The sequence below is a fragment of the Oryza glaberrima genome, chromosome 7 (assembly GCF_000147395.1).
Source record: "Oryza glaberrima chromosome 7, OglaRS2, whole genome shotgun sequence".
Lineage (NCBI taxonomy): Eukaryota > Viridiplantae > Streptophyta > Magnoliopsida > Poales > Poaceae > Oryza > Oryza glaberrima.
In genome coordinates, this window is record NC_068332.1 from 26,479,230 (window position 1) to 26,547,915 (window position 68,686).

Here is a 68,686-nt window from a genome sequence, read left to right on the forward strand (position 1 = left end):
GAGAAGAAAAAATGCAACCGAAGCGAAGCGAGGTATCTATCCAGCTAACATTCAAGCATGTGTGCCTTTCCTTGACCCATCGGCTATTCTCCTTCTTTGTTTTCCTTTACACATTCTCTCCCTTTCTTATCTTGCTTATGTTTCAGTAATGCTCGATTCGCTTTCTGTTTTTTTCCCCGCCCCTTTTGTGCCCAAGCATCTCCTGGGCAGCGTATATATGGAGAAAGGTGACTACACGTCTGTACCGTGTAAAGCTAATTTCTTTATGATGCAAAAGTCTGGTTTAGTATATTCATTCATATTGAATATGGAGTAGATCTTACACATTATGTTTATATTCATTCATATTGAATATGGAATAGATCTTGCACATTATGTTTTTTTTGAGATCTTTATGATTTTTATTCTTCGATTAGAGTAATTCTGACCAAAAGGTCCATTTACCCATCAAGTACAAACGCCTTATTGACGGCCCAGTGAGAGACGAAAAGGTATTTTTTCCTCTTAAATGGTTACTTTATTTTTTTCCTCTTTTCTTATTAATAACTCTTTTGCTATATTAGTTTTTTTTCTTCAATGACAATATATTTAATGCTATAAACTACTCCCTCCGTATTTTAATGTATGACGTCGTTGACTTTTCGATAAATATTTGACCATTTGTTTTATTCAAAATTTTTGTGCAAATATGAAAATATTTATGTCATGATTAAAGAACATTTGATGACGAATCAAGTCACAATAAAATAAATAATAATTACATAAATTTTTTGAATAAGACAATGGTCAAACGTTGAAAAAAAAAGTCAACGGCGTCATGCATTAAAATATGGAGGTAGTAATTGAGAACTTGAGATAGAGAGTTGAGACTGTCCTCGGGGGTTTGGGGGGTTAGAGGAGATTGAAGACTCAAACGTCGTTTAGTTCCTACTCCCCCATTAAGCATAATCCTATGTTAAATCTTATGCCACTTTACCCTACTCTAGGAAACCGCAAGCAAGTCTATGTGCTTGTGCGTATCTGGTACTCCCTCCGTCCCACATTGTCGGAGATTGAACTCCTCCATCAGGGAACCATGAGGCCCCCATTTGTGAGTTCGGCTGGGGGCAGCGGGTGAGATTCGAGGGCTTGGTGAGCGGAGCTGTGTGATCTTGAGGGGGTTAGCCCCCTCCCCCAAAGACGATGAGACAAAAGAGGTTTATATAGGTTCGGGCCGCTAAGAAGCGTAATACCCTACTCCTGTGCTTAGCTGATCTTGTGAGAAATTACAAGATCTCCTTGTTGGGGTAGAAGGTGTTGATCATCAGGGGCTCCAGCCCCCCTCCTACTAGGTCTGGACCTCCTTTTATATCTCCAAGGGGTTACCACATGGGCCCAAAAACATAACTTAGTGGAGAAGGATTACAATCTTTGCATTAAATGCATGTTTTGTCTCTTGACTTGGGAAGCAAGCGCACGTCATCTTGATGATGAGGCCTGTCAAATCTTGCCGCCTGACACGGGGGGTGCCCCTGTTAGTCACCATTTAATGGGTGAGGACTTCTGGGCTCCTATTACACCGGGAAACGGGAGCCTTACTTTGACCAGAGCGGGAGGACCGACTCTGGCTAGGATAAGAGGATGAGAACCTCTCACCATCATTATTTGATGGGACATGTCAGGCTGCACGTCGCCTGACACACGAGCAGCGCACAGGCGCACTACCCTAGTCCCATCGGTCATTCGACCGGTCACAGACCGGTGGAGTGCATTTGTCACACCCTAAAAATTTCAAATATATAAATTGTTGTTTAATTGGAATTAATAGAATTGATTTTAAAAGCCTAGAAGAGAAGATCTAATTTTAAATAATAAATTCCAATACAAAATGGGGCTAGATAAAATTTTATTAAATACTTTGCTTAATTCTATAATTCCTAGATTTTTCTGGGATTTATTTGAGCTAAGGAAGTATTTTTAATAAATGGAATTGCATTTCATGAATAATTTAAATGGAAAAAGGTTTTTAAAAGTCTCTTTTGGCTTTGGGCCGAAAGTACCTTCTCTCTCTCCTCCTCGGCCCAAGTCGGCCCAGTCCGCAGCCGCAGCCGTCGCTCGCGCGCGCGTCCGCCCGCTGACAGGTGGGGCCCGCCTGTCAGACTCGTCGTCTTCCTCGCGCCGCCGCCGCCCGAAACCCTAGCGCCGCGCCGCCGCCGTCTCTTTCCAAATCCGGTTGATCCTTTCCGTTTCCGGTGAAATCAATAGAGGGGAAATGATCTTCTCGATCTCCTCTACCTTTTCCCTTTTGGAACTTCGGCTAAAATCGTTTGGAAACCGGAGGATTCGATCTCGAATCGGATCGGTCTCTCTCCTCCGAACCCTAGACTTTCCTTCTCGTCGCCGGCCGCCGTGGGCCTTCGCCGCCGTGTTCTTGCCCCTATAAAAGGATCCCCGGTGTCTCCGCTACCCGTCGCCACCCTCGCCTTCGCCTCTCGTCGTCCGTAGAGCCCTAGCGCCGTGAGTCCTCGCGCCGCCGTCGTCGCCGCCGCTCCAGCCGTGCGCCGCTGTCGCTCCAGTCGTCGCCGTCGCTCGGGAAGGCCGCCGTCGTGGTCGCCGTCGCGTCGCCGTCCTCGTCCGCCCCTTCGCCGTCGCTATCGACCGCCGGAACATCGTTGCCGTCGTCAAGCCGGAGGTCGCCGCCGTTTCTTCCTCGTCGCCGACGTCGTCCGGTCATCGTCCGCCGTCGCTTTGGTCGCCGGTGAGTTCGCCGTGTCGCCCGCAACCCGTAGAGGCTTTCCGTTCACGCCGCCGCGCCGTCGTTCGCCGGCGAGCTCGCGCGGTTCGGTCGCCGCCGGTGGTGACGTCATCGCCGACGTCATCGATGCCGTCCGCTGTGGTCCGGCCGTGGACCGGTCGATCTCGGCCGTTCGTTTTGGATGGATCGATCTCGGCCGTCCGTTCCTGTGAACCGTCGCCGTGCACCCGGTCCACCGCTAACCCTAGCCGCTGACGCAATAAATCCTCTTTTCCTTTTCAAAAATAATTCATTATTGCGTCATAATTCAATTAAAATCCATATAAGTGTTTTAATCCGATTTAATCTTTAAAAATTCATAACTAATTCATCTTAGCTCGGATTTGGTTGGTTCAAGTCTCTAAATTTTTCTAAAATTGAGATCTACATGTTAAAAATATCCACATGTACTGTTCATGCTTGTTTATGTGCTGTTTTGGTGTTTTGCTCTTTTCTGTTTAGATTCCGACGTTTCCGGAGAGTCCGTTTTCGCAGGAGAAGAATTTGAAGAGTTCCAAGGCCAGCAAGGCAAGTCACACAGATCCCAAACAACCCCTTTGAGCATGTTGATCCCGTTTAAAGCTATTGTTTCTATTCAACTATTGCATTTATTTTCGAATGTCATTGGGTGGAATTAACCTATTGTTTGTTATAGCCCTTTTGTTCTTGATTACTTTATTCCTTGATACCTTGGGTTCTTATAAATTGACTAGTTGAGCTTTATATATTGGTTCAGCTAGATATTAGATGTGATTGCTTAGCCATGCTTAGAAACATTAGCACACTATTGGGATAACTTATGACTCCCTATTATTTAATGATGGCTTAATGATAACTCATGATGGTTAATCATGATTGGTTAATTAATTAATTTGCCAACTAAAACCTGTTAATGGTGGGTTGTGAGCACATGGTTTTGATGGTCGTGCTCATGACAATTAAGGACCGGTTCACGAGTTTCGGTTGTGAAACATTAACCGTGCCAACCACAAGCCAGCGTGGGCAATGGCTTTACCTTTTGTATAGCATAGTTCATTGCGGGGCACCAGACTGAGAAGTGGCGGAGATAAGCCCACGGGGGTCGCTGGGGAGTCCATGCCTTGTTTATAAGGGGGTGATTATGATCCAGGAACGGTGCGCTGTGGTGGATTGTGTTGTGCGAGGGGTACTGTCACAGCTCCTTTCTGAGGTACCGTGGTGGTATCAAGGCGCATGGTGACATGTCGTGGGGCTGTGTCTTGTGGGTACAGTGGTACACCTCTGGTCAGAGTAAAACTATTCGAATAGCCGTGCCCGCGGTTATGGGCGGGTCAAACAATGTCTTTCGTGATTAGTCTCACACCTCTCATCATAATAAAAGATACTATGACTGGTAATAATTTGATTAGCTCCTGGTTTGGAATGGAATATTCCTGGTTTGGAGATAGAACTGTGCAGCCGGGATTGGTTGTTCAGAATGGTTGGGCCTATGCAACAGGGTATGTTGTATAGCGTTGGAATAATATTGTTTAATTATTACTCAACTGTTTTACTAAATTCTGAAATGTTTATTAAATGCTGTTTATGCAAATGAAACCCTATTATGCCATCCTTTGTTATCCTGTGCACTTGCATATTTGCTGCGTGGCTTGCTGAGTATGTCATATACTCACCTTGCAATCATTCATCAGAGGAGGAGTTCTACAGTGATGCTGATGGTGTGGAGGATTAGGTGTAGCCCTGGTCAAGCTGCCTGTGGAGTGGAATCGTCTGCGCCGTTTATCTTATTTTCCGCTGCTTAGATCTTTATTGATTGAGAGGAACTATCTACCTCTGTAATGACATTTTATTCGCTTATTAATTAGAGTAATAATTGTACTCTATTATCAATTTGTTATTGTGTGCCTCGGCTGATTCCTGGACGAGGGTTCGCGCACATGTAAGCGTTTGGAATTTTGGATAGAAATTCCGGGCGTGACAAGTTGGTATCAGAGCCTCCTTGACCCTAGGTTATGCCAAATGGTTACCCATAGAAGCCCTCTAAAAATATTGGAAAAATAGAACTATTCTCCTCTCTTTCTCTTTTAATTAAACCAAACAAATGGCACACGCAGTTTATAATTCCTTTAATTGTTCTCATTTAAAAATTTATTTATTATTAATCCTGTGCTATTAGTACCGTACATCTATTACCGTACTAATGGCTCATTTACGAGCAAAAGTTTTACAACATTATTTTATCTTGTTACAATGAAATAAATTTAGCAGGTTGATTTTATAACTTTTCTTTTATGTTGAAACCTGTTGTTCAAAAGTGCAAAATTTGTGATCCTGTTTCCAACTGTTTCAACTTATCTTGCAAGCTTGGTTTACTTACTTACCTTTTTCTTGGAATTTCTAACTTTATTCAAATTAATCCAAAAACTTGTGCTATTAATTGGACAAACGTCTTAACTCCCTCCTTTCACTTGTCTTTAGATGCCGCACTACAAGCCTGAGTACTTGTTTGGTGTTGAGGGATTTGTCCAGGAGTTGCGTACGATGTCCTTTGCCATAGGATTTGGGACTGCCCCTATGTATGCCCAGATTCCTCATGATCGGGATGAAGAGAAGTGTCGAGTCAAAGCCACCTTAAACAGTAATAGTGAAGATATCCCATCAGTGATGTTCGAAGCTGGAGGGGGAAATTATATTCATGCATGTCAGGAGGTGGCAAGGATCGCCATAGGAGAGCTCCGTGATCGCTACAGTGATCAGTTGGCCGACACTGAGTATCGCTACCATCCTCGCCAACCCCAGGGAAGTGACCGTGGCAGCTACCTTGAGACTGAGGGGATTGAGAATGATGCTACCACAAGGCATTTGGTTGAAATGCTGTGGGCTATGGATGAGACCCGCGCGGAGGTTGTGCTAGCAGCTCAAGATCGTGAAGACCGGAATCGTGGAAAGATTTGCAAGCTAGAAGACAAGGTGGATCGTTTGGAGAAAGAACTAGCCGCATTGACAGCATTGCACACCGCATTAAATGTGGCGTGGCACGACTACTCGGGCCGCCATAAATGCGGGTAGGTGGGAGCCTAGAGGCGGACATTTAACCCACCGTACATGGTGACCTAGAGAGGGGATCGGGGGAGCCCGACCCCTAGTCATGGGAGGGGCCCGCCGCCGCCCGACCTCGGGCCCGATCCCCCCTCGGGGGAGGGCCACGTGGCGCCTGGGGCAGCCTTCTCCCTCTAGTCTCGGCCAGGGAGTGCCGCCGCCCCACCTCGGGCCTGACTCCCCTCGGGGGAGGGCCACGTGGCATCGGGGGGCAGCCTCCTCCATCCAGTCTCTGGGAAGGAGTGGCCGCCACCCTACATCGGGCCTGAATCCCCTCCGGGGAGGGCCACGTGGCATCGGGAGGCAGCCTCCTCCCTCTAAACCTGATACCCTCGGGCCTATATCACCGACAGTAGCCCCCGGTGTTAGCCCTGACCAAAACTTTCCCCAGGTGGTCAAGGTTGACGCCACTCTCCTAGTCTGATGATATGTGGGCCCGGTCTCTTCTTCTTTCTTTGCTGGCACTAGGACCCATGCGCCTTTTTCGCCCCAGCCTGAGGGCGACTCGCCAGCCCGTACCTTAGGTTGTGAACTTATTTTCTGTATATATTCATCAAACATTGTTAGATTCTCTCGGGCCCGCGACCTCACGTCGCGTACCTCGCTTGCCCCTGCATTTTGTTAACCTCTGTTCGTGTTCTACTTCATCTATTCAACCGATTATTTTCGCGTGAGTGTGAGGATTGAACTTTCCATAGCCAGCAATCTTCACCCGCGATCAAGCTAAGCTGGGCGCCGTAGCCAGCTGCTACGGAAGAGCAAGCACAGGGGGCCCCGGGCGTCGACGGTACTGAAAGCTCGATGCAAGGCTAGGATAGAGCTAGGAATCGTAGCCACCACACTTTTAGCAAAAAATCGTTTGGATGGATAAAGTGAATACAAACTTTTTGTTACCAAGGGAGGCAAGCTAGCGCGCGACACGTGGGTACCGCGGGACCGCGAGGAAGAGATGAGAGATAAATATAAGCAATAATAATTCTATGCAAATGATTATCTTCGCACGAGTGCGAGGACTAAATTTTCGATAGCCAACAATCTTCACCCATGATCAAGCCAAGCTGGGCGCTGTAGCCAGCCGGCGGGGCCAAAGCCAGCCACTACGGAAGAGCCAGCACAGGGGGCCCCAGACGTGGACGGCGCCCAGAGCTCGTCGCAGGGCTAGGATGGAGCTAGGAATCGTAGCCCCCCACACTTATAGCAAAGAATCGCTTGTATGAATGAAGCAAACACAAACCTTGCTTGCATGTCGCAACCTTTCAAACCTTTAGCTCGAAGGGGGCCCCCCACCATGGGTTCCGAACCATTTTGGGAAGCCTGTGACCACTTAGCAAACGAAGTCAGGTTCCCACGAGCCTGTGTCCCCACGCTACACATTATGTTTGCTCTTTCCTTTCGGTGGCCTCCTTCCAATATCTCTCCCTTCTACACGGACGACTACTTTCGCACGAGTGTGAGAGCCAAAAAAACTCTAAAGCCAGCGATCCCCGTCTACAGTTGAGCCGGGCCGGGCACTGTAGCCAGCCGGCGGGACCAAAGCTAGCCGCTACGGAAGAGCCAACACAGGGGGTCCCGGGCTTCGACGGCACCCGGAGCTCAACTTAAGGCTGGAACAAGGCTAGAAAACTTAGCCTCCACACTTAGCGAGGAAACGTTCATGTAGATGGGAGAGAGGTTAGGCTCTTACCACCGAGGGAGCAAACAAATGCGCAACACGCGAGCGTCGCAGGGCCATGAGAAAAGAACAGGGGAAAATAAATATAAGACTTCAAGCTGTATTAAGCTGATGAATTGAAAAATTGAAAATACTTGAAGCTTGAAAGGACGATTAGTTGAGCCGGGCCGGGCACCGTAGCCAGCCGGCGGGACCAAAGCTAGCTGCTGCGGAAGAGCCAGCACAGGGGGTCCCGGGCTTCGACGGCACCCGGAGCTCAACTGCAAGAGTCCTCCCAAGAGTAGACCGAGGCAGGTGGCAGGTTCATGAGCGATCCCCGCGCTTGGCCCTAGAGGGCCATGGGGAAGAAACTCGCCTTGACCCGGTTGTCACCCCACGCCGCCTCTATGATCGTCGTGTGGATCTGGAGGGACTCGGAGGGGTTGACGCTACCGTGGTACCTTTCTGTGAGGCTGGGCCGAAACTTTGAGGGTCATCAGACATTCCGAAGACTCGCCACAAAGACCTGGCCGCCAGCCTTATCCGGTGAAGATGCGGGGGGCCTAGCCCCCTGCCTGGGGTGGCGCGGCACTCCTGAGGAAGCTGCGCCTTCCCCCGCATTGGCGGCACGACGCTTATCGCGCCGGCGCTCGAAAGAACCTCAAAAATCACAAACGCGCCCCCTACCTGGCGCGCTAGATGTCGGAGAATGAACTCCTCCACCAGGGAACCGTGAGGCCCCCCCTTTGTGAGTTCGGTCGGGGGCAGCGGGTGAGATTCGAGGGCTTGGTGAGCGGAGCTGTGTGATCTTGAGGGGGTTAGCCCCCCCCAGACGATGAGACAAAAGAGGTTTATACAGGTTCGGGCCGCTAAGAAGCGTAATACCCTACTCCTGTGCTTAGCTGATCTTGTGAAAAATTACAAGATCTCCTTGTTAGGGTAGAAGGTGTTGATCATCAGGGGCTCCAGCCCCCCTCCTACTAGGCCTGGACCTCCTTTTATATCTCAAGGGGTTACCACATGGGCCTAAAAACATAACTTTAGTGGAGAAGGATTACAATCTTTGCATTAAATGCATATCTTATCTCTTGACTTGGGAAGCAAGCGCACGTCATCTTGATGATGAGGCCTGTCAAATCTTGCCGCCTGACATGGGGGGTGTCCCTGTTAGTCACCATTTAATGGGTGAGGACTTCTGGGCTCCTATTACACCGGGAAACGGGAGCCTTGCTTTGACCAGAGCGGGAGGACCGACTCTGGCTGGGATAAGAGGATGAGAACCTCTCACCATCATTATTTGATGGGACATGTCAGGCTGCACGTCGCCTGACACACGAGCAGCGCACAAGCGCACTACCCCAGTCCCATCGGTCATTCGACCGGTCACAGACCGGTGGAGTGCATTGCACACCGCATTAAATGCGGCGTGGCGCGACTACTCGAGCCGCCATAAATGCGGGTAGGTGGGCACCTGGAGGCGGACATTTAACCCACCGTACATGGTGACCTAGAGAGGGGATCGGGGGAGCCCGACCCCTAGTCATGGGAGGGGCCCGCCGCCGCCCGACCTCGAGCCCGATCCCCCCTCGGGGGAGGGCCACGTGGCGCCTGGGGCAGCCTTCTCCCTCTAGTCTTGGCTAGGGAGTGCCGCCGCCCCACCTCGGGCCTGACTCCCTTCGGGGGAGGGCCACGTGGCATCGGGGGGCAGCCTCCTCCATCCAGTCTCTGGGAAGGAGTGGCCGCCACCCTACCTCGGGCCTGACTCCCCTCCGGGGAGGGCCACGTGGCATCGGGGGGCAGCCTCCTCCCTCTAAATCTGATACCCCCGGGCCCATATCACCGACACACATTATATGGGACTGGGCACTGTTCATCCAACATAAGGAGGTTGGCGAAAGATGCATGTACCCCTCATTTACTTAGTACTGGTACTAGCAGTGAGAGACTATTTGGGTTTACAAGCTTGCCAGGAAATGATTGGCACAAAGAAAGAGTAAGCATTCCTCAGTATACAATGACATTAATGCATATGTTGACAAGAGTCAATTAAATCCCACTCACCTCTTTGCTGCCCAAAATTCACACGCACTACACATTAGCGCCACAAATACACAGGCATTAGCTGTTCAAAATTTAAACTTGATGCTCAGAACCAGCCCGCCATTTTCACTCCCTTGCTCTCACTCACAGGTCTAAAAACCAAAGCTCTCATATTACACTCATATTAGCAACCTACTCCAGCATTACACCAAGAGAGACCCTCAACTAATCCATGGAAGAAGAGGAATATGAGATTCCTGATCTCAACCTTGATCTTGGTGTGCAAGAAGTGCTGCAAGATGAAGGTGATGGGATCCCTGACCTTAACCTAGATCCTGCTGTGCAAGGAGAATATGCCTTCCAATATGAAGATGAAGAGCTTCCTGACAACCAATGTTTTGGTGCTCATGAAGATGAACATCCAGACCCTGCCATGCAAGCAGTTGAACTCTCCAATGGCCGGAGTGCACAAGAAATTTGTCATCTAAACATGGAGCCAGGTATGGAATCAAAATCTTAATGCAAAGCAAGTTATGGTCTTACTCACATTTCCCATCCTCCCTTCTGCTGAAATAACAGAAGCATAAATGTCTAAAGTAGCAAAGTTTGTATGATCAAAATTTATGAACAAATTCATAAACTAACAAGCCCAATATTACTTCTTTGCATAACACAGAGCTTTGCAGCTTTGCTATTAGTGTCAATCAGTTGTTGCTTTTAGTCAGGAGTTGTAAACTTCGGCCATCAGTCATATATATACTCTTATGTGGTACTGTGCAAAAATGATGATCATAAATGGCTCTATGAATTTTATTTGCTCATTATGATAACCAGCCATTAGCCCAACAGTCTCCAAAGTTTATAAGCGTACATCATGTGTTCTAAATAGTTGGAATCAACATAGTTCAAGTTTTATTTCATAAAGCTGGTTTTAATATCAGAAACTACTAAAACAACCCAAAAAATTAATATTATGAACTTTATATATAACACCACTGCAGGATGACCCATATAGGTATGGGAACATGTGTTTTTTTTGTGGTAGATGACCTAATGCAAAAAAAAAAACTTTTGTGGTCAAGAATGGTTACTTAATTTATAATGCACTTTTTTGTATATTTCATCATACAAAGCACATGACAGGGTGGTTAAAGCCGCGCAAATGCACTACTTCATTAGCTAGTTTCTTTGTACAACCTTCAACTTTAAATTTATCTTCGTCACATGTCATGCAGCAAATTATGGAGAAGATGATATTGTATTTGACAATGACGGACGCTATATTCTCCAAGATCAATCAAATTATACAGGTACATACATTATTTTTTGCTCATATGTAATCAGCAGTGATGCAGATGGGGATATCATATGAGTAGCTCATGTCTCACCTTTTCTGTCCATGCAGACGAGGAGGATTTTGATGTTTATTCTCCTTATATGGATGTTGTCTTTGATGAAGATCTCCATACATCAAGTGATGAGGAAGGTATGACATGCAAATGACATTCATTAGTGTACTGCAAGTATAAAATATATTGCCAACTAATATGTATATATATAAATATTTTCTTTGTGCAGATACTCAACAAGACAATATAAAGAGAAGGAAATATTTACCAGAAGCTGAGAAGAAAGCTATTTATGGAGCTTTACTTGCAAGTACTATCAATGGGAAACTTGCTAATAGAGATACTACAACAATTATTGCAACTATGGTTGATGTGACAAGGAGAGTTGTACAAGACATTTGGACAAAGGCGAAGAAATGTTTAGCAGCAGGTGTTGAAGTTGACTTTAAATCAAAGAAGCCTGGTAATTGTGGCCGAAAAAGAAGTGACATTGATTTGGATCAGGTTTTAGCACTTCCTTTGAACTCAAGGTGTAGCATCAGATCTCTTGCTAGTGCATTGAATGCTAGCAAAAGCAAGGTGCATAGGTTAGTCAAAGAAGGAGCCCTTCGCCGTCACTCAAATAGCATTAAACCTTACTTGAAGGAAGCTAATAAAAAACAAAGGCTCGAGTTCTGTGTATCCATGCTAGATGTTGCTACTTTGAATGCTGAACCAAGATTTATAGACATGCAAAACATTGTGCATATTGATGAAAAATGGTTCAACGCCACTATGAAAAACAAGACCTTCTACCTTGTATTCAATGAAGATGAACCTGTGAGATGTGTGCAAAATAAAAATGCCATAGATAAAGTTATGTTTTTATCAGCTCTTGCAAAGCCTAGGTATGATGAGGAAGGAAATTGCTACTTCGATGGCAAAATAGGAATATGGCCCTTTGTTAGGAAGATGAAGTCTCAACTTGATTCAATCTGTTTTTATTGCTTTCAAGTCACTTTGTAGCTAACTTGTTCTTTGCTCTATATGTTAGGAACCAGCACAAAGGAGTAGTCGCAACAGGCCGAAGGGTACATTGGTCACAAAATCTATTACGGTGTCGAGAGAAACAAGTAGGGCTTTCTTGATTACAAAGGTTATTCCAGCTATTGCCTCTTGTTAGCCGAGAGAAGATGTAGGGAAGACCATTTGGATTCAGCAAGACAATGCACGGACACATATTCTGCCAAACGACGAAGCATTTGCCCTCGCGGTGGCCCAAGTAGGCCTAGACATACGCATCATGAACCAACGCCCTAATTCACCAGACATGAATGTGCTTGATCTAGGTTTCTTTGCTTCTCTTCAATCGAAGACATACCTCAAAAATTGTAGTAACATGGATGAATTAATCAGCAATGTGGACGAAGAGTACAATGAGTATAATTCTAACTTGGTGAGTAGGGTTTTCCTAACCCTACAAGCTTGCTTCATAGAAGTGACGAAAGCCGATGGAGGCAATGGCTACAAGATACCCCATATGAACAAGGATCGATTGGAGAGGCTTGAAATGCTCCCTACTAGTCTGACTTGTGATATTGCACTTTACAACAAGGTTATGCAGATCTTGTTGAACTAGTCCAGCCTGGCCATACTTTTGTTTTTTTACTCCGATGGAGTTTGTAAGTATGTGGTAATGCACACCTTGTTAAACTAGCCCAGCCTAGCCATACCTTTGTCTTTTGTACTCCGATGGAGTTTGTAAGTATGTGGTGATGCAGACCATGTTGAACAACTAGTCCAGCCTAGCCATACTTTTGTTTTTCGTACTCCGATGGAGTTTGTAAATATGATTTCAGACTTTTGTTATATATAGGTAATTCAGCATAACTAGTTTTAGCAATCAGCAATATGTGATTCCATATTTAGTTCAGCACTAATTTCATAACAATGAATACTTAATTGAACCCATTTCAGAACATGTCATTGCATAGTTAATTTCAACACTAACTTTGGAATAATACTACAATCATTAGAACAATATATTATAGGAGTATATGACTATAACTAGGGCATTTCCATAACAAAATACTTCGTACTAGTCTGGCAACCATATGGAACACTACGGTAATTTGTACACTTATAAACATGGTAGTCCTACATCCATATTGCACTAAGTACTCCTACGTCCATTGTGCATTTCCACAATAAAATACCACAACACAATCACATTAAGCAGGTAGGAGACATGATATCGTGCAAATCTTTCATCTGTAAATTCCGAGGCACACCGACGCCCTCATCATCAGTCTCTGCGTCGGAGATTAACTTTCCCTCGGCGATGCATGCCTTCTTCTCAGGCATACCGACGCCCTCATCATCAGTTTCTGCATCGGAGATTGACTTCCCCTCGTCGACACATGCCTTCTTCTCGGAGCTTGTGTTCACCTTGCTTGGATTTCCCTCATAGTCCGCATTAGCGATTGCCTTTTTCTCATCGGCCCATGCCTTCTCGATGGTTGCCATGTCGATGCTTGGCTTCTCATACTCTGAAATAGCCTGAAGCCAATCGTGCAACATTGTACTGTAAAGAAGATCAGACAAATCAATATGAATCAAGATGTGGCTCAATTTGCATGCTACAAATGCATAACCATCCCAAATCAACAATCTAGTGTGAATCACATACCCCAAGCGAGGATGCACTCCGAGCTGGCGCGGCCCTCCTGATTTGCTTGTCACTGGATGGCTGCACCGTAAGGAGAAATAAATGGAACATCAAAAAGCACATAATTTAACAAAATTGAATGGAAAGGACTAATAATTAAATAAATAAGAGAGGAACCCTATGCCAATCTCCTTGATTGGAACATCTTGTTGTGTTTCAGGCACAAATTCGTCGTCACAACCTTGTGAGTTGAACTCATTGCCAGCCCCTTTATCATCCGAGTCAGGGACAAACACCAAGTCATCAAAACAAACGCCTTCCGCCACCGGACGTGGCTCTTTGCCTAGCAACCACCACGTCCCGCGAACCCTGCCGCTAGGCCGCATTCTGCCGCCAGCCCGTAAACTGCTGCCGGCGACATGTTAAATCATTATATTCCTATTTTAAATAAAATTTTAAATTTTAAACTATCAAAATGAAACATAGAACCTTTAAATCTACCATGAATCTAAGATATGATGTGCCTAACAGCGTTTAAGATTAATAAAATTGACACTTAAGTTTTTTTTAACACCGTTAATTTCCTAGTACTCCGTATGATCTAAGAGTAGTTGGCAATGTATTAAGAACCTCTTCAGCTCTAAACAAGAACTGCAACTTCAAATCCTAGCACTTTGCCTAATGGATAACTACATCCCTGCAAAACATCCACCTAAAATCGCTCCATTCTTCATTCTTGACCAATTTAGCATGGTGGCATCTAGATCCTGGTTAAATGCGATTAAATTGATACTCCTACTTGTGAGTCTTGTCCCATATAGTTCACTGGCTAGAACGTTGCTGCAAATTTCATGTCCAGTACCACACCAATCAATGGCTACATCCAAGTCATACCCACGCTAGCTTCCAAATCTTGCATTGCGATGCTGCGTGTCAAAATCAAACAATTCAAAGCGTAAACTGACATCCAATGTAAGATCCAAAACAAACACAGGTACTACCAACAACGTGGAAATGGAAGCACGCACATCGAACTCGGCTGCGTTGTATATATATACCTGGACGTTGAACTCGACGAAGGCGACGGCGGCGTGCGCGGTGGCCCGGCCGAACGAGAGCAGTGTGTTCTCCCGCTCCCACACCACCTCGATTCGCTTCCCTGGCGGTGCCCCCACCGCACGGGCCAGGTTGGGCACCGGTGGCGGCGGCGTATGGGCCAGGTTGGCCGCCGCACCGCCGGCGTTGGTGTCGACGGATGGGAGGTGGAAGGGAAGGAGCTCGGATGGATGGGAGGAGGTGGAAGAAGATGCGGGTGGGAGGGAGGCGCTGATGGAGGGGACGGAGAAAAGGCGAAGAAAATCGGGAGGGGAACGAGCGGTGGTCGATGGGCGACTCGGTGAGAGGATAAGGTAGGGACAAATTCCACCGACAGCTCTCTGTCCGCATTAGTACTCTCCCTGCCCGATGTCTGTTTGCATTAGTACTCTACCTACCCGATCCCTTATATTTTGAGACACGTTTTTAACCCCTAATCCCATATAATATGGGACGGAGGGAGTACTACGTAATTGTTACCTCTTTTCGCATGGTTAAAGCAAGCCAATCATAGATGAAATGAGGAGCTTAAGATTCTCATAATTTGCTAGTTAGTAGCCAGTTTCTAAGAATTTGAAGAAGCTGGGTTTTTCAGCTTCTAGCTTCTAATTTATTTTATGAATTCTACATATACATATTTGTAGAATCTAGGTGATAATCTAAACTGTTTGGAGAGTTAGAGATTCTGTTGAAAGATACAGCTACTAAAAGTTTCCCGAAATAGGTCCTAATACCTAAGATGAATGCGGAGGTTGTAATTGATCTGTCAGACTAATAAAAAAGGGAAAGACAAACCCTTTACCCAGAATATCTACATCTTCAGGTTTCATTTGCTAGAGCCTTCATGTTTGATTGTTCGAATGATTGCACCTCAAAACAACACACCACACTCAAAGCAGCAGCCAACAAGTATAATGCATTAATGCGAGTCTTACCGGAAGGCTTCCTGTGATGTTGGATGTTGATATACTCCCTCTGTACTCGTAAAGAAGTCGTTTAGAACAATGTTTAAATCAAACTTTGAGAATATAAATCATGAATAACTCTAAAGTTGTTTAGTTTGAAAATGTAAAAGTTATATGAATAGATTTGTCTTGAAAAATACTTTCATAAAAATATACATATATCACTTTTTAATAAATATTTTTATAGAAACAAGAAGTCAAAGTTGTGTTTTGGAGACCGTGTCGCTGTCCAAAACGACTTCCTTTACGAGCACGGAGGGAGTATGTAGCAAGGATGGCAGTGGGTTATAAGCCAACTATAATCTTATGTGGAAGAGAAAGATAAAGAAAAAATGAGTGTTAGCTCTCATATAAAAGCTAACTATACATATACTCCAAGATCGATAATCTTTTTTGAAGAAGAGATAGATCTGCCACTACAAATCTTTCCCTGCCATGTTTTGGTATATCCTCGAAATGTATTTATAGTTAGCTTATAGTCTGCTATTGTACACCTACTCTGAGTGGAGGCGAGGCTGCCGATGCCGACCGGCTTGGGTGCATGACGTCGTCGGTGAGGTTGCTTATGTGGGACTCGTAGGGGCATTTAACTATTCGTTACTTTTAAGATGTAGTAATTAATGATTTGTTACTCACAACCTACGATATGTGGACCATCATGTATGTATCTATGATATGTAAGTTTAGTGAAATTGCTATATGTAAAATTGATAAATAGTTAAATATCTTGAAAGAGGGGACTCAGGAGAGAGGGAGGTGTGAGAGTGGAGACGTTGGGGATAAAATATGCCGTACGTTGTGATGGGGCCCAATTAAACTCGTCGAAAGATGAGAAAGAGGCCCAATCGCAACCAACGTCAGTCAACGCTCTATCCCAAACTAGGAATAAGTTCACCAGGGGTCTCTCAACTTAACAGCGAGATTTTCTGTGGTCCCTTAACCACAAAATCAGAAATGTGTCGTCATGCTCCAGCTCTTCACCGCCGGTGTCGTCGTCGTGTTGGTTGACCTCCACGAGCGTGGTAGGCGGAGCAGCGGTGGGCAGAGGGCGGCGGGCGATTACGACGGAGCGGGGGGCCTGGTCGGCGAGCGGCGGGGGGCAAGTGTGGCTGCGGAGCGGCGGTAGGAGGTCGGCAACGACCTCTTCGCCGATGCGGCGCGCCACCCCCTCTCCCGCCGGCCTCATCTCCGCCCTTGAAGACGAGGTTGATGGGCTCCTCGTCATTGTCGCCATCCCCGGGTGGGAGCGGCGGCGCGGGGGGCTCGTAATCGTCGTCGTCGGACAGGGCGGCCTTGGCGCCCTTCTTGCCGGAGAGGAGAGAGAGCCGGCCAAGCTTCACTCACGAGCTTGTCGGCGGCAATGGCGTCCCTCCACGCGCGAGAGAAGAAAGGCCAAAAGCCCGTGAACGCATGCATGCTAGCTATGGGTTCTCAAGTGAGGGATACATGCATGCAATAGAGAGAAAAAGACCAAAGCAAAAGCAGCTTGTGATTGATTTGCAGGCTGCACGAGTTGAAAGTGACAAGATCGATCGATCGAATATATATGTACTACATTCATGAATGAATGCATATGTGCATGTAACTCTAGGCCTCGCCCACGGCGACGACGACAGTGGAGAGCCGACGACGAGGGCAGCCACGGCGCGCGGCTGCTCCGCCCGCCGCCGCGCTCCGCTGCCTCCGCTCCGCCGCCGGACGGCCGCTCCGTGTAGCCTCGCTCATGGCGACGACGACGGTGGAGAGCCGACGACGACGGCGGCCACGGCGCGCGGCTGCTCCGCCTCCGCCTGCAGCCTGAAGGAGAAGAGGAGAGAAGGAGAAGAAAAGAGAAGAAAAAAATGTGCAGCTGACATGTGAGCCCCATGTATGTTTTTAAATTTTTTTTTTGCTGACTAGGATGCCACGTCAGCAAAACCGGGCGAAAATACTGCCGAGAGACCTCCGGTAAACGGTTCGAGTGAGTTTAGGGGTAGACATTTCTGGTTTTGTGGTTAAGGGACCTCGAAAAAATCTTGCGGTTAAGTTGAGGGACCTCCGGTGAACTTATTCCCCCAAAGTATTTTGAATCTGATCCATCGAAACATGTCGCTGCCGCCACTGCACTACTGCTATGATGATAGACACTGTTGCATATTTGTAACGATGGAACGCCACGCATACAATATATATTATGTTACTCCATAATAATTGAGTCCAGTTACGGTCACGGACACACACGACTCGACGGAACCCCACATACATACGTACGTACATACAAGTTGAGAAAAATACAAAGATCCAATGGAGGAGTCGATGCCAACAGATAGAGGCCGCCGATCGATTAGTTCACAGACCGATCGATCTCATAGAACGTACCTCAATTATTTTTACATCGATCATATATGTATGTATATGTGTACTACTAGCTAGTCGAGCTTAGCTAGAGTTGACGAACCTGCAGTCTTTTCTGACCTCCCCCTGTGCGCCGGTGAGCGGCGCGTTCTCGGACATGGTGAGAAGCGCTGCGGCGAAGCGCTGGTGGAAGTAGTCGTTGTCGGCGGCCATCCGGCGGACGTAGGGCGCCGTGCGGGCGTCGGAGGCCAGCTGCTGGTCCACCAGGAGGAGCCCCCGCCCGGCGAGCAGGTTGCGGTAGTACATGTTGTCGATGAGCATGGGCGTGACGCGGTCGTTGCGCGCGTACACCACCTCTCTCGTGTCCTCCGTCGCCGCCGCCGTCGGGCACCTCCCCCGCAGGTACTCCCCGTACGCCGCCTCCATGCTGCCGTCCACCTGCGGGTACAGCCTCCCCACCAGGTTGAAGCAGTGGACGCGCCCCACCGAGTGCGCGCCCAGCAGCGCCACCGCTCCCTCCGTGTCCACCCCGATGGCCGCGAACCTCGACAGCACGGTGGACACGCTGTCGTTGTGGTTGGGGATGTACTGCTCCACCACGCCGTAGTAGCTCTCCCTGCTGTCGCGCCGCCCCGTCCGCATGGCCACCGAGGGCCCACCCAGCATGGCCACGCCGTCGCGGGCGGCCAGGGCGAGGATGTCGGCGCAGGAGACGGTGGCAGGGCACTCACGCTCGACGGCGGCCTTGATGGCGGTGATGTACTTGAAGTTGCGCATGCCGAAGCTGCGGTGGGAGGACTGCTCGGAGACGCCTGTGGTGGTGGTGGTGTGGAGCAGCAGGGAGGCGTCGCAGGAGTAGACCATGCAGTCGTGGAAGAGTGCCCTCAACCACGACACCGCCGTGTTGCCGTGCTCCTCGTACAGCCTCCGCACCTCCTCCCTCACCACCTCCTCCGCCCTCGGGCACCTCTCCGACTCCGAGTAGAAGTTGAGCTTCAGACCTCCTCCTCCTCCTCCTCTGGCTATGGCTGTGGCGCAGCTGCAGGCCACCATCACAATCACCAAGCTGCGCCTCATCATCAACTTCTATCGATAGTCGTTCTTCGGTGCTTGTTCCACTGACACCAAGCACGCACGCAAGAGTGGATTTTAAGTGTGGTATATAGCGTAGGCATCCATAGGTGAGCTCGATCGTGATGGATGGATCTATCCAATTAGTGCAAGTGCGTGCTAGTTACCCGCAAGTAAGTACCAGACATGGACGCATGTACATGTGCATCAATGAGCTGAGCTCCCTATCTAGGTACATACGCACATGGTCCCAAACTCTATTAGTTATTATTATCGGGAATCTGCTAAACCACATTCCATATAGTAAAATAAAGATAAATTCTGACAAATTTATAAACTTCAATTCGGTTTCGCGATTCGTACTCTAGTGGGCTTCTCCTCCAACTCTGACGATCCGCAGCGGCAATCGTGATTAGTTAGGGTCCTGAGTTAGGGTACAAATGGAACAGGGAAGGGTGGAAAGGGGAGAGGGTCTCCTAGGCTAGGCTTAGGGGGATTCACAAAGAATTGTCTTAGAATTAGCTTAATTAATTAGACCACCCACTATATATAGCTGCTTCAGAATTGTCTTAACACTTGTTCATATAAAAAATTGTTCTATTCTGATGAAATTTATTGAAAAAAAAACATCATCGCTAGGAATTTCAATAGTCTCATGCAACCAACCAGCTATCACAAAGAGAAGGGCACGAGAGGGAAAGTATTTTCTACACCTAGGTGCCTAGGTGTACCACAAAGAGAAGGGCACGAGAGTGATGTCGCTGGGAGCCGCCTCCTCCGTTCTTGAACAAGAAGATGGCACAAGAGGGGAAGTGTGGAGGGAGAAGGAAAGAGGTCGTGACGACTACTCCCTCGCGCATCAACCTCCCCACTGCTTCCTACCAACACCGCCGTCGCTGTTGCCGCCGCCGCAGCCGCTTCCTGGACGAGAAGCCAGTGAGGGAGGGGAAGCACAAAGGGAGGAGGCTGCGACGCGTGGTCAACCTCGCCGCTGCCTCACGTGATTCACGCGAGAGTGTTGGGTCGAATCGGTCCGCCAAATTTTCATGCACTACTACAAAAACCCTCATAGAGAACGGCTTATAGGTGCCGGTTCATTTAAAACCTACACCTATAGAGCTTTTCCCACCTCCCTACGATGGAAAAAATAGAACCGACACCTTTAAACAATATATATAGGTGCTGGTTCTAGAAAAAAAACCCGGCACTTATACTATAGGTGTCAGGTTTTTTAAAAAAACCAGCACCTATCATATATTGTAGGTACCGGTTTTTTTAAAAAACCGGCACCTATAGCTTTGAGCCGAGCCGGCGAGCCGAGCCCATAAGCACCACACCACCACGCGTCCTTATCAAATCGTCTCTCCGCCTTATCCATCTACTACCTTTCTCTCGTCTCTCCGCCTTATCCATCTACTACCTTTCTCTCGTCTCTTAGCTCTCGCGTCTCTCTCCCACCACACACACACTCTCTCTCTCTCTCTCTCTCTCTCTCGGCAGTGGCTGCACGGCAAAGACGGCAAGTCCCCGCGGCTGGCAACCGGCCTAGTGGACACGGCAGAGGCGGCGGCGGCCGTGCCCTCCTCTCCGCCAGATCCGACGGGAGGGGAGGCGGCGGGCACCCCACAGACAGAGGCGGCAGCGTGGAGGGGAGCCTATGGAGGGAGGCAGTTGGGAGTCGGCGGGCTTCGGCGGTGGCCAGGCGGAGGCGGCAGCAGCGGCTGGCGGCGGCCGCGCCCTCCCCTCCGCTGGATCCAGCCGGAGGGGAGGTGGTGGACCTTTGGGAACGGCCGGCGGCGGCGGCCGCGGCGCTATCCCCTCCGCTCGATCCGACCGAAGGGGAGACGGCGGACCTCGGGGACAGCAATGGCGGCCGCCGCACACTCCCCTCCGTCAGATCCGGTGGGAGGGGAGGCGGCGGGCGGCGGCGCCTGAGGAATTTTTTTGGGATGATTTTGTAGATTCTTTTAAGATGTTTTTTGATTTGTGGATGCTTTTCTTGTTGAATATGTTTTGATCTGTGATTGGTGGATGATCTGTGATGTGGGGATTTCAAAAAACTAGATGTGGGGCATGGCGCAGTGATGGCGATTGCGAGTTCCGGCTCGATTCGAGCCGGCTCTTTTTTTTTGCTCGTACAAACCTATAGGTGCCGGTTCTATTTTTGGTATAGGTGCCAGTTGCTTGTATTGGTGTCGATCAATAGGTGCCGGTAGGAAAACCGGCACATATAGCCGGTTGGGAACTGACACCTATGATGGTTTTTTATATACTAATGATGGGGGAGTCGAACCCAAATATCAGGAGGATATTCTCTTTTGGAGTCAACCCGTCCCATCTAACCCCACAATTATACATCTATAAAAGCGGATTCGACCTAACCCGACCCAGCAAATCTCTGCAACCAAACACATACTAAATTACAGGCGGACCATAACATCATGCGCCTACGATAATACAACATACTGGTATGGTACCACCAGGTACCAAATTAAATACAACCATTCATTTAACATAGGCATGATAGGTAATGAAGTGAAGCAGAGGTGCGCGACCTCAATGTTTCACGCGAGACGCTGAAATATCTCCTCTCCGTCACGCATGCGACATCACATAATTGAAGTGTAATTGTACCTGCGATGTAACTTATATAAAACTTATATTCAACTATGATTTGGTTGGTTAGCATAGGGATCTTACGCGTGGCATGCGTGAAAATTTCTTTCTAGCAATTTTTTTAGAGATAATTCAAGAAATGCCATTGACAAGCATCCAAATCCAAGAAATACCATTGACAAGTGTAAGTTCCAAGAAATTCCATCATACAAACGATTTTGTCCCAAAAATGCCATCGCCGTCCACTTTACGCCGTTAAATACACTGTTCATCCTATAGAACTTAATGGCGTGGAATGGACAGAACCCTAACGGCGATGGCATTTTTAGGACAAAATCATTTGTATGATGGCATTTCTTGAAACTCACACTTATCGATGGTATTTCTGAGATTTGGACACTTGTCAATAGAATTTCTTGGAGATTATCTTTTTTTTTTACGTTAATGCACAAATCTCAAAAGTTTTAGGGGCAAAAAAAAAGAAAAACTTGCGAAAGTTTTATAGCAATTCCGTTCCTCGAGCCGGTACCATCTCCCAGATTAGATGGCGTTGTCTGGTACCTACATTATTGAACCATTGAATCTAGCACAATCAACTGTCATGATTTGGTACCTGCCTCCGCTGTTGATTTATTTATACATCGTGTGTGTCCATGCTATAAGAGAAAACCAGCAGAAATGACATCTGTTGGACAAGATTTAGCCTATGAATCTGTTTGGGGAGCTTCTAACACATTCAGCTTCTCTTAGAATCTGCAGTTGTTAGAAACTCCCCCAAACAATTCAGTTTTTTTATCAAGATTCTAAGAGTCTGTAGTTGTAGAATCTAGAAAATAAACTTAGAAGTCACCAGCTAGTTTCTCAGTAGCTGTTTATCAGAATCTTAAGCTGGGTTGATCAACTTACAGAGCGAGTGACTAAAAATTTCACCCTCCACACAGGTTGTGGTATATCACTGATGTATTTTCCTCGTGAATATATTGTCACTCTTACTTAAAAAGAGACCGAGAATCACAAAGACTCGACGTAAGTAAGGTGAAAACATATATGCATGTAGTATTGCGGAGTACTTCCTTGCAGCTTAATTAACCGTACGTGAACACACCACGTATACGTGTGTATATATTTATATGCAGGTATTTGTCTTAGATAGGAGTAGGAGTGTGGGTTTTGGAGATTGACGATCGATGATTAAGGAAGAAGAATGAAATTAAGCTAGCTAGAGCCTAGAGCGTAGTTTGGATGCGCCAGAGCATGATTTGGGAGCAATCGGAGTCCGGCATCCCCCTCGTCGTCGACTGGTTGTATTCCTCCACCGCCACCCGCTGCACGAACTTCACTGATTCCTGCATATATATGTATACACATGTTACAAGCGCGCGCGCGCGTATATATATATATATATATATATATATATATATATATATATATATATATATATATATATATAGGACACTCATATGGGGCACCATGGTGCCCGGGCACCATGGTATGAAATACACAAATTCGTCCAAATTTTTTAAAATTTTCAAATTGTGAGTATAAACCTAGTTATAAGTATTCGATTCATACCATGGAGCACCAAACAAATTTACTATATATATATATATATAATCTCAATTACTAGTACGTACTCCTACTTCGTAATTGTCAGTAGTTACTGTGTACTTATGTAATGATGAATCTGCAGATTGGGATCCAAACTGTACGGTAATTACAGTACATGTACTACTACTACACGCTGAAAGGCTTCTAGCTAGTGAGGCTGGAATAATATATGGAAATGATTGATGAAATTAAGCAAGCAAGCAAACAAACAAACCAAAAAGCAAGCAGACAGACGCGGAGCTTGTGCGTGTCTAGTGTCGTGTGCGTACGTGAATTGCGCATTATATTCTTCCGACTTTTAATCTCTTTTCAGTTAGCTAGCTACTTCCTTCGTTTGCTATTACAAGACTTTACTCACATTCATATATATATATATATATATATATATATATATATATATATATATATATATATATATATATATATATATATATATATATATATATATATATATATATATATATTAAATTTGTTTGGTGCTCCATGGTGCCCGACACCATTGTTGAAATTGAGTATATACCCAATTCAAATGAGTATGAAACTTTTTCAATTACTTAGGTATTAACATTAACTACTTTACTAACTAGTTTAAAGCAAGTTTGAACTAAATTTGAACTTGTTTTTGTTAGATTTTGATTCTAGGTATATAGCATCCATACATATAATTAGTTATGTATATAATCATGGATTGTGAAATAAAGTTAAATTTGAGTTGTTTTGTTGATAAGTATAGGTATGAATTAAATTATTATAACTAGGTATATACTCACAATTTAAAAATTTTAAAAAATTTGAGTGATTTTGTGCATTAGATACCATGGTGCCCGGGCACCATGGTGCCCCATATGAGTGTCCTCTATATATATATATATATATATACATATATATATATGTATATATACATATATACATATATATGTATATATATATATATATATGTATATGTATATGTGTGTGTGTGTGTGTGTGTATATATATATATATATATATATATATATATATGTGTGTGTGTGTGTGTGACCTAGATTCATCAACATCTATATGCATATGGACATTGCTAGAAAGTCTTATAACCTGAAACGAACGGAGGTAGTACTACTGATCTATCTATAGCTAGGACCAGCCGCAGGACATGACAAGAAAGTACTCCCTTCCCCGTATTTTAATATATAACGTTGTTGACTTTTTAACCAACATTTGATCATTCGTTTTATTTAAAAAATTTGGATAATTATTATTTTTTTATTATGACTTGAGTTATCATCAAATGTTCTATCAGAATGACATAAATATTTTTATATTTACACAATAATTTTAAATAGGAAAAGTATGAATTACCCCCCTGAAGTATTGGGTGAGTATGAATTACCCCCTAAACCTGAAAACCAGTCATTTTTCACCCTCAACTATCGATACCGGATGAAACCCCCCCCCCCCCCGGAACAGTTTTGTAAGCGGTTTTGGTCTACATGGCAGTCCAGTCAGCAAGTTTTTCATTAAATAAAGGATAGGGCCCACCTGTCATGACATAATATTCTCTCTCTCTCTCTTTCCCTCTCACCCCCTCTCTCTCTCCCGTTAGATGCCAGCGGCTGCGGCTCGCGCGCTGGCGGCAGAGCGGCGGGGCGACGCAGCGGTGGCAGCGCGGGCGGAGCGGCGGCGGCCGAAGCATGCCGGCATTAGCGGGGCAGGCAGAGAGGAAGGAGGTGAGGAGACCGGCGAGGGAGCGTGGAGGCCGAAAGAGTCGTCGGAGTCATCCCCCAGCCGCCGCCGTCGTCGTTCGAGCCGCTCCCGCCGGAGTACGATGAGCCCAGGCTCCCCTCCGCTGTCCCCTCCTCCTGTCGCCTCGAGCTCCGGCGGGCGCGGTGGGGAGGGCGAGACGGGCACGGGCGCCGAGGTCCCGAGGACATTGAAGATGACGACGGCAAGCTCGGGCGTGCGCGCCGACCTCCCGACGACCCGAGAGAGAGGTATGAGAGGAGGGCACTTCGTCGCCCTCGCCACTTCACCGCCCTCCGCTGCGATAGGGGGGCACGGGCGCCGTCAGGCCCGCCGGCCGCCGGCCGCCTCTCCACCACGCCCACCGCCTGCCCCGGCCCCACCACTCCCCGCCGCGCCACCCGCCGCGCCCGCGGCCCCGCTCGCCGCTGCCGCCGCGACAGGAGGGCACGGGCGCCGTCACGCCCGCCGGCCACCTCTCCACCACGTCCGCTGCGCCCCCGACCCGCCCGCCGCCTACCTCGGCCCCACCACTCCTTGCCGCGCCTGTCGCCGCGCTCGCCGCCCGTCCGCGTGCCGCTGCCGTCGCGCATTGCCCGTTGACGCACGCCTGAGAGAGAGAAGGGGGAGGGGGAAGACTGAAGAGAGGTAATGACATGTGGGCCCTTGTGTGTGTGTGTGTTTTTTTTGCTGATTGGATTTCCACGTCGACGCCACGTCTATGCCACGTAGGAGCAAAACCGCTCAGTATTGAGTCGGGGGGGGGGTAATTCAGCCGGTATCAATAGTTTGAGGTGTAATATATCTGGTTTTATAGTTCGGGAGGGTAATTCGTACTGTCACAATAGTTCAGAGGGTAAAACGTACTTTTTCCTTTTAAATAAGACGAATGATCAAACTTTACTTAAAATTCAACGACGTTATACGTTAAAATATGCAATGACTAATAAGTAAGAAATTGAGAATCGTGATGTAATACTCCGGTCCGCCTGAAGGTGGGGTGGACGACGTGGTTAGGCTAATTAATTACTACTACGTGGCAGGAGTAGATCGAGTGAGAGGGAGCGATGATGGGTGGGCACTGGGAATGAGGATCCCTTGACTTTGTGCAGTTTACAATTATGTCACTGGTGTGGCCCACAACAACTGACATGTGGGCCACACCAGTGGCATAACTGCAAACTGCACAAAGTCAGGGATCTCTTTCCGGGCACTGGGTAGTGGCTGACCTGCGAGGCGTCGGGGTCGGAGAGGGGGAAGCGGTCCCACCTGTGCGGGTCCCACAGCATCCAGCTGCTGAACGCGAACCCACCCACTTCCATTAACGTCTCCGGAGCCGGCCGGTCAGCGGCCGCTCGCCGCTCGCCGCCGGCCGCCATCTCCATGTCCATATCGAACCAGCCGCGGGTGATCACCGACGAGGAGGATGTGTTGATGCAGAGTGGGCCTTGCACCATCACCTTTCGCTCGTACGCCGACACTGTCGCCACGGGCCACGCACCAAATGTCCTGCATTTACATATGCCAGCCCCATCAAATCATTCATTCTTGCCGACACATCCTGTACTATACTGCACTGTACGGCCATATACAATAATTAACGCGCTACTGCTACGACATCCCTCTCATTTTAAATTCAGCAATCATTTTTCACGCTCAACTTTAAATTAGTAGTAAGTACTCCTACATAATAAATTATAGAGTACTCTCCCCGTCTTAAAAAGATACTACCTCCATCCCATATTACTTATCGCTTTGAGTTTTTATTTGTAATGTTTGATCATTCGTTTTATTAAAAAAATTTGAAATTATTGTTTATTTTATTTGTGATTTGTTTTATTATCAAAAGTATTTTAAGTATGACTTATCCTTTTTATATTTGCATAAATTTTTCAAATAAAACGAATGGTCAAACGTTATAAGGAAAAAGTCAAAGCGACAAGTAATATGGGACGGAGGTAGTACCTTTTGAGAATGAATTTATCCAGGTTTATCTCTAATTTTATTTTTTTAGGGATGGAGGGTGCACTATAGAGTAAAATAGGGAGAAATTTCAAAGAGTGATTGGAGAGAAAAATGTGAATAGGATGACACATATATAATTTTGAATCCTAAGGAGTAGCTATTGTAGTAGTAGGGAGGGCCCTTCCATCCACCGACACCCTAGCTTCGTAGTACTCCCTCCGTTCAAAAACAAACATAGTTACGAGTTTTCGTGTTCAATTTTGATCATCTATTTTATTTATTTTTTTATGATTAGTATTTTTTTAATTAGATTATAAAGCACGAATAATACTTTATGTGTGACTTATTTTTTTTAGTTTTTTAAAAAAATTAAATAAAACGGACAATTAAAATTAGACACGAAAATTCATGGCTATGCTTATTTTGGGATGGAGGGAGTACCTGCTTACGTACAAAAACTATCACTCCGGGAGGCCTCCATGTTATGTGTACATTGTTTGTCTCTAGCTAGCTAGCTCACTCCTAGTAATTAGAAACAAACTGGAGTAGTATGGCTGTGTTTAGTTCCACGTTAAAATTGAAAGTTTGAAGAAAAAATTAGTAACTAACCCAGGCCTATATATAGCGGAATGTAGTTGAGTGTTGACTAAAATATCTTTACCTCTACTATAGAGGTGTTCAGTTGGTGTACCAATTTTTTTTTAAGTAGACAATACGCATTTGAAGTATTAAATATAGACTAATAAAAAAATAAATTACAGATTCCGTCTATAAATCGTGAGACGAATTTATTAAACCTAATTAATCCGTCATTAGCAAATGTTTACTATAGCATCACATTGTCAAATCATGGCGTAATTAGGCTCAAAAGATTCGTCTCGCAATTTACATGCAAAATGTGCAATTGGTTTTTTTATCCATATTTAATGCTCCATGCATGTGTATAAATAGTTGATTTGATGGAATTTTTGGAAGTTTTGAAGGGAACTAAACACAGCCTATATTATAAAAATTGAAAATATTTTTACCGGTACTTTGGCACGTCATTCGTGTAGAGTCAGTTTTCAAGTTCGTTCGTTTTTGGAAATACATATCTGGTTTTTTTAAGTTCGTTCGCTTCTAGTAATACAGGAAGAATCGTATAAAAGAATCTCTTTAAAAAAACTCGCATACTAACTTGTGATGAGCGGACTCATCGGACTTTTAACTGTAGCTCATGATTTTCTAAAAATATATAGATCCAAGTGAATTCACATAGTGAATTTCATTTTAACTAAACCATAACATGTTACAACGCACGAGTATTTTTTTCTAAGACTCTAATAAGGATGTAGTGTACGCATATACGTAGGTATGTAATGTGATGCTGTACCTGATGTCCCTGAGGTGGTGGAGGAGGCGGAGGTCGTAGATGTCGGCGAGGCCCCCGAAGAGCACGACGCCGGCGATGCGGTGGTCCTCGATGTGGCGCAGAGCCACGTTCCTCTGCTGCTCCCTCCTCATCGATATCTGCATGCTAAAATCATCATCTCCTTGTTTCATGAGGAGGTGGCGGTGCACCACCCCCGTGCGCCGCAGCAGCCGCGCCGTGGGCGGCGCCGCGTGCTTCTCCGCGGGGGCCTCCTCCACCACCAGCCAGAGAAGCGGCGGCGACACCAGCCGCAGCGCGTGCGCCGTGCGCGTCAGCCCGGCGGCGCGCCGCTCGGGGTCGTCGGACTGCTCGGTGGTGGTGACCACTACCACCAGCTGCGGCTGCTGCGGTCTATTGCTACTGCGACTGAAGATGACATTGCTGGCACGGAGCGTGCGGAGGAAGACGGCGGCGCCGGCGGCAGCGGGCCAGTCGGAGGGGGCGGCGAGGCCGGCAAGGAGGCCGACCAGGAAGCAGAGGGACGAATGCAGCATCGCCCTCCGCAGCACCACCGGGCTACGAGGGCTCCTACTACGACTATTTCCCGTCTTCTTCTTGCAGCCACCTGCCGACGCCATGCTGCCCGCCTGCCCGGATCGATCTGATCTGATCTGCTGCTCTCCTATCCTACCTCAGATCAACTCCTCTCCTCTCCTCTCTGCTACTAGCTGCGATCTGCTAGCTAGTACAGTTGTAGTAGTGAGCTGCAGCTAGCACGCACCATCCTACATCCTACAATTAAGTAGCTGTGGAGCAGCAGTGAGCTAGACTGAGAGTGAGGGTGCGGGTTTTCCTTTAATAAACAAATTAACAAAAAAAAAAAGACCAAACAACATCAACAGCAATGAAGGGAAGAGGGTGGTGAGTAGTACTGTTAGTAGGAGTAGCTATTAATCGTTCGATTCCTTTTGCTTTGTCGTGCTTGATCGAACCCCCATTGCCATTGGATGGAGGGAACGTATCATGTGAAAACCAGAGAAGCTATGCAAACTTGCAAACTCTCAATCAAGACCACATAATCACCATCTGATGGCTAGGGATAGAGGTGGGCTAATTTTACACTTAAGCGCCCACCATTAGCCATACTAATCTTGCTTTTTTCAAATCACCCCCTCCCCCTAATCCCCAGCGCGCACGCCGCCTGTTCGTTTCTCCCGTCCCGTCCACGAGTTGCCCGTCAGTCTCTGCCGCCGTCGTCCGCGTGTCGCCCGTGAGTGGCTGCCGCCGTGGTACGCGAGTCGCCGCCGACCTAGCCCTCAAGTCACAGCCGCACGCCAGCGAGTCGGCATGGAGTCCTCGCCCGCGAGGCCAGCGAGACGTTTTTCAATGTTTCACAGTTTCAGTGCTGATCAGTGCTTGGAAAAAACAGCATGAATGTTTCAGTGTTTTAGTGATTGTAAACACCATGTAAAAATTCTGGTAGAAGCAACTGAGATACAATTTTTCAATGTTTCAGTGTTTCAATTTCACACACAATTGTTGAATCATTAAAACACACAAGTTCATTACATAGGAGGCACCATTGCTGAATCACTAAAAAATCAGCATGAATTTTCAATGATATGAGTCTTCTGGTACAAACAACTGAGATACAATTTTTCAATAAATTTTACACACAATGCTCCACACACAAGTTCATTACACAGGAGGCACAATTGCCATTGCAGAGCCTTTTGTTCAGGCATTACAGTCCCAGACGAGGACGCCTTTTGTTCAGGCACAATTGCCATTACTCAGTTTCTGATCCAGTACTGACTGAAGCAGTGGCAGGACTGCCCTTGGGTGCCTGCTGCACATGTGTGACAATAGCAAACCACTGACCATGAACCTTGAGGTACTCATCCTGCCACACATCGAGCCTGACCTGTAGGAAGTTGTCATGCTGCCTCTCACTGCTGATGGAGTCCTAGTAATCGCTGGCAGTGAAGCCCCTTCTCATTTTTTGCCGGTGATGCGCAGGTGCCGGTGAAGCGTTGCTGCCGATGATGCGCCACGCTGCTGCCCGTGGCTCCAATTCGTGCCCTACAGAACTGGACAGAGGTGCCACCGTCGAGGACATCCTGAACCGGACCACCACCGTCGAGGACATCTCCCTGGCGGCCGCCAGCAAGGCCACCTCCGACCACCACTGCGTGGCTGGCGAAGCCCAACGCGGGACTCATGAGACGGCGCGGCTGGATCTGAGACGGCGCGGCGGATCAGAGGCGGCGGCTGGATCGCGAGTCGTGGGGAGACGATACTAGCGTAGGGGCTCGGGTGTAAAGTTGATTGGAGGCGGATGGCGCAGGGGGTGTTTTGCAAACAGACAAGAGGGGCTGGCGGGCGGTTATTTGCAAATTTAGCCCACCTCTATCCCTAGCCATCGGATGCTCATCCTGTGGATGTGATTGAGAGTTTCCAAGGTTGCACAGGCTCCCTGGTTTCCACCTGATATGCTCCCTTGGATGGAAGCCTTGTTTCCAAATACTCCCTCCGTATTTTAATGTATGACGCTGTTGATTTTTTGACAAACGTTTGACCATTTATTTTATTCAAATTTTTGTGCAAATATGAGAATATTTATGTCATGCTTAAAGAATATTTGATGATGAATCAAGTCACAATAAAATAAATGATAGTTACATAAATTTTTTGAATAAGACGAATGGTCAAACATTGGATAAAAAGTCAACGGCGTCATACATTAAAATATGAAGGGAGTAATAAATAATCGATTATTGGTCTTGTGGTGGAGTGGGCTGGGCTACCACAGGCCGTGGGACTTGTGTTCGAATTGGGCCCTGCAGCAGCTGCCACCAATCAAAATGTTAACCCATACGTATGTCGTACCGTGTCGTGCTTATAAAGGGAGTTTGTGTCAACAAATCTATTGTTAGAGCAAATTTAACAGTATAGCCCATTGTTAGCTCTAAATCATCTATAGCCAATGTAATAGTCAATTCATACAATAGTTGCTTGCTATACTATTAATATCTGATCCCATATATCATACACACATTACGTCTTGGAGTCCGTGCTGCAGTTGGCTACAAATATGTAGCCCGCTGCTCTTCTCTCTCTTCCTTTATCTCTTTAAAATATGTTTATAACTGGCTTATAGCCTGCTATTGTACCTGCTCTTAGTAATGCACCTGCATAACCAAAAAAAAAAATAACTCTTAAAATTGTTTGTATTTTGTATTTCTTTGTACGGCTAAAACATAATTAATTTAAAGATAGTACTTTGCACATATGTGTTGTAACATTGGAAGTACGTGTATATTTTTTTAACAAAAAAAATTGAGATATTTTGCACCGAAAGCTTATGTAGGCAGAATATGTTTTCTAGATATAACGGTGAGGTATACATAACTTTGTTGAGAGCAACGTATGTTTTGATTAAAGTAACATTTAATAGAAATGCCTCTGAAAGGCAACACCTGTGAAAACACAAGGACTAAAAACAAGAAAAACTTAAGAGCAGATGTAAAGGTGAATATATAATCCAAATCAGTTTTGGTTAATATTTTTATGGAGAAGTATGATTTTAAGGCCCTGCTTACATACCAAACAAAAACTTTTCACCCTATCACATCGAATGTTTAGATATATGCATGGAATATTAAATATAAGAAAAAAAACTAATTACACATATTGTGTTGAAATTGCGAGACAAATCTTTTAAGCCTAATTGCTCCATTATTTGATAATGTGGTGCTACAATAAACATTTGCTAATGACGAATTAATTAGACTTAATAAATTCGTCTCGCAGTTTACAAGCGAAATCTGTATTTTGTTTTGTTAGTGTATGTTTAATACTTCAAATATGTGTTCGTATATCCGATGTGATATGTCGAAACTTTTCGTCTCGCGAATTAAACAAGGCCTAAGAGCCTGTTTAGTTGGCAAAAAAAAAATTGCCTCTGCATGTCACATTGGATATACGGACACACATTTGAAGTATTAAACGTAGTCTAATAACAAAATAAATTACAGATTCCACCAGGAAATTGCGAGACGAACTTATCAAGCCTAATTAATCCGTTATTAGCAAATGTTTACTGTAGCACCATATTATCAAATCATGGCGCAATTAGCCTAATTAATCCTAGCGAACTGTATAATTGGTTTGTTTTTTTTACATTTAATACTCCATGCATGTGTCCAAACATTAGATGCGACAATGCGAAAAATTTTGTTTGAGAACTAAGCAGGCCCTAAGGTGGTGTTTGAATCTCCTGAAGATGAAGATTAAGTGTTTCATGTTAGATTTAATTGGGTAATTGATCCATTTAAATCAAATAAATTCCAAGGCTCATTATGCTAGGAATTCATGTGTATTCATTCTCTTATGGGATATCAATGGGATGAAGAGTTTTGAGAATTAATCCGTTTGATTAGGGAATTGGTAACTTATATCAATTACTCCTAATTGATGGATGGTTGATGGTTATGTAGTGGAGGATGGTTGATGGTGAAAGTGTCAATTAGGCCTAAGGGGGGTGAATAGGCTAATTCAAGAATTCAATTAAAAGCGGAAGCAGTAATTTTCGGATATTTCCAAAATTTTTAGATATATCCGAAAATTTATCGGAGTCAGCACAAACACAAGGTAAAACCTAGATCTAGTTGCCTACAACAAGAATATGCTAGCACAAACAGCAACTAGACCTATAGCGGCTCAAACAAGTAAAGCTAAAGGAGAGGGAGGATGTGAAGTCACCAAAGATGAAGCTTACGAAGTTGTTCCCGAAGTTCGAATCCTTGAGGGAATTCTACTCTCCGTTGAGGAGCTCACTAAGAGCCGGATCTTAACTAACCCTTTCCTTAAGAGGTTGCACTAAGCACTCCTCCTTCCACTAAGGGTATCTCTTCCCTTTCGGAGGTGAGACCCGACCTTCACAAACTTCTCCCGGCCAACCACAAGTAGATCGGTGGCTCGGGAGCAGCACCTAGCCGCCTAGGAGTCCTCAACCTCCAAGAGTAACAAATGATGCAATGAACTCCCGGAGATGATGCAAGTGCTCACAAATCTTTATGAAGTCAACAACAAGTACTCACACAAACTCGAATCCACAACTCTCACACACACACCAAATCCGAATCGAACACGGGTGAGAGGGGAAACAAGAAAGCAAGACTCAAAAGTGAATCTCAACAAGAGCAAGCCAAGGGCACAAGAATATCCAATGTGACCAGCAGCCCTCACAAGTGAGGGGATGGGGCTATTTATAGCCACAACCCAAATTATGCCCGTTGTGCACAATAAATGAGATTTTCGGATATTCCGAAAGATTTTCGAACAAGTCCGAAAATTCCAGCTCGGCACCGACAGTAAAGTCAACTGAAGATTTTTCGGATATTCTGAAAACTTTTCGGACAAGTCCAAAAATTTCCAGAACCAAAAACACCCTTCTGGACATTTTCGGAAAGTCCGAAAATTCCTTTCGGAAAACTCCGAAAATTTACAGAAGTGAAAGAGACTCTACTGATGTTTTTCGGAAAATCTGAAAATCAGTTTCGGACAAGTCCGAAAATATACAGAACCATGTTTGCCTTCTTAGTCATTTTCGGAAAGTCCGAAAATGCCTTTCAGACATATCCGAAAATTTCCAGAAGCGAAAAGTGGTTCCGTGTATTTTCGGAAAGTCCGAAAATGAATTTCGGAAAACTCCGAAAAATTCCAGAACACATCAAACTGAGGAGAAACACTTTTAAAAATTGATTTTGAGCACTTTGATCACTCCTCATATGTCAATGCATCATCCCTCTTAATAGTGCGGCTTTCCTATTAACTCAAGGAAAAGAAAAAGTACAATATATCATTTGCTCATTTGCCGCATCATATCATGTCAACGCATTTGGCGGGATATGCATTACTTTAACTCATTAAGGACATAACAACCTTCACATTTACTTCAATAAAAATGTTAGTCCTCTCTAATCGCATTGTAATTAATCACCAAAATCATTAGGGGCCTAGATGCACTTTCACATGGCTAGTTGATAACAATTAGTTGCTCTATTCCTCTTCCTATTCCATTGGTAACCTACATCAATTACTCCTAATTGATGGTTGGTTGATGGTTGTGTAGTGGAGGATGGTTGATGGCTAATTGATGAGAATTAGTTACTCTATTCCTCTTCCTATTCCATGACTTTTACTCTTCATCTTCCATTCCTCCTATAAAATGAGAATGGATTTGATCTCCCTAAGAAGAAGGGAGACACACTTTCATCCATTTCCAAGGCTGTTGCTGCTACGGTAATCCCATCCTGACGAGTGTGTGCACACGCGTTGGGAGAGTATGCCTCCGAAACCACGCACTGCTGCAACATTTGGGAGAGTATGCCTCTGAAACCACGCACTGTTGCGACGTTTGCACGGACGGGCGGGCGATCAGGTTTTTGGAGAGCGCAAGGCGTGACTACTCACTGCGTTCGTCAATGTCTACTTCGTCTTCACCAACATGTCGAACACTGGAGACAGCGGCAACATGACAACGGCAACACTAGAGACAAGGAGAAGGAGGTTCCCGTCAACACCAACGGAGGCAATACCGCCTCAAACTCCAGCGGAGGACTATTCTTGGGGTATAACCTTCTTATATTATTTTAATTAGAAGTTTTACTGTTAATGTTCATCGTAATATCAACATTGCGTTATTATGTGGTTGTTGATGCTTATTCTACGTTAAGCATGCTCATGTTGATTACATTCACCACTATCACTGGATCAAATCCTATTGTAAATATCATGTTTATTATCTTGTTATTTTGGATTAAAATATACCGAATTATGAATAAATTTTCAACATTTCACGTAAATGAGGTGATAATAACGTGTGATTAATTGAGTTTTAATTATTATAAACTTAAAAAATAGATTAATATGATATTTTAGAATAACTTTTATATAAAAGGTTTTCGCACGAAACACACCGTTTAGTAGTTTCGAAAAACGTGCCATAAAAATCTAAAAAGTTTATCCACTCTTTGTCATGGTTTCGAACGGGAGTATTGGAAGATTGGAAGAGAGGTTGTTTTTCGTAGATGAGATGAGATAGTGAGCATTGATGTTTACCCCTGATTTAACTTTGCCGTGCTACAGTAGTAGTAAATAATAACAGTAGCAGTGAGGCACAGCATCACTGACAAACCCTCATCCTCCACCTCAGTACTCCACCAGTAGAGAGTAGTCACTCACAGGAGAGAGGAGAGGAGAGGAGGCTACTAGAGAAGAGAAGAGGAGGGTGGATTGGATCATCCATTCCATTCCTCCGCCCAAAGCCTCTCAAGTCTCAAGCCCTTACCAAAGAATCCATTCCGCTCCGATCGATCGATCGATCCCCACTTTTCCCATCCACCAATCCAAACCCTAGCTTGCGCTCACCATGTCCACCCCCTTCGACCTCAACTCCGCCGCTGACCCCCAAACCCTAGCGCCGCCCAAGCGTGGCCGCGGCCGCCCCAGGAAGAATCCCCCACCGCCACCGCCACCGGCTACGGATCCGAATCCTCATCCTCCATCAGGAGCAGGAGCAGGGGCAGGAGCAGGAGCAGGTGCATGCCCCTTCGCCCCCGGCGACCTGGTCTGGGGCAAGAAGCTCTCCCACCCGGCCTGGCCCGGCGAGGTCATCTCCGCCGCCCCCACCGGCGCCCAGCTCCTCGTCTCCTTCTTCGGCGACAAGGCCCTCGCTTGGTGCGACGCCGCCCAGCTCAGGCCCTACGAGCCCTACTTCCCCGTCGCCGAGCTCTACGATGGCGAGGCCGACGACTTCGACGCCGCCCTCGATGCCTCCCTCCTCGAGTTCGAGCGCCGCGTTGAGCTTGCCCTCACCGCTCCCGGCCGCATCGCCCGCCCCTTCCTCCCCCGCGATTTCATCGCCCTGCTGCACGATTTGGCCGCCCACCGCATGGGCTTCTCCAACCGTGTCCACGCCGCCGTCGCTAAGGCGCATCTCAGAGCCTTCGACAAGTTCAGGGGCCTACCCGACCCTCCCGAGTACACCCTCCACCTCGGCCTACCCAATGTCTCCGCCGCCGCAGCCACTCCCAACAACTGCAACTCCTACCCCCCATCCAGGAGGAGGGGGAGGAAGAGGAAGGAGGTGGAGGAGGAAATCCTCGATGACTCCGATGAGGATTGGGACCCACGCAAGAAGGGTGCCACTGACTCCGATTCCGAAGTCGATTTCGACCGCAAGAGGGTCTCCAAGGGCGGCAGGGGCAGCGGTGCACCACGCGGGAGGCCACGCGGGAGGCCTAGGAAAAACAATGCTGGGAGGCCTGCACACCTCAAGGACGAGGACGAGGTGATCCAAGAAACAGTGGAGTATCAATATCCACCAGCCACTGACATGTTTCTACAGCTTACATCCGTTGCTGCTGATCCATTCAACTTCAAGGGCTATGACTCTGTGCCTGTCATTCTTAGCTTCTTCTCAAAATACAAGGACTCAGAAGTGCCGGCCACATACGACGACAAGGAGCTGCTGCAGACATTGGGTGGCAAGAAAGGTAGAAAAAATACGGCCAGAAGCTTGTACCCAGCTGCAAAAGAAGGTGACTTAGAGGTGGCGGATGGCCATAGGGGTCGGAGGAAGTCAGCAGGGAGTATCTACTCAGCAAGAAAGGCAGAAGACTCATATTGGTGTGATATTATAATCAGTGATTTTGATGATGGAGACACATCAAGTGACTATGAGGGCCGCAAAATGAAGCGGCTGTCTCAGAACAGGAGTTTTAATAAGAAGATGAAGCAGGAGGTTGCACCTCAAGATGAGGCCTCTGCTGATTCACCTGCTGTGAAACAGGCAGATGGACCGGCAGCTCTGATCTTACATTTTAGTAATGCAGAAGCCATCCCTTCTGTGGATGACATCAATAGTATATTCCGTATGCACGGGCCAATCATGGAGGGTGCGACTGAAATCAACAAGAAATCAAAGATCGCAAGAGTAGTGTTTTCTAAGAGTGCTGATGCTGAACAGGCATATAGCAGTTCGGGAAAGTATAATGCATTTGGTCCAGCCCTTCTCAGGTATGATCTCAAATACCTGCCAATGGCTCCTCAAGTTCCTTAGATGGTGCAGGCTAAACTGGATATGTCGCCATTTGGAGGTAAATAGAACCCTGATCATTTATCCCAACCATGTTCATTGTTCATTTGCACATGCTAACATATTTTGCCTTGCATCAACTTTGCATATTCTAAATTCAGGGAAATGCGTATGAAGACTGGAGCTAAGGGATCATAAGATGTTCGCGTTACTGACTTAGAGCTAGGAGTGCCCACTGGCCAGGCCGGACGACTTGTTCGCTGGTCGAGTGAGCAATTTTTTAGGTTTTATCTGGTTAAATGCATTCCGAGGACTGGTTGTGTACTTGAGTTCAGAGGTAGTTTATATTATTAAATTATTTAGATGGTAGATGATCTCGGCGCGATCCCTCTCCTTGTTATCTTAGCGATTTATCCTTTTTTGTATTGCCTAGAAATCATTGCACAGCTGTGGATCTTTATGCTATGTTCTCTGAGCTAATATTTCCGTCGTTAGATCCTGTCTCACATTATCCTAGCTTGCAGGATGCAGTATCAACATTTGTTTTCAGTAGTTATAATTTCAGCAGTCAGCAATTTATCATGCAATGCTGAAAGCTAGCTGCGGAGTCTCTCATGACCATTAAATTAAAGCTATGCTTGTGTAAGTGAGAAGTTCTCAAACCATGTTTTCTCCTTCAGCTGTTTAGCCAGTGTCAGCAAGGCTATTTGAACAGCTGTATCAGCGTCATCCAGCTTCAAAGGTGAATGCGTTGTGATGTTGATACGCTATTGTTTCCAATTTTATCTCTTCTGGTTAACCTTGTTCGCTTACTGTATATCTGAGCATGAAAGCATCTGTGTTCATTGCAGTAAGTTGTTCTAGATCCGACTTCAAAAGGACCTGTTGCATTGGATTGGTAGGTGTGTTCGGGTTATCTGGACATGTGAATTTAACGTTGAAGATGGTAAGAGCACCAGGAACCAGGATAAGAACAGAGAACAGTGATGGAGTCCTCCAAGTTTTCAATGATTTGATCAATACCTACCGAAACGCCTTGTATATGTTGCCATGCTGATATGCCTATTCCTTGCGATTACTAACGTCATACGTAACATCTGCAAGCCTGAAAGTTCTAACTGCCTTAGCTATTTGGCACTGAAACTATTGATAGCATCATTAAGATGGTAATAAGTTTCTGGCTCTTGTTCAAAGCCACTGCTAATGCCTAATGCTCATGCTCTAGAATTTTTTTTTTTTAAAAAAAATGACAACGAGATAACACAACATACGCGATGATGTGGTACTCGTAAAAAAAATCTGTGAATCAACAGACAAATCTCAGTATAAAAAAGGAAATGCCGAACTGTAATGACAAACAACCAATTCTTTGGCCTTAGCTTTGATATCTCATCACTGTTATTTTGGGTAAGTGGGATATTGCATAAAGGCCCCTTTCAAAAGGAAATCGTCACTAACACAACAATGAGAACTTAAAAACAAGAACAAAACATCGTGCACCTTTGTGCCATTCTCTCTATCAATATGTCATATCGTTACCCTCCAAGTTAGTACCACTTCTGCTATCGGTGCTTCCAAGTTGGCGATAGAACCAATCGTAAGCTGGTCCCTGGATGGCAAAACAACTTAAGCATTAGAATGGTAGCATCATTGATTTGCAAAATAAAATAAAAAAAATGCATATTAACATTATTTGAATAGGACTTGCAGAGTGTAATACTTAAGCTGCCACTTAGTTTGTGTTGGACCATGTGTGCATATTTTTTCATTAGTTCTTCGATGAAATTGGGTTTATTACACAAAATCAACAGAAAGATCAATAAATTACAAGCAACATTCTTCTTCAGATTCCACTCTAAATTATTCTAGGGAGGCATTCCTCTATCCTAGGTAGCATGACTCATTACTTAGCAAATGTTAGCTTCATGGGAACGATGAACGCGGCATGCCACCAAAGGCTGTGTAATGTTGGGTCACCGTAATTCTTATGCAGCTTGCATGAGAAGTCCCACACTTGAACAAAATGACCAGAGTGACATTCAGAAAGTTCATTCAAGAAGAGAAGGAATAATTTTGAATAGAAATAAACTGTAGATTTAGGTCACAAAATATTTCTCATTATGAACTAAAAAGAAAAAGGAAGGATTCTCTTCTGGAGCCAAACATTGATTGTGAAAGCATTTATTTACTCACAAGTATATTCAAAACAGGTACTTGACAATTCATGCTTCACTGACATCGGTAGGATAGCTCCCAAGAACTCTTAGAAAGGTTGCGAACTCCTGCCCATGAAAAGAAAGAATAGAGAATTGAGTCACTGCAATCTTAGTTACTTCTAGACCATGAAAACATACCTTTAAGTTTGCCAGAGCATTTTGAGCATTTGGATCAGCCATTGACGCCTCAAGATCTACATAGAAGAGGTAGTCGAAATGCCTGCTCCACATGATAATTTAAGGGAGGAATAGGTGGGAGCGAGGATCTTATCACAGTGAGTATTATTAAAGGGAAGTTAAACAGGAAAAAAACATTACTTCAATGGTGCAGAACAATTATCATCAGCTATACGTAGAGGCTTTTTCTTGTGTGGACGGCTTTCCATCTGCATACCATGCAAAAAAAAAAAAGGAGAGGAACAAATGATGAACTATTAAAGCAATCATGATAAAGAGTGAGAAATAGAACTGTTAAAGCATGGTAGCAGAGTGTTCACCTTGGTGAGGTTAATTTTTCTCAGTGCAAACACTGCCAGCGCCTTAAATAGTTGCCCAGGCCCTTCTTCCAAAGAAAAGACTATGCTAGTCTGGATATCATATGATACAAGATCAGATTTTCTTTAATTCACAAGGAAAGGGTGAACAATAAACTTGAATATTCTCTGCATACGGTACCTTGAATGGCTTATCAGTACGAGGAATAATGGGTTCCCGAGCCAGCATCATAAAGCGTGTTACATTATCGGTGTCATCCTACACAATGAGTTGAGTCACTGTTGAAAGAATAGGAAGAGCAGGTGACTTCTTCCAAATTAGGTATGGCATTGTTCTACCTGAATATTTTCTGCAAGAATATCCAGTCCATAAAGTTGAGCTGCCAATGAACTAGCAACTGCTCCAGTGTCCTGGAGCTTTTGTTCTGCAATAAGCTAGGGAACAACATTATTTGATTAGTGACCACAGACTTAACATGATGGTTCCCTCGCTGTTCTAAACTACTAAATTACGTTATCCAAATAGATTGAATTGACTTATCGTGATTATAGTCCAATGTACCAGGTAAATATAAACACCATCCTACCTTTGCTGCACCTGCTGTATCGTCAACAGCTTCTCTATGCTCGATGCCTAACTTTGTCAGTGTTTGTTCACACTGTGCAAGAGCCTACAAAATTAATTAAGAAGAAAGAAAATGACCCTAAAGGTTCATTCTGACAAGCAAATAACAAAGGGTCGAGAATAGATTAGTATTGTTGGGGGTAAACTTACTTGAGGATGGCTCATGGCACTTCTCAAATTTTGGATCTTCACACCACGATTTGCTAACAAGCAATGGCGAACTGCAAGGCGCACCTCACCAACAATGTGCAGCCTATGGCGAAGTAGAAGGTCATAGTTTCGATGGATGCTACCACCCAAGGAATTCTCAAGTGGCAGGACCGCGCGGTCAGCCACCCAATTTTCGACAGCCTGAAAGAAGCATGGATCGTATTGAAACTTTGATGGATGAAATCTGGTTGACTTTCCAAATGAGGATAGGAAATGGAAATTGCTAATGCTTGTCATGTAAGCTGGAATCCCCAGCCTTAAGCTTTTTCAGTAAAGCTGGGCGTCAGCCTCTTGATCTAAAATAGGAAATGGAAATTTGTGCCTTTATCTGTTTCTTCAATAGCTTAGGGACTCTATAAAAAAAAGATGGTGCATTGTGGACAAATATTACACATAATGATATATTGTAAAGGTTGCATTGGCATGAGACATCTACATTACCTATATACATATTGCAGAACAAGCAGAAGTAAGATTATGGGATGATGATGATAGCAGCAAACCTGAAAGGCGGTCTCGAAGTATTCGCAGGGCACGGTGTGGCAACTCGGGTACGCCTTCTTGGCGGCGGCCTCACTGTAGGCACCCGGGCATCCCTGAAATAGCAGGAGGAGGAAGAGGAAGAGGGATTATTTGAGTAGTTGATTGGATTGAAGGAGGGAGGGGGAGGGGGCGAGAGGGCAACCTGGTATGCGACCTTCAAACCGTCTCCGCTGGCCTCCATCAGATCCGCGCTGGTGAGCGGCCCTGGTGGTGACCTTGGTGAGTGACCAAAAAGTAAGGAAAAAGAGGCAGAGGCACAGGCAGGCGGCTCCTTACTTGGCAGTGAGATGGGGTCGCGGATGGAGGCGTCCCCCGGCGGCGAAGCGGAGGCAGCGATGGAACGGCGGCTGCGACTGCGCATGCGCATGACGACGGCGTGGGGCGGAGGGCAGCGGGTGTTGATGGCGGGGTCGAAGACGCGCGCGGCCGCGGGGATCCGAAGCGAAGGGGAAACCATGCTCAAGCTCAATGCTATGCTGCTGGACCCTGGACGCCGCCGCCTGCCCCTCCTTTCCTCGTCTTTCTTTCTCTGGGCTAGCAACAGCGTTGCGTTCCCATCTGCTCACATTCAACTCGTTTGAAATGTGCAATTCCAATACATCGATGGATGGTTGGTAGGTTGGTTCCACATGACTGTTTAAAGTGACAAAAAGTTAAATGCACCAGTTTTCAGCCATTTTTATCTTTACATTACCTCATTTTGTTCACATCATATCCAAATTAGCATTAAGGATTATGCAATTGGTTACAACAATTCCTTTCTAAAATAATGTATTGCAATAACAAAATTAATAAATACAAAGTATGTATAAAGGTTATTTACGCATAGGATATGTCGTATGTCCTCGTGTTTGCGTGTGACAATACTATAATCAAACTCATGATTAGTCACAATATAGTTGGTTTGCGCCACACATATCATACAACATATAATAAGTATTTTGCAAGTCTGTATTATAAATTGTATCCATCTAACAAGTTTGTGTATCACTAACGTAATTTTTTTTACAAACGTTAATGTGTCACATTGTGACTGAATCTTGATTCTTTTTTATTAACTTTTGAGGCTCAGTCCAGTTGTCGTGAATTTTTGTTAGTAAGAAGTCTATAAGAACCACTCTTGAAAAATATCATAAATGGCACACATTTGTTTAGGTCACATGACATCACGAATAGTTGCATTGTTTTAATCGACCTGTATATATTAATATACAAATCCCAATCCTACAATTATACGATCTAAGCTAAAGAAAAAATAGATGCTCCGACAGTACCACCGATCAATTTGACCAAAAAATTATTTGTTTCGGTCTCCACAAGTCGTGCAACCAGCCAACCACTCGCAATCCAACGATCGCGCAGAGCGGAGGGCGGATGCAGCAGGGTAAGGGAGCTAGAAATGGGTTTAAGCAACGCATGGCGATCGATGGCCGCACAAACGAAAGCTGAAGAACGGGCAAACAACAGTTATCTTGACAGCAAATAGCTTGGTAACTTTGAAACTCCACAGTACAATACGGCGGTCTAGAGGTCCAGACAAAGAGCATCAAAGCAAGAATGAAGAGAAAGACAATTGGAATCACATAAAAAGATGGCCCAAAGCACACTAATTTTTATTACAACCGCCACGACAGTCTTGATCGTACTGACTCTAAGGCGCAAAATACAAATCGGCATTAATCTTTTGCGGATATCCCGCTCTCTAAAGGCTTCTTATTCCTCAGCAAATCTGAAACCCACAAACACAACAATAATTAGTGAAACTCTGGCACAAAGCACTCCAATAACGCATCACAGACAAGCACACCAGTTGCATCCCTTACCCCAGTTCAGAGAGCTTGAGGTGGGCCTCGGCGTAATCCGCAAAGAAGGCGTCCTCATCCTACATATCAGGCAACAATCATCTACTTTTTAAGAGATCAACGATGATCCATTTCTCTTATTTCTTTTATTTAAAAAAAAACTCTTTAGAAAGAAGACGAGAGAAAATAATGCAAGGATCAAGGGGTGTACCGCAGCATATTTCTCCACCAGTGGACGGAAGGCTGGGTCAGCCATGAGGGCTTTGTCACTTGGCAGCTGAAGAAGGCCTTCCTTCTCGCCACTCACAAGCTCGCTGTTGATCGAGAGGAGATTTTGGTTTTCATTCTTTAGCATACAAGGAAACAAGCTGTGGCTGGCTGTTTATCAACAGACAGGATGCATCTTTAAAAAGAATCAGAGATCACGCACGTGAAGTAAGAGTTGTCAAAGATCAAAGGGTTGGACGTCCAGGCTCCCTCAAAGCCAGATCTCTCCTTGTGGCATCTTCCCTACAGAAGATGAAGTGAAGCTGCATGAATAACCCTTCCGGTTACAAGATATGAGAAACACACTAGGGCAATTGCACAAGTGTACCAACCAGGGTGTGACCACCAGAAAGAGCAACTATGTCCTTGTCACTCAAACCCATCTGCAAAGAAAAGACCTGCCTTAGGTGGTCAGAACCTGGACCAACAGCCAGAAGACCATGACATATTAGTTATCTCGCATCCACAAATTGGCACACTGTTAATTAAAGAACACACAGGTAACATGTATGCTCCATATAAGAAAGAAGAATAAACAGGAACACAAAACAAACTTTAGTAATGTGGTTTGCATAAACAGGGTTGGAAAATTTTAGTCTTATGTAGGTTACACAACTTACTTAAGCATGAAAGAATTCTGGTAATGGACTTGCAATATGAACTACTCCATCAGTAGCACATACAAATGCTGGTCATAGATCTAGAAAATTTAATCACCAACACATTGGGAAATGCATTGTCATAGGGGTAACTTAATACAGAGGAAATCTTAATACCTTGTGTGGCATCAGGAAGACGGCCTTCAGGAGGAGGCTCAGGCTTGTCCTAGAAACAAACACATCACATCATCAACATTCACAAGACAGTGGAGAATTCAGGGAAAGGAAACAGCGGCGTACAAGATGACGAAAGAAAAGAATTGACTTAAGAAAAATACCATTTGCATCTACCAGAAGAAGAAAGAAGAAGGGGAGAGAGAGAGGGAGAGGGTTTAGGGATGGGAAATGTGATTCTGACCTGCCTGCCCGGATGGAAGGGGACCTCAGGTCCGCCGGTGACCTCGACGGCCACAACGCCAGCAAGCTGCCAATAGAGAGGGAGAGACTCCAATTAAGAGGTTGATGAGTTGAGAGGAAGGAAGGGAGGAAGGGAGGGAAGTGAACCTTACCTGGTAGAAGTCGGCGTAGGAGAGGATGGGAAGTTGGTCCTTGATGGGGTCGAGAAGCCTGACGGCGATGTCGAGGCCGGCGTTGGCGGCGTGGGACTGCTCGCCGGGGTTCTTCATGGTGCCGAAGGGCCCGCCGGTCCTCGACGACACATCGAAGGTGCCAGCAGAGTGCCACCTGCAGCCAGCCAGCCACTGCAATTCAACATCTACTCCTCCTACTCTATCTTCTGGAAATTAATCAGTAGAAGAAGAAGAAGAAGAAGAAGAAGAAGAAGAAAGTTACGCGAGGCGGAGCATGAGTGGGGCGCAGTTCTTCTCGGCGATGAGGCCGCGGAGCTTGCGCTTCGCCTTGCCCACGGCCGCCAGGTACTCATCGCTCACCGTCGGGTACGACTTGCTGACCATGCTCCCCTGCTTCTTCTTCTTCCCAATCCGAATCAATCAATCAATCCCCAACTCAACTCACCTCACCTCACCAAGGAGGGATGAGATCTTCTTACTAGTAATATAAAGGCGAGGCGCGAGGGTGCGTACCACCCACGACCAGAAGAAGTTTCTAGTAGCGGAGCCCCCGCCGTGGATCTCACATCCTGCGCCTCGCACTCCAGTGGCGTTGCCGTAATTTCGGAACCTCCCGTGTGAACGCGCCAGATTCCACCCGGGGCCTGCCCACGTGGCCACCTCCCATTGGTGGTGTCCACTGATATGGACGCTTGAATCCGAGTTTTTCTCTTGTCCAAGCGCTCACTTTTCCAATGCAATATATTCCGTCTTCTTCTTCGTCTCCACTTTTTTAGGCCCTTGCGTTGTCTTGTCTTACTTTACCATCCTCTTTCATAAACAACAACGCTACTATTTTTTTTTATACTGTGGCCGTGTTTAGGTTTAAATTTTTTTCTTCGAATTTCTAATTTTTTCATCACATCGAATATTTGAACACATGCATAGAGCACTAAACGTAGATGAAAAAAAAAAATCAATTACATGGTTTACATGTAAATCGCGAGACGAATCTTTTGAGCTAATTACGCCATAATTTGATAATGTGGTGCTATAGTAAACATTTGCTAATGACGAATTAATTAGGTTTAATAGATTCGTCTCGCAGTTTACAGATGGAATCTGTAATTTGTTTTGTTATTAGTCTATGTTTAATACTTTAAATATGTGTCCGTATACTTTAAAAAAATTTGGCACACGAACTAAACTGTATATTATCCCTTATTATTATTATTATTATTACTCCCCTACTTGACGACGACTAGTACTGTACTCCTTTTTTCATTATATAATCGTATACTCCCTCCGTTTCACAATGTAAGTCATTCTAGCATTTCCCACATTCATATTGATGTTAATGATCCGTTTCACAATGTAAGTCATTCTAGCATTTCCTACATTTATATTGATGTTAATGAATCTAGACATAACATCAATATAAATATGAAAAATGCTAAAATGACTTACATTTGTGAAACAGAGGGAGTAATCATCATCATGTAATCAGATAAGCCAACGGATATATGGTATTACACTTGCACGGTACCTGCCACTGCCAGCAAGGCACTTCCTACATCACCATTATGCTAGGTCCATCCGCGTTTCACGATTTGCGCTGTCACAGCTCTTCAAGTCACGTTAGGCCCGGTTAGTCCCCCAAAAGTTTTTCCGAAAAACATCAAATCAAATCTTTAGACATATGCATAGAGCATTAAATATAGAGTAAAAGAAAAACTAATTACACAATTAAGGGGGAAATCGCAAGACGAATCTTTTGAGCTTAATTAGTCCATAATTAACCATAAGTGCTACACTAATCCGCATGTGCTAATGACGGATTAATTAGGCTTAAAAGATTCGTCTCGCGGTTTCCAGACAAGTTATGAAATTGGATTTTTCATTCGTGTCAAAAAGGAAGAATAGCCAATATGGTCCCTAAAGTTTCGCTCCTAGATTATTTTAGTCCTTAATCTTTCATATTGTCCAAACAAGTCCTTTAAATTTGTCATGTGGGCTGATATAATCCTTGGTCCCACCAAAATCACCACATAGATATGCTATGTCACCTTCCTATGCAAAATCTATATGATTTGTCCAATTTGCCCTTACATATATCATAGAAAAACAAAAAACAAAAGGAAAAATGTAAGAGCAAAAAAATACCTCAAAAGGGTGAAAAAAGGAGAAGTATTTTTTCCTATGGTTATGTCTAATTCAACCTTATATTTATTTTTCTATGATATACGCAAGGGTAAATTGGACAATTCATCATAGATTTTACATGAATGATGACATGGTATATCCATATGATGATTTTGGTGGACCCAAGTATTATTCTAGACCTTATGACAAAGTTTAAGGATTTATTTGGACTATTTAAAAGGTTAGTGACTAAACTGATTCTACAAAAAAACTTTAGGGACTAAATTAGCTATTCTCCCATAAACACCTTCCGACATCCGATCAAACATTTGATGTGACACTCAAAAATTTTCATTTTGCAAACTAAACAGGCCCTTAATCTACTTAAAAAGAATAGGCTCTTCCATGACTCATATGCCCCGGTTTGAAACAGTTTTTTATTCAGCAAATTATTATTAAAATAATTACTTGATAAATCAAATATAATTTACAGCACATGGTTTGGTACAAAAGTTTCTTTTAAGAATACATATTTTTAGAGACGTGGAGAAAACAATGGTCCCCATCGTTTGGCTAACGGCTTATTAGGAAATAAAAATAAATTTGTAGGTAAAACTTTTATAAATGTGTTCTTGGTGACTTAAAAGCCAATGTTGAAAAAGAAACTACGTTGAAAATATTTCAAAATCAATCTCAAAATTAAGTACTAATAATCTAATGAAGTAGCCAGAAAGAACGTGTGGCTTCCTTTCCTCTAAACCCCCCTATAAAGTGCAAACAACTATCATGTCGACTCTCCCTCATTGTCTATTCCCTCTGGATCCGTTTGGTTGGGTAAAGTTTTAGGAGGGGTTGGGTTTAGAGGGATTAGACTATTACTTATTTTGTTTGGTTGGGATTGGTTAGGAGACATGAAATTTCGGTGGGATGGAAATGGAAAATTTTCTAACACATGGATAAGGGGTGGTAATTGGAAGAGAAATCCTCCTTTATTTTGCCTAAACTAAACTCCTTATTGTTTTCTACCACCTCTACCAAACAAGAGATTGAAACTTAAAAAAATAATTAAATTCTCATGTTAATCTCACCGTCAATTCTCTTGTCAAATCGTCTTCCCTCAAGTTACCAAACAAACCGTATGTCCCATAAAAAATAAACCTAACACAGGATGTGACTTCGATTTAATTTTTTTACGAACCGAAGAGAGTATTTTGCTAAAAAAAAGTCAAATCTTATTGTTGTCAAGGCTTTTCTTTTTCATTTTTTTTTGAAAATCCTGCCAGCCCCAATCTTTTCCTTTCTCTTTCTCGCCAGCTCCCACAATCCTTTTTCACAAACACGCAAAAGGATTGCACGTCAATATATTAGAAGAAAAAGAATTTTTGTTACACAACACCGACTTATGCCAAGGGAAGAGAGAAAAAGCAAAGCCAAAAACTGAAGCCCAGCTCAATCAGCCAGAACGACTTACGCAGGGGAAGGGAGAACCCAAACAACCTTGGTGTCTTAGTACAAAATTATCCGTTATTTAATATAGCTTGTAGAAAATCAATAAAATATGAAGTGTACGCTAAATTTTCTACTAAAGCCAATTGAAAACATTTGGATCGATTTTCAATTTTGGTAAACACGCATGGGCACCTAGCAGTTGCTATAGTAGTCGGTTCAACGTCCTAAAACCAGACCCCTTTCTTAATCGACCGCAAAAGCTGACATTGCCAAAGATAGGAGTATCGTCCAGCAACACGGCTACCAATCTTTTCTTTACCCTTTCTCTACTAGTAAGCGGTGGGTTCTCAGATTCTGCAACGTCCTGGCACCATAAATTAAAGCGCTAAACCAAGCCATTGCGTTATGGACAATGCAATGTGATGAACCATTTTACGCATATACAAGGCTCTTACTTGATCCATTGAAAAATCCACAAGACAGAACGTGTCATTCGTGGTTCGTGCCACAGTGGTTCTGACGAGGTTTCAGCCCCAGCAAGGATTCCCACAATAGTCAGCTACATTTGCTCCTGAACAATGTTGTAAACAGATATCAGGATCTCCACACTAATCAAAATTATGATAAGCCATTCCAGAAAATCAGACTTCCTGTTCTGAAGGATCTCTTGAAGAAAACGAATGTTGTGCTGCAGGTTAAAAGTACGGTGAATAACATAAGGACACAATGCAAATATTTACAATGCAAGTAAATAATCAAGTGAATTATAAAACGTTCTACATTACATGAGCCTTACCTCAACAAATTTCAACTTAAAATCAAGGTTCCCAAATCTTTGGGTTAACTCATATTCATCTCGAAGGTATTCCCAAATCTGAGCATAGTTTGCGTTCTTCCAAGCAATGTCTGACCTGGAATTGACATAGTTCTACAGTAAGTATGTGAGAACAGATAAAGCTTTCTAAATAGTGGCAGCAAAGATAAAGTTTAAATGCAGAACTCCAAAAGATTGATCCAATGCATGTGAGACAGTGCTGGGATAAAAAGTAATAAGACTGAGCTAACAACCTCAGAGAAGCAATACAGCTCACACACCGACTACCAAACAACAGACCTAATTCCAGTGGACAACAAATACTGTGTTTCGCATGATTCTGGCATCCCGCTTTAGGAGCTTTGCATTCCAAATTAATAGTATTCTAAACCAGTTTGCATGGATACAAATAAAAATGTCTGAACATTGCATGAAATAAATAGTACTCTAGTCTAGCAGGATAAGGCAAATGCATTCACAAAATATGTGTATTTCTAAGTAATATGCAACAGAGCCAAACAGCATGCAAAAAAATGCTCTTAATATGGGGAATGAAAGAAGGAGGTTTATTAAATACATAGTTCTCAGTATGGTGTTCTACTCACCTTTCAAAAAGCCCAAGCTTGAGAATAACATCTGCCAGGTTAGAGTTAGCCTTTCCTACCAACTGGAAAAGCTTTTTCCTTTCCATAGTGAAGGTACCAGTCTTTTCCATTCCACGATTTATATCCGTGAACTCAGCTACCATTCCATCTACCTGACAATGAAGATAACTAAATAGATATTTCCAAGTTTCAACGTTTCATAACCATACATGTGAAATGAACTTGTACATACTTGCCGGATATAATAGTCAAGGGCAATACTCTGACCAAGGACACTTCCAATTGTACGAATCCCATCGATACTTAGGTCCCTGAGTATGATGAAGTCAAGTCCACCCTGCATCCATGTCTCCAAGGTAGGCTTCTCAACAACAGCATAATCTGAAGTTGAAGGTTTCAAATTTTTATGTCCCAAAAAGTTCCAACGAAACAGAATACTACAATAGTAGTCACACTTATAAGATGCAGAAAATAGTGGACATGCATATATGCACGTAATAGCTTTATTATAGGACTATTGGATGTCCAGCTGGTTCTGCCCAGCCTAGCTAGGCTGAAGTGGCATACATGGGGTATAAGATTGTTAGTTTGGTTCCTTGGCTCCTTAGTTGGAAAATCAAAATGTATTTCAGCAGTGAATAACTCCTTATCCAGATATTTAGTCATTTTTAGCTCATTCAAATTGACCACATGCTACCTTGTAATAAGCAAGCCAATGAAGTCAAGCCAGGATGTGAATAAGAAAGCAAATATTGTAAGTTACAGCTATGTATACATTGCAAATATTGTAAGTCAAGCCAAACACTGCTCTAAAGTTGTAACTTACAACTATGCAAGTTTGTTTGCCAGCTGTTGATCAATGGAAACAGTTAAAATTTGAAGTGTAGCCTACTATGGAGCAGTGCTGCGGAAGACGGATGTCGGACAGAGAGGGTACGGCCAAATGTTTAATCGTTATGTGGATAATTAATCGGAATTTGATGGAAATTTAACGTTTTATAAATATGAGTACATAGTTGATAATAGTTTGCCATTTTTTGAGATGTAAATGCATATTGAACATATTCTTACTATGTTTAAAATAGAACCACCATGAAGTGGCATTAATTCAACATATATTAAAGTTCATAATGCATAGCTGTGCATCAAACAGTGAGCTGTGGGTGGGTAGTTGTCATGGGCTGGGGCGTGTCATCTTGCCCGATTACACGGACAATTAGTCAAAAAATGACGGATTAATCAGTAATGATGGTGATTACATGTTCAGGAACGACTAATGAAGACCGTTTCGCGGACGGGAGCTCGCTGACTCCATTTTAACAGTTGTATCAATCGTTTTCCACGACACTGCTATGGAGGCTTCTTTCAGCATGGATATGCTCTACTCAACATCATATCACCATCTCACATGGACTAGGAAAACAGCAAATATCCAGTGTTCCAGTACTAACTTCTGATTAATCCTCAACACAACATTGACATGATAAGGAAGGACCACAGTGGCCAAATAGGACAAATATTGAAGCACTCTACCAATTCAGGAAAAAATGAGCATGTCTTGAGAAGAACAAGGGCTTACCATCTTTTCTCATCTCTGGAAGTAAGCCTGATGCATGCTTCTCAACAATTTTCAGGTATCCATCCGCTTCATGATCAGAAACATTAAACAGCACAATGGACCCATATTGGAACACCACCATATAGTGGCAATGACTTTCATCTATGATGCCAGCCTTAAAACCCTGAAGAAAACACGCAGGCGAGAAGCATTAGTGCAATCATACTTGCATCGTTACTACAAGCAAACAAGTACTTTCTCTAGCATGGTTTAATAAAACAAAAAAAGAAGCAGTCAACTCATTAGGCAAAAGAAAAACCAAGTTGCAAGGACACTTGAACATAAATTCCGGCCGCATTCAGCCCAAAAAATCCATAAAAGCAAAAGGAACGCTTGTGAAGCTATGTTGTATACCACTAAAGCATGGGTATGTTATCAGGAAGAGCAGAGTGGAGACTGTCTCCATTGAACTAAGCACAACCTAATAATGGCATTACAACTGAACATTGCATTAACTGAAAATATGTCATTACAACTGAACATTGCATTAACTGAACAATTTTCTGAATTATAGCAAATTCCAGGGATAGCATTCCACCAAGTTGAGCACCGGACATGGAATTGTGCGAAAAGAGAGAGTAGATGGTGCGATTGGCTAACCTCTGGGTCTCCCTTGACATCGTAGTACCTGAGGACGACGTAGTTGGTAGCACGCGAAGTGGGGGGGATGACATTGAAGGAATTCTGGGACTGGAGGCTCTTGAGGTTGATGCTGCAGCAGAGAGAGAGAGAGAGAGAGAGAGAGAGAGAGAGAGAGAATCAGGGAATGGAATCACATGGATGGAGGCGAAGAAGAGGAGAGGAGAGGAGAGAAGCAACAAGTAACCTGGTGCAGGGGAAGTAGGCCTTGACTGGAACGAGGCGACTTTGGTCCTCCTGCGTGGCCTCGAGAATGTGCTCGTGGTAGTAGGCGTCGTCGTCGGAGGCGAGCTCGTCGGGCGGCAAGGGCGCGGGCGGGGGCGGGGGGCATTCGCCTGTCCCGCTCCCGGGGGCCGGACCCGGAGAGACGGAGGCGAAGGAGGAGCGGAGGAGGAGGAGGAGGAGCGGGGTGCGGCGGCGGGGGGGCCGGAACACCGAGGGCGAAGGGGACCGCCCTAGGGTTTGGAGGGTTCTACAAGGGGCATGCTGGAGGAGGAGGAGGGGCCTCAGTAGGCTCTTCTGGAAGGTTCGAATCCTACACAGCTCCATCATCTCTCACAAATCACACATTACACTAGTATTTTTTTGGAGAAGAAGAAGAAGATATGATATGAGTATGACGGCGGCGGCGGCCCCCCTCCCTTCCTGTTCCTGTGCGCTTTGTGGTGGTGGATGCCAATGCAATGAGAAGAACGGAAATCGGGATCGGGATTTCCTAACTTGGAGCTCACGCTGATCTCATCCAACTCGGCCCATGACCCACTTGTAACTGATGGGCCGCGACCAACTGCTTGCTACAGTACTACTATTATCTTCTCCTACCACGCACAAGGGGGAAGGGGGCTTCTAGTTAGGAATGTACTACTATTCTTTACATTGTATTTCTGTTAAGGATAAAGGGTTTTTGGGGAAAAACACGATAAGCTGTCAGGCAAATCGAGGGTTAGTTCAAAATTTTATACATGAGCAAGGAGGTTTTTGCAAAATTACCAGATCTCACGTGGCATGCATGCAAGGTGAAACCAGGCACCAGCGGTGGAAGGAGCAGGCACGCGACATAGTCAAACGCGAGATTAACAGTGAGATTACCGGCAAACTGTGTTTTCCTGATCGCACACGCGCTCACGAGGAGCCGTAATCGCAAGACGACAATGTGCAAATTAAACAAGGAGACCAAAAAATTTTTAAAAAAAAGGAGAAAAAAGGGTACGGTTAGGCTGGTTATTGATTGATGATATGTCACACGCACCCCTTTCCTATTACAGCATTGTGAAAACTCTTTTAATGTTTTTAGCTTCCATTACTGCCCACGCAAATTGTAACAAAGTGGCTCATGCTTTAGCAGCCTATAGCTATAATAGTTCCCAGACGACTCAGTTCAGCTGGGATGGTTTTCCTCCAGATGTGGAGGAGGTGGTTGCCGGCGATTTAGCCGAACCAGTGGTATAATGGAATTTAATGTTCCTCTAAAAAAAACCCTGCTTGCTCCAAGGATGAGGTGGATCAGACTCCACTTCCAAACTACTCTAATCCACTTATTAAAAATTTCCAACTTGTGTTTCAAACTTTTATCTCTACTAGAAAAAAAATGTCCGTGCGTTACAACGGGTGAAGACTATTTTAATTTTTATTATTTTTATACGAAATTCACTATGAGAATTTGCTTGGATATATATTTTTATGAAAAAATCATGAGCTGCAATTAGGAGTCCGAGTCCGATCATCTCAAGTTAGCATACAAGTTTTTTTAAAAGAGATTTCTTATGACTCCTGTATTTTATAAAAGCGAACGAACTTAAAACCCGACTCAAATACGGATATGTATCTCCAAATGCGAACGAACTTAAAAACCGACTCATACACGGATGACGTACCAAAGTACCGGCAAAAACATCTTCAACTTTTATAATAGTAGAGGTACTAGAAAAAATATCCGTGCGTTGCAACGGGTGAAGCCTATCTTAATCTGTGGGAATTCACTTGGATATTGTTTTTACAAGTTAGCATGCAGTTTTTTTATAATAAATTACTTATACAACTCGGAAGGGATAGAATTTCGGTTACACCGTACCAGATCCAATATCCTCAGGTCTTTCTTGGGAGTCAAGATGATTCACGGTATAAAAGGGACCCTCGGGGAGGGGTGAAAGGGCATCCAATTTAATCGCCAACACACCCACTATAGTTTACAAAGCCAGAGTACGCGGGGCCAAATCGCTGGGAGATCTCATCGAAACCCTCGACCACGATCTCGTCGGTATGATCTATTTCGACTACTCTCTTTGTAATATGTTCTTGTCATTATAAATCCCATATAAACTGGACTAGGGCTATTACCTGATAAGGGGCCTGAACCTGTATAATCCTTGTCTTTTGTTTGCTTGATGTCGTACTACGTAGACCCTCGTTCCAATGTACCCCAACACTCTATTCATCCGGTCTGCGAGTATCACTCGTCGACACTATGTTTCCAAAAGAGAATGGAATTAAAAGCTGACTCAAATACGAATATGTAATTCCAAAAGTCAATAAAAACTTAAAGAACGACTCAAATACGGATGACGTACCAATTTACCGGTAAAAACATCTTTAATTTTTATAATAGTAGAGATCTCTAATTTTTGTAATCTGTGTGGTATTCCCATACATAATACATATAAACTAGAGTATGGTTACTTGTACGTAGCCCACTTAATATAGTTCAAACTTGTACTCATGTTTTGACTAGCTTGAGCTCATCATGTTACCAAGTTCATGCTCTATGTTTATTTGAATGTTTTTAGGTCTCGGGGAATAAATTGGTTAAAACACAATGTTTATGTGTTTGTATTTCTAACTAAAACATATTGTAAACTTAAATATCAAGTTGTGGTGTTTCAAATGAATTGTGGAATCTCCCATGAATGTCACCTTAGTTGTGCTCAGGTTTACTTATGTATGTTAATGTCACTTCCAGAAATTCTTGGGCACTATATATTAGGCTACAGCAAATGAAACTTCTCTTAAAAAGTGAGATACCAAATGAATTCCTATAGCTTCATTTTTTAAAAGAGGGGGCTCAATTTTATTTTAAGAAACAACAAAATATAAACACTTACATAACCGCATGTTTGTTCATCAATGACCAACATGAATGAGCATAAAGAGTAGAGGCAACAGAAAACACTAGTGCACCACCAAGATATTTGACCAAGAGAAGAGTTAGCAACACATAAAATGTCTATCTAAAGAGGAGTTACCAAATCAACATCCATTTCACCAGAATTATCTAAGAAACACATTCCATTAAGCCTCCTTGTCATTGGTGCCAAACCCATAGACTTTCTAAACACGTCCTCAATCACTTGTTAGATTTTTTTTTGCACAATCTAGCATCTCATAGCGTTTTCCTTCAAACTGGATTAATGTTTATGTTTGTCGGAGATATGGGCCTGGGGGTATGCGAAATGAGGGAAATCTACCTTCCCCTGGTCCTGCCCCCGCATTCCGCGAACCGCAGGAGCGGCCGGGGGGGTCGGGGCCTCGGGGTGCCACGTCATGCCCCTCGGGCCCTTGCACCGCTTTGCCCCGAGGCCCTCGCCCAGCCGCCATTTGGCAGGGGGAGCGAGCGAGGAGGGGGCCCAGGCTGAACCCCCTTTAATGCGCGCAGCGCCCCAACTGCCCCCTGTCGCATTTAATGCAGTGGGGTAGACGTGCGGCATGCTAAACTGATGCGCAATAGTCAAGAATGACCGGTCTGTGACCGGCCTGACGCCGGTCACGTCTGACTGGACGGACAACCGTGCTCCCACGTCGCATCTGCTTCCGGCGGAGTGGAGGTAGGTATGACCCGTCCCATCGGAGGGTCATTCGGACGGCGGCCACCACAAGTCTTCACCCATTAATGAGGGAATGACAGGGCTGTCCCCCGTGTCAGGCGAGGGACGGCGCTGGGCCCCGCTCAAGGGCAAGTTGTGGTTTAGCTTCCAGGCGAAGGCACGGGTCGAGTTCCGGTCAAGATAGGGTGGGTCCCCACCCGAAAGAAGAGTAGGTAGAGGCGGTGCATGTGGTATCCCCTTAAAATATAAAAGGAGGACATTGCCCACCGAGAAAGGGGACGACTCTCAGTGAACTTGAGCTCTAGGAGAAGAGTGTTCTCCCGAGTTTAGGAACCCTTGTAACTCTCAGTCTAAATCCCATACACAGGAGTAGGGTGTTACGCTTCATAGCGGCCCGAACCTGTATAATTTGGTTGTGTGCGAGCTAGCTAGGAGCCTTAGGGACGGATACGTGATTTCTAGAGGCGAGCTTCTTCCCCCGGCCGAACTCACGAAAGGGGGGTCTCACGACCTCCCGCTAGAGAGGATCATCCCTCGACAGTTGGCGCGCTAGGTAGGGGGAAGTCGCGCGCTTTAAAGAGAAGTCGTTTCCTTCCGTCCCAAGTTTCCCTTGGCCCTCGACGATCATGGTCGAGGTCCTGGAGGAGGAGGCAGTGGTGTTCACCCCCACTCCGTCTGGGAGTGAGGATGCTAGCGAGAGCCGCCGCCCTCGTCACCGCCGCCGCAAGTCTCCAACTCCTCCCCGCCGCGATCCCTCGCGGAGGGAGGACCCCACCCATTCGGGTGGTTCAGCCCTCTCCCCGCCCCCAGGCGGAGGGAGGCCACAACGTGTCGGGGCACGGCGCCGCCTCACTTACGGTGACGGCGGCTCGTCCCGAGGCGCGCTTCAGGCAGTGGGTGCCCTTCTGCGGCATCCCCCTATGAACTCGGAGCCAAAGACCCCTGTCCAGCGCTGGTTGGGCGACGTGGCCAACTTGGTCACTACTGCCCAGTGGCAGTTGGCCGCGGGCGGCCGACCCGCCGTCACCGGTACGTCGCGTACCCCCATTACCCTCTCCTCGTCAGCAAGGAGGAGGGCCCGTCGGTCGGCCACGACCTCGAGGCGGTCCATGGATCCAACATCGTCGGGGGCCTCAGGAAGCCGGAGGCGTCACGACGGTCTCTACGGGGAGCAGGACGCTCGAATCAATATCGAGCGACGCTGGGACGAGCGCCGAGCTGCCCACATGGGGGAAGGCGCCTCCTCATCTAGAGTGCCACGTTCCTCCTCACAAGGCGGCCCTCCCCCCACGCTCACCCCTGGAGGGACGGGTTGTAGGGCCTTCGTGGCGAGTCTCCGGAATGTCCGGTGGCCCCCGAAGTTTCGCCCCAACCTCACGGAGAAGTATGATGGCAGCATCAATCCCTCTAAGTTCCTCCAGATCTACACCACGATCATCGTGGCGGTAGGGGGCGACGACCGGGTCATGGCGAATTATTTCCCCATGGCCTTCAAGGGTCAGACGCGCGGCTGGTTGATGACCCAGCCCCCCGACTCCATCCACTCCTGGGAGGACCTGTGCCAGCGGTTCGTCACGAACTTCCAGGGCACATATCCCCGCCCAGGAGAAGAGGCGGACTTGCACGCTGTGCGGCGGAAGGACGATGAGTCCCTCTACTCGTACATACAGCGCTTCTGCCAGGTCCGCAACACTATTCCATGCATTCCGGCCCACACGATCGTTTATGAATTTCGGAATGGCTTGCGGCATAACCGCATGCTGGAAAAAATCGCTTCCAAGGAGCCCAAGACCACCGCTGAGCTCTTCGAGCTGGCGGACAAGGTGGCTCGGAAGGAGGAGGCGTGGGCCTGGAACTCCCCCGGCACCGGCGCGGCGGCTGCGGCTACCCCCGAGTCTATTCCCCGCTCTAAGCGGCGAGATAGGAGGGGCAAAAGGAAACCGGCCCGCTCCGATGACGAGAGCCATGTCCTTGCGGCTAATGGGCCCGCACGGGCCCCGTGCAAGGGAAAGGCCACCGGCGACAAGCCGAGCTCCACTGCTCCATCCGGCGAGGGCCGGTCGGCAGACAAGTGGTGCTCAGTGCACAACACTTATCGGCACAGTCTCGCCGACTGCCGCTCGATCAAGAATTTGGCCGAGCGGTTCCGGAAAGCCGATGAGGAGAAGCGGTAGGGTCGACGAGAGGGCAAAGCCCCTGCGACCCCAGCCGATGACCGGCGAGGGGAGGCCAAGAAGAAGGCCCCCGCCGATGATGGCGATGACAACGAGGATCTGGAGTTCCAAATACCTCAGGGAACCGTCGCCACGCTCGATGGGGGGGCTTGCGCTCACACCTCCCGCCGAGGCTTCAAGGCCATGCGGCGAGAGCTTCTGGCCACCGTTCCAACCCACGAAGCGGCTTGGAAGGCGCGCTGGTTAGAGGTGAAGCTCACCTCTGACCAGAGCGACCATCCGACAGTGCTCGCTCGGGGTGGGAAGTTGGCCCTCGTGGTCTCCCCGACCATTCATAACGTCGGGATGAAGCGCTTCCTAGTTGACGGGGGGGCCAGCCTGAGCATCATCTCCCCAGCTGCCTTCGACGCGCTCAAGGCCCCGGGGATGAAGCTCCAGCCGTTGCTGCCGATCATCGGCGTGACTCTGGGACACACGTGGCCCCTCGGCCACGTCGAGCTCCCGGTAATCTTCGGTGACTCCACCAACTTCCGTACCGAGCGGATCGACTTCGATGTGGCGGACCTCAATCTGCCCTACAACGCGGTCCTGGGCAGACCTGCGTTGGTGAAGTTCATGGCTGCCACCCACTACGCCTACCTCCAGATGAAGATGCCGGGCCCTAGTGGTCCCATCACCGTCTTTGGTGATGTAAAAGTCGCCCTCGCCTGCGCGAAGCAGTGAGCCGACAACCTGGCGGTGGCCACGGAGCCACAGGCCCCTGAGGCCTCCGCGTCCCGCGCCTCCAAGAAGCGCCTCACCTCGGCTGACAAGGTGCCCGTCAAGGAGATCCCCCTTGGCGATGATCCATCCAAGACCGCCAAAATTGGCGGGACCCTGGACGCCAAATAGGAAAGCGCGCTCGTCTCCTTCCTGCGGGCAAATTCCGATGTCTTCGCATGGAAGCCGTCGAACATGCCCGGGGTCCCCAAGGAGGTGATCGAGCACCGCCTTGCCGTGCGGCCGGATGCGCAACCCGTCCGGCAAAAAGTACGGCGTCAAGCCCCGGAGCGACAGGCCTTCATCCGAGAGGAAGTGGCATGGCTCCTGGAGGCTGACTTCATCCGCGAGGTTATCCATCCGGAGTGGCTGGCGAACCCGGTGGTCGTCCCGAAGGCCAACGGCAAGCTCTGGATGTGCATCGACTACACGGACCTCAACAAGGCATGCCCTAAAGATCCCTTCCCTTTACCACGCATAGATCAGATAGTCAACTCCATTGCGGGGTGCGACCTTTTGTGTTTTCTAGATGCCTACTCTGGGTATCACCAAATCCGCATGGCTAGGGAAGATGAGGAAAAAACTGTCTTCGTTACTCCTATGGGCACCTTTTGTTATACAACTATGCCTTTTGGGTTAGAGAATGCAAGCCTTACTTTTCAGCGTATGACTCGTATTACTTTGAGTAATCAGATAGGGCCCAATATAGAGGCGTATGTCGATGACCTGGTGGTAAAGACGCGCCACCAGGACACGTTGTTGCAGGATTTGGCCGAGACTTTCGATAGTCTTAGGTCCACACGCGTGAAACTGAACCCCGACAAGTGTGTATTCGGTGTGCCGGCGAGCAAACTCCTCAGTTTTCTAGTCTCCTCCTGAGGCATAGAAGCTAATCCCGAGAAAATACGCGCGATAGAGAGGATGCGCCCCCCAGCAAGCTTAGGGATGTGCAGTGCGTCACTGGATGCATGGCCACCCTAAGTCGATTCATATCGAGGCTGGGAGAGAGGGCGTTGCCCCTATTCAAGCTCCTCAAGCGCTCCGGGCCGTTCGTGTGGACGGAGGAAGCTGAGCAAGCTCTCAATCAGCTGAAAGCTTACCTCACCTCCCCCCATCTTGGTAGCCCCGGGGCCAGAGGAACCGTTGCTGCTTTACTTGGCCGCGACCCCCCATGTGGTGAGTGCCGCCCTAGTATTCGAGCGCGAAGGGAACGGACCGGAGGCCCCCTTGACTCGCGATGGCCCTTCATCCCCCGAAGGCCCGATGCCCGAAGCCCCCAGCCCCCGGGAGGACCCCGAGGCCCCCGTGGGAGGAGGGGAGGCTTTGGCGAGTGGTCCTGAGGCATATGATCCTGACATGACTCGAGACCCCCCGGGGCCCCTGAGCAAGGGCGCCCCAGATCATCTGCCCCTGACAACACGGACCGGCCCCACCGAAAAGTGCAGCGGCCCGTCTACTTTGTCAGCGAGGCACTCCGAGATGCGTAGACCCGATACCCACAGGCCCAGAAGATGCTTTATGCAGTCTTAATGGCCTCAAGGAAATTGCACCACTATTTCCAAGCGCATCGGGTTTCCGTAGTGACATCCTACCCTCTCGGCCAAATCTTGCACAACCGAGAGGGTACTGGTCGGGTTGTAAAGTGGGCCATCGAGCTTGCTGAGTTCAACCTGCACTACGAACCACGGCACGCGATCAAAAGCCAGGTCTTGGCTGACTTCATCGCAGAGTGGACCCCAGTAGACGACCCTGTTCCGTCCAACGTTCCCTCCCTCCCCGGAGATGGAGAGGACCCAAACGCCAACATTTGTGGCAAGCACTGGGTTATGCATTTTGACGGCTCCCTCAACCTTCAAGGTGCAGGTGCCGGAGTCACGCTGACTTCGCCAAGCGGGGACGTCCTCAAATACGTCGTTCGGCTCAACTTTCGAGCCACGAACAACATGGCAGAATATGAATGACTCCTCGCGGGGTTGAGGGCGGCAGTTGGAATGGGCATCCGCCATCTCCTGGTCCTAGGCGACTCCCAGCTGGTTGTGAATCAAGTATCCAAAGAATACCAGTGCACCGACCCACAAATGGACGCATATGTCCGCGAAGTGCGGCGCATGGCATCAATCTCATAGCCGACACCCATCAGGGTGAGTGCGGGGCCCATTCGGCCTCACGCACTTTGGTCGGTAAAGCCTTCCGACAAGGTTTTTACTGGCCGACTGCGCTGCAAGATGCCCAAGAATGGGTCCGGCGGTGCAAGGCGTGCCAGTTCCACGCCAAGCAAACCCACCAGCCGGCCCAAGCCTTGCAGGTCATCCTACTCTCTTGGCCTTTCGTGGTCTGGGGGCTAGACATCCTCGGACCATTCAAAGCGGCTCGAGGCGGGTATCAGCACCTGTACGTCGCCATCGACATGTTCACCAAGTGGCCCGAAGCTTATCCAGTCGTCAAGATCAACAAGCATTCCGCCCTCAAGTTCATTAGGGGCATCACGTCCCGATTCGGAGTGCTCAACCGTATCATTACAGACAACGGCACCCAGTTCACCAGTGAGCTGTTCGGCGACTATTGCAATGACATGGGCATCAAATTGTGCTTTGCCTCGCCCGCCCACCCCAAGAGCAACGGCCAATTCGAGCGAGCCAACGCCGAAATTCTCAAAGGCCTCAAGACCAAGACGTACAACGTCCTGAAGAAACATGGGGATTCGTGGCTCGAGGAGTTGCCCACCATGTTGTGGGCAAATTGGACCACTCCAAGTCGCGCCACGGGGGAAACGCCTTTTTTCCTGGTGTATGGCGCTGAGGCGGTCCTACCTTCGGAGCTTTCCCTGGGATCGCCTCGCGTCGCGCTATACGATGAGGCCAACTAGGATGATCTTCGCCGCGACGACCTCGACTATCTTGAAGAGCGGAGAAGGCGCGCGGCCCTACATGCGGCGCGCTACCAACAAAGCCTGCGGCGCTACCATCAGCGCCACGTCCGGGCCCGGTCACTGCAAGTTGGCGACCTCGTCCTACACCGCGTACAGTCGCGTCTGGGGCTAAGCAAGCTCTCGCCAATGTGGGAAGGGCCATACAAAGTGATCGGCGTTCCCCAGCCAGGCTCTGTTCGACTAACCACGGAGGACGGCACGGAGTTGCCTAACCCCTGGAATATTGAACAACTCCGTCGCTTCTATCCATAGCATCGCGGTTTTTTGCTTCCCAGGAGCTCGGGCCAACCCCCGCACAACCCCTCGGCTTGTGCGGGCTTGGCCGGGGGCTACCACTGTGAATTACTTTGTATCTTTTTCCCTTTCCAAGCAATAAATTTTTCCACCTAAAGTGGAGGCCGTTACGCGCCCTTTCTTCTCACTCTTTCCTCTGGCTTGTCCTGGTTCAAAGGACAATTCGTGCTTACTCTGAACCCTAAGTGCCGTTGGGCGACCTAAAAACCGCCGAAAGGGAGCCCAAACGCGGGCCGCGCCCCGGGTTGCGCCGAACCCTGGAGCTCAGAAGGGCCTACACACGGCCGTCCCCAACCCCCGGTCATCGTAGCCTCGGTCTGGCCAGTCCCGCTGGGCGGCTCCCTCGGGACGACGGTCTTGCCCCTCACCACTTAGGTACCACGGCCCGAGGGGGGGATGGGGTAAAAACGGCATTTCGATCACAGGGAGGTTAATTATATACTTTTGCTCTTATTTTTTCTTCTTTCCGTGCCGCAGGCATTCAAGGGAGAAAGCAAAGGGGTAGAAAGTGCGAAGGGGAAGCTTTATTTACAGACAAGACGGCACGATGGCCTAAAGACAAGAAGTGTCTGCTGCAAACACACAACAAAAGGAAATTAAAAGTGGGGATAATCATGGAGTGCCCGGGCCCCCGAGGTCGGCGCTGCTGACCACGTCGTCCCAGTCCTCGCCACCGGCGTAGTCACCACCGGCGTCGTCACCACCGTCTTCGCTCCCGCTCTCCTCATCCGAGGCAAGCCCGAAGGTGAACCGAGGGGCCGACCCCTCGAAGTTAGAGACGATTGCGTCGGCCGCCTCCGGGACTTGCTCCAGAGCCCTTGCCTCGGTTCCCGGGGGGAAATCCTCGAGTGCGCGCCATGGGACGAAGTCGGGATCGTGGGCTTGGTGGCTCGTGAGGACCAGTTCCACTGCGGCCCGCGCCAAGGAAGCCGACGACGTTTTCACGGTGTCGCCGGCCTCCTCCTCCAGCCTCTCCAGATCCGCCGCCAGCCCGTCCAGCCGGAGCGCGAGTGCCGGCTATGTGGGCGGGAGCTTCCTATCCCGGCGCACGGAGATGCCGACTCGGCGCCCCGCGCGCTCCAGCCGATCGACAGCATCGGAGAGCTGCCCGAGTCCGATCTCGTTGGTAAGGCGGAGGGTCGCGATCTCCCTAGCCTGGTCTTGCACCACGAGCTCTAGGTCGGCAAGAGTGCTCTAAGCCACAGTAAGCTGGCTCACCAACTCCGCGCCGCTGGGCTGCCCGCCCATCGCCAGGTCCTTCTCCCGGGCCTCCAGCTCAGAAGCCCTCGCCGCCATCGCCGCGCGCTCGGCATGAGCACTCTCCAGATGTTGAGCCTCGCGCCCGGCAACGGCCTCCTCGCATTTCGCGAGTTGCTCGCCCAGCTGGCGCGAGGCCACTTCACGGCGGTTCACCTCGGCTTCGCACTCGGCGAGTGCGGCATCCCGTTCCCGGCACGCCTCTTCCCGGAGCCATAGCTCCTCCGCGCGACGGGCCGCCGAAGCTTTCGCGGCGAGGGTGGTCCGGTCACGCTCGTCTGCAGCCTCCTCACGAAGGCGAAGGGAGGCCTCCGCCTCCGCCGCTGTTCTCTCATGGGCGGCCAAGGTGGACTCCCGCTGATCTAGCAGGCGCGCTCGCTCCTCCAGCGCCTGAGCCCGCCTCTCCAGCTCCTGGGCTCGCTGCGCCTGCTCCTGGCTGCGCGCGTCTTGCTCGCGCTGGCTCTGGCCGAGGACCTCGATTCGCCGACGAATCGTGGCCTCAAACTCCTGCGCAGAGCGGGCACGCTCATCTAAGGCCTTGCGTTCAGCCTCGAGCGCCGCCGTCCGAGCCCGCAGCGAGGCGTTGGCTTCCGATACCCGCCGCTCTTGGGCGGCAGCCGCATCGAGGACACCGCGGGCGTCCTTAACTCTCTTCGCCAGGTCCTCGGCATGGGCCTCGTACCGTAGGCGAATGTCACCCAGCGCTTCATCCAGGACGCTTGAGGCGATCAGTGCTACCTGCCGCTCTTCCTCCGTCTCACGCATGACGGAGTCCAGCGTCTCCTCGCGCACCTGGATTTCAGCTAGTTGGGCTTGGCGCATTTTGCGTCCCATCTTCACCATGTCGTCCACGGCGCGGCGCCCCTCGTCAACCTGCGCGCGGTCCACAGCGAGCTGTGCCCACTCTGCCTCCAGGGCCGCTCGTTCTTCCGCCAGGGCTTGAACTTGGGCATTGAGCCCCTCTCGGACGGTGGAATCGGCGGCGGTGAGCACCTGCAGGAGCGGCTTCATATTTGCTGGAGTCGGAGAAGAAAAAGCTGCGGTCCGTCCACGGGACGATGGAGTGCTGCTGGATCCCCCGCGAGACTGGGGGCTTCTCTCAGCCCCCCTTCTGCGCGGCCATCCCCGAGGACGCCCCAAGTGCAAGGGGGAGCGGCTGTTCCTCTCGCCCCCCGCTTCGGGCCCTCGGGTAGATTCGGCCTTGTTCTCGGGCTCAGGCCCGCCCCCAGTTTCGGCCTCGGCCTCGAGCTCAGGGCCGCCTCCAGCCTCGGCTTCCGGGCCGCGACCTCCCTCGCCCCCCGCTCCCGGGTGGCGCTCCGCATGGATCCGGGCCTCGGAGTCGCCCCCGGGAGAGACACCGCCGCCGTTATCGCTCGCGGCGGGTCGAGTCCCGGCTGAGGTGAACCCATGGTCGGACCCGGTGTGTGGCCCATGGACCCCGCCGGGAGGCTGTGAAGGCCCCGCGGCCCTAGATCGGCCAAGCCTGGGCCGCTCCGATCGTTCGAACTTTGTCCCCTGCAAAGGGTCGGACCCCGAGATCCCCTGGGAAGGAATCTCGCTGCAAAAGAACTCTGATCGCGTTAACGAAGAAAAAGAAGAGGAAGGAACAAGAGACTGAGATGAGTAAAAAGCACCGAAGTGAGTGCCGGCAGTCGTACCTGCGAGGAGGGCGGTTGAAAGTCCACTTCGGGGGCTCAATGAAGCTCCCCCGACACGGCTCCGTTTGACCTATCTTCCGGAGCCGCTTCTTCTTCCGTCCGGCCTCAGGCGTGGCGGGGCGCTTGTGGCCCGCCGGCGGTTGGGCCGCCACGCGCTCGGCGCCCCCTCCGCGCGGGGGAGAGGGCGGTCGAGATTCGAACATCTTCCGCTTCCCTTTTGGGTCGCTGGCTGAGTTGACCCCGGGTCCACGGCTCGGACCGGGTGCCCTGGAGCTGCCACCCCCGCCGGGGCCGCTGGTCCGACTCCCGCCTGCGGTCGCGCCGTTGCCACCCACGCCGACAGCGCCACCACCGGCGCCGCCCCGGCGGGATCGACTCCTGCCGGTGCCGACGGTCGACATCACCCAGGATACTCTCCCGGTCGCGGTCGCTGCAGAGGGGAAGGATCCCGTCTGAAATCAGTGTTTGCTCGGCGGTGTCCAGACCCAGCACCCCCCGAATCACCGTCTTCGCGTCCTCCTCGCCCCAATCCCAGCGCTCGCCCACATGCGTGCGCATGGGGTCGTTGGGTCCAGTGTACTCCCACGCGCCACGTGATCGATCTTGGAGAGGCGCGATGCGGCGGCGGAAGTAGTCGCCAAAGACCATTGCCCCCGTAAGGCCCAGGCTTCGCAGGCCCCTGAGGTGATCCCACACCACGTCGTACTCCTCGCCCAACTCCGAAACCGCCAGCCACGTGGTGGATCGTTCGAGAGGGCCAGCGGGAAGCCGAAGTTGCGGGTGGTCCGGCAGCGCGGTGTAGAACCAGTCCTTCTTCCAATCCTCCCATTTCTTGTGGAGATGACTCTCGATGTATTGCCCCGCCGTGCCTGGCCGGGGCTGGAAGTAACATCCCCCCACCACCGCACCTTGCAACAGTTGCGGGATGAAGAAAGACTGGAACAGCCGCATCGTCGGCCACACCCCGATGAACATCTCGCACAGATGCGCGAAGATGGCCAGCGTCATCACGCGTTGGGTGCGAGATGCAAGGCATGGATTTCATAGAAATCCAAAACCTCGTGGAATAATCCGGAGAATGGCGGGATCAACCCCGCCATAGCAAAGGACAAGAGGTGCACAGATCACTCCGGGTATCGCGGCCGCAGCCGCGACTCCCCCGCCCTCACGGCGGCGCCTTCCGGCATAATCTTGCAGGGGAGACTAAGATGCCTATCCGCCGTAATGCGCGATGCCGGAAGCACTGCGTCGCCAGCATCTTGAGCCATGATGACCGGCGGAGAAACGACGAGGGGCTTGGCGTGCGGAATAGCGTGGAGTGGCGAGAATGTTAGGGCTTAGGGAGCGAGTATGCGGGTGAGCAGTTGGCAAAAGGAAGGAGGCAAAGTCCCCGTCTTCGTATCCTTTTATCCTTGCCTCGCCCGCGCTCGCCTCCTCGTTTCACGCCCTCACGGTTGCCCCCATGATTCTCGCGCCTACAGTTGCCTCATCGTTTCCCGCGACCACTCATCACGTCGCCCACTGAATCCGCGCCCCGCATTTAGTGCGCCTGTCAGCGGCACACTCGGTGTAGGGCGTGCGGCGGTCACGGGCGCAATTTGGGCGAACCGTCACCAGTACCGCCGCATGCGTGGCGGGCGAGGGAGTCGAGGTGTGGTCTAACCGACCCCCTGATTTTTGCGCCTTAAGCATCCTCATCATCAGCGCGGTCAGTGGCGGTCAAACCGCTGTTGTGGTTGATACGCCAACCCGGCCACTCGGCGGCATCCGCTTAGATTCCCTGCCAGGCCCACAACCCCAGCTTGGGAAGTCGCGAGGCACCACGTCAGACCGACCTCAGGAGGCCAATGTCCGATGTCGTGCTGGGGGCTACTGTCGGAGATATGGGCCCGGGGGTATGTGAAATGAGGGGAATCTACTTTCCCATCCTGCCACGTGTCCCTACAGCCTGGTTCTGCCCCCGCATTCTGTGAACCGCAGGAGCGGCCGGGGGGGTTGGGGCCTCGGGGTGCCACGTCATGCCCCTTGTTAACAGTGAAATTTGGTAATCGGCAAAGATGTCATCGGCTTAGAATCATTATCGGCTGCAGCATCTCGGAATCAGCCGATGGGAGTTATAAAGTCGCCAATAGTCGGATTCCTGCTATATTCGGTTAAGGAAATCAATCTATTAAAGGAAGCTTATCCCTAAGTGACCGAGTTTAAAGAGGATGCGGCATGGTAGTTTATCTATTAATTAGGAATAGTTTGTTAATTTCCTTTTATCTTTAGGAAAGTGTGTTTAGTGTCCGATAAGGACTTTATATTTTCCTTTTATCTTTAGGTTAGTTTCTTTCTTATTCGACAAGGACTTGTATCAACCCATGGGTATAAATATGTACACCCGGGGTCTATGTAATCGATTCTCACGATCAATACAATTTGGCGCATCGCCACCCTTTTATTTCTACTTTTGTTTTTACGTTCCGGCGGAACTTGGCACCCGACGCAGGGCTGCATCGTCTTCGATCTCCGGCGAAGGGATAAGTCCAATGTTCTGCCGGCCCAGGCCATTGTATCGTCTACGTCGGCATCGTTCAAGGCTGCATCAGTATATTCGACCTCTTGGATTGCTCTGGTTTGGATGATATACTTGCCTACCTATTTATCATATGTCTCTGTTAATCTAGTCTTAGCATATCGATTTAGCTCTATCGGTTGCTTCTCGTTTTTGGGTTTCTGCCGGTATTGGCTAAATCGTGTTGCTAGATTATATTAGCTTAGACATCTACCACCCTGAAAACTCAGCAACGGCTTGATTGTCTAGATATTATGTTTCTTTTCATACTTAGTGCTGCATCAGTTAAGTTTGATCTACTAAGTCGTGCTTAAAACCATAATCTCTAGCCTGCTTCTTGATTTCCAATAAGGGTATCATCGGGGTTTCAGCCGGTGAGTTATCTAGACGTTGCATCGGCTCATAAGGATTGCATATACATATAAGTAGGATTTAGCCGATGAAAACAAAGGTTTCACTGTTTAATCTAATCTTGTGAATTCATGACATCGGACCTCCAGCCGATGTGTGCTTTGACCTTCGGATTGATGCTTATTTATCATATCATTATTTGCCGATTGGTTTATACTGGATTATATTGTTATTTTATTACATCGTCGTCAGCCGATTGCCTTTATATTATTATCTACATTGGACATATAGCCGATTGCTTAAACCCTATCGCTATCGGCTGGTATCGGCATCGGCTATTATCGGCATCGGCTGGAACTACTCCATTGGCTTGTCAGCCCATCGGCTGTTTAGATCTTCTATTTGCATATCTTGTCAGTTGCAGGATCAAACTGACTGGCACGCTCGCATCTCGTCAATATTTGGACCTGCACAGGAGCTAAGCAGATCTCCCAGGCTGGTGTGTTCGATTTTTTCGTCAACACCCCTCGGGCCCTTGCGCCGCTTTGCCCCGAGGCCCTCGCCCAGCTGCCATTTGGCAGGGGAAGCGAGCGAGGAGGGGGCCCAGGCTGAACCCCCTTTAATGCGCGCAGCGCCCCAACTGCCCCCTGTCGCATTTAATGCAGTGGGGTAGACGTGCGGCGTGCTAAACTGACGCGCAATAGTCAAGAATGACCGGTATGTGACCGGCCTGACGCCGGTCACGTCTGACTGGACGAACAACCGTGCTCCCATATCGCATCTGCTTCCGGCGGAGTGGAGGTAGGTATGACCCGTCCCATTGGAGGGTCATTCGGACGGCGGCCACCACAAGTCTTCACCCATTAATGAGGGAATGACAGGGCTGTCCCCCGTGTCAGGCGAGGGACGGCGCTAGGCCCTGCTCAAGGGCA

The 68,686-nt window shown here is 47.5% G+C and overlaps 8 protein-coding genes across 9 annotated transcripts; 2 read left to right on the top strand and 6 right to left on the bottom strand.

Moving 5' to 3' along the window:
• Nucleotides 1-9,774: 9,774 nt before the first annotated feature.
• Nucleotides 9,775-11,859, top strand: LOC127780353 (uncharacterized). Its single transcript, XM_052307251.1, has 5 exons — nucleotides 9,775-10,042; nucleotides 10,778-10,852; nucleotides 10,948-11,028; nucleotides 11,121-11,710; nucleotides 11,839-11,859. Exons 1-5 carry the CDS (start codon nucleotides 9,775-9,777, stop codon nucleotides 11,857-11,859), a joined length of 1,035 nt encoding a protein of 344 aa, XP_052163211.1.
• A 1,173-nt stretch (nucleotides 11,860-13,032) lies between these two features.
• On the bottom strand, nucleotides 13,033-16,832 carry LOC127780354 (uncharacterized). Its single transcript, XM_052307252.1, has 5 exons — nucleotides 16,580-16,832; nucleotides 14,597-14,864; nucleotides 13,716-13,946; nucleotides 13,560-13,619; nucleotides 13,033-13,454 (listed from the first exon to the last, which is right to left on the bottom strand). Exons 1-5 carry the CDS (start codon nucleotides 16,830-16,832, stop codon nucleotides 13,097-13,099), a joined length of 1,170 nt encoding a protein of 389 aa, XP_052163212.1. The 3' UTR covers nucleotides 13,033-13,096.
• Nucleotides 16,833-17,732: 900 nt separating this feature from the next.
• Nucleotides 17,733-19,159, bottom strand: LOC127778391 (peroxidase 21). Its single transcript, XM_052304984.1, has one exon. The coding sequence runs from the start codon at nucleotides 19,010-19,012 to the stop codon at nucleotides 18,017-18,019; it is 996 nt and encodes a 331-aa protein (XP_052160944.1). The 5' UTR covers nucleotides 19,013-19,159; the 3' UTR covers nucleotides 17,733-18,016.
• Nucleotides 19,160-22,650: 3,491 nt separating this feature from the next.
• On the bottom strand, nucleotides 22,651-29,150 carry LOC127780615 (probable beta-1,4-xylosyltransferase IRX9). Its single transcript, XM_052307547.1, has 3 exons — nucleotides 28,284-29,150; nucleotides 26,176-26,455; nucleotides 22,651-22,965 (listed from the first exon to the last, which is right to left on the bottom strand). Exons 1-3 carry the CDS (start codon nucleotides 28,898-28,900, stop codon nucleotides 22,846-22,848), a joined length of 1,017 nt encoding a protein of 338 aa, XP_052163507.1. The 5' UTR covers nucleotides 28,901-29,150; the 3' UTR covers nucleotides 22,651-22,845.
• A 6,325-nt stretch (nucleotides 29,151-35,475) lies between these two features.
• LOC127779599 (uncharacterized) lies at nucleotides 35,476-37,734 on the top strand. The gene is made up of 2 exons (XM_052306413.1): nucleotides 35,476-37,426; nucleotides 37,527-37,734. Exon 1 carries the CDS (start codon nucleotides 35,698-35,700, stop codon nucleotides 37,387-37,389), a length of 1,692 nt encoding a protein of 563 aa, XP_052162373.1. The 5' UTR covers nucleotides 35,476-35,697; the 3' UTR covers nucleotides 37,390-37,426; nucleotides 37,527-37,734.
• A 982-nt stretch (nucleotides 37,735-38,716) lies between these two features.
• On the bottom strand, nucleotides 38,717-42,171 carry LOC127779601 (arogenate dehydratase 2-like). 2 transcript variants are annotated; one of them, XM_052306415.1, is made up of 12 exons: nucleotides 41,730-42,164; nucleotides 41,596-41,657; nucleotides 41,414-41,506; nucleotides 40,851-41,051; nucleotides 40,663-40,746; nucleotides 40,415-40,510; nucleotides 40,257-40,334; nucleotides 40,079-40,168; nucleotides 39,900-39,967; nucleotides 39,720-39,801; nucleotides 39,559-39,647; nucleotides 38,717-38,974 (listed from the first exon to the last, which is right to left on the bottom strand). In XM_052306415.1, exons 1-11 carry the CDS (start codon nucleotides 41,908-41,910, stop codon nucleotides 39,588-39,590), a joined length of 1,095 nt encoding a protein of 364 aa, XP_052162375.1. In that variant the 5' UTR covers nucleotides 41,911-42,164; the 3' UTR covers nucleotides 38,717-38,974; nucleotides 39,559-39,587. The 2 variants fall into 2 exon arrangements, with proteins under 2 accessions (XP_052162375.1, XP_052162376.1); XM_052306416.1 differs by lacking the exon at nucleotides 38,717-38,974 and adding an exon at nucleotides 38,992-39,378 and having other exon boundaries at nucleotides 41,730-42,171.
• Nucleotides 42,172-42,920: 749 nt separating this feature from the next.
• LOC127779602 (L-ascorbate peroxidase 2, cytosolic) lies at nucleotides 42,921-45,186 on the bottom strand. Its single transcript, XM_052306417.1, has 9 exons — nucleotides 44,974-45,186; nucleotides 44,691-44,865; nucleotides 44,540-44,605; nucleotides 44,299-44,347; nucleotides 43,855-43,940; nucleotides 43,686-43,765; nucleotides 43,467-43,569; nucleotides 43,277-43,335; nucleotides 42,921-43,182 (listed from the first exon to the last, which is right to left on the bottom strand). The coding sequence occupies exons 1-9, from the start codon at nucleotides 45,093-45,095 to the stop codon at nucleotides 43,167-43,169; spliced, it is 756 nt and encodes a 251-aa protein (XP_052162377.1). The 5' UTR covers nucleotides 45,096-45,186; the 3' UTR covers nucleotides 42,921-43,166.
• A 3,501-nt stretch (nucleotides 45,187-48,687) lies between these two features.
• On the bottom strand, nucleotides 48,688-52,627 carry LOC127779600 (protein RETARDED ROOT GROWTH, mitochondrial-like). The gene is made up of 7 exons (XM_052306414.1): nucleotides 52,145-52,627; nucleotides 51,919-52,030; nucleotides 51,280-51,442; nucleotides 49,933-50,081; nucleotides 49,701-49,852; nucleotides 49,078-49,192; nucleotides 48,688-48,969 (listed from the first exon to the last, which is right to left on the bottom strand). The coding sequence occupies exons 1-7, from the start codon at nucleotides 52,507-52,509 to the stop codon at nucleotides 48,841-48,843; spliced, it is 1,185 nt and encodes a 394-aa protein (XP_052162374.1). The 5' UTR covers nucleotides 52,510-52,627; the 3' UTR covers nucleotides 48,688-48,840.
• Between the last annotated feature and the right edge of the window lie 16,059 nt (nucleotides 52,628-68,686).

Coding starts and splice junctions, on each gene's coding strand:
- LOC127780354 (XM_052307252.1), bottom strand. CDS start 16,832: ATGGCGACAATGACGAGGAGCCCATCAACCTCGTCTTCAAGGGCGGAG. Junction 13,620..13,715: donor ATCAAGGAGATTGGCATAGG/GTTCCTCTCTTA, acceptor CTTACGGTGCAG/CCATCCAGTGACAAGCAAAT. Junction 13,455..13,559: donor GGAGTGCATCCTCGCTTGGG/GTATGTGATTCA, acceptor TCTTCTTTACAG/TACAATGTTGCACGATTGGC.
- LOC127779601 (XM_052306415.1), bottom strand. CDS start 41,910: ATGGTTTCCCCTTCGCTTCGGATCCCCGCGGCCGCGCGCGTCTTCGAC. Junction 41,052..41,413: donor ACTTCGAGACCGCCTTTCAG/GTTTGCTGCTAT, acceptor TGCTTCTTTCAG/GCTGTCGAAAATTGGGTGGC. Junction 39,968..40,078: donor GAAAAATTAACCTCACCAAG/GTGAACACTCTG, acceptor CATGGTATGCAG/ATGGAAAGCCGTCCACACAA.
- LOC127779602 (XM_052306417.1), bottom strand. CDS start 45,095: ATGGTCAGCAAGTCGTACCCGACGGTGAGCGATGAGTACCTGGCGGCC. Junction 43,766..43,854: donor TTTCTGGTGGTCACACCCTG/GTTGGTACACTT, acceptor CATCTTCTGTAG/GGAAGATGCCACAAGGAGAG. Junction 43,570..43,685: donor TTTGACAACTCTTACTTCAC/GTGCGTGATCTC, acceptor CTCGATCAACAG/CGAGCTTGTGAGTGGCGAGA.
- LOC127779600 (XM_052306414.1), bottom strand. CDS start 52,509: ATGATGGAGCTGTGTAGGATTCGAACCTTCCAGAAGAGCCTACTGAGG. Junction 49,193..49,700: donor AAGCTTGGGCTTTTTGAAAG/GTGAGTAGAACA, acceptor TGTCAATTCCAG/GTCAGACATTGCTTGGAAGA. Junction 48,970..49,077: donor TTAAGTTGAAATTTGTTGAG/GTAAGGCTCATG, acceptor TTTAACCTGCAG/CACAACATTCGTTTTCTTCA.
- LOC127780353 (XM_052307251.1), top strand. CDS start 9,775: ATGGAAGAAGAGGAATATGAGATTCCTGATCTCAACCTTGATCTTGGT. Junction 10,853..10,947: donor AGATCAATCAAATTATACAG/GTACATACATTA, acceptor CTGTCCATGCAG/ACGAGGAGGATTTTGATGTT. Junction 11,711..11,838: donor TATTCAATGAAGATGAACCT/GTGAGATGTGTG, acceptor GCCCTTTGTTAG/GAAGATGAAGTCTCAACTTG.
- LOC127780615 (XM_052307547.1), bottom strand. CDS start 28,900: ATGGCGTCGGCAGGTGGCTGCAAGAAGAAGACGGGAAATAGTCGTAGT. Junction 26,456..28,283: donor CACCACCTCAGGGACATCAG/GTACAGCATCAC, acceptor ATGTAAATGCAG/GACATTTGGTGCGTGGCCCG. Junction 22,966..26,175: donor CCGACCCCGACGCCTCGCAG/GTCAGCCACTAC, acceptor ATATATATGCAG/GAATCAGTGAAGTTCGTGCA.
- LOC127779599 (XM_052306413.1), top strand. CDS start 35,698: ATGTCCACCCCCTTCGACCTCAACTCCGCCGCTGACCCCCAAACCCTA.
- LOC127778391 (XM_052304984.1), bottom strand. CDS start 19,012: ATGATGAGGCGCAGCTTGGTGATTGTGATGGTGGCCTGCAGCTGCGCC.